General features: G+C 39.0%; 1 protein-coding gene across 3 annotated transcripts; it reads right to left on the bottom strand.

Moving 5' to 3' along the window:
* Window positions 1–31,421: 31,421 nt before the first annotated feature.
* On the bottom strand, window positions 31,422–64,635 carry LOC149219671 (E3 ubiquitin-protein ligase XBAT33-like). Of its 3 annotated transcripts, XM_089384444.1 has the most exons (11): window positions 64,521–64,635; window positions 63,697–64,372; window positions 63,523–63,582; window positions 62,186–62,257; window positions 61,895–62,079; window positions 61,616–61,776; window positions 61,419–61,477; window positions 61,243–61,289; window positions 60,960–61,103; window positions 57,009–57,100; window positions 31,422–32,267 (listed from the first exon to the last, which is right to left on the bottom strand). In XM_089384444.1, the coding sequence occupies exons 2-11, from the start codon at window positions 63,871–63,873 to the stop codon at window positions 31,654–31,656; spliced, it is 1,611 nt and encodes a 536-aa protein (XP_089240570.1). In that variant the 5' UTR covers window positions 63,874–64,372; window positions 64,521–64,635; the 3' UTR covers window positions 31,422–31,653. The 3 variants fall into 3 exon arrangements, with proteins under 3 accessions (XP_089240570.1, XP_089240569.1, XP_089240571.1); XM_089384443.1 differs by lacking the exon at window positions 64,521–64,635 and having other exon boundaries at window positions 63,697–64,422; XM_089384445.1 differs by lacking the exons at window positions 63,523–63,582; window positions 63,697–64,372; window positions 64,521–64,635 and adding an exon at window positions 62,375–62,524.
* Window positions 64,636–72,089: the final 7,454 nt, after the last annotated feature.

Here is a 72,089-nt window from a genome sequence, read left to right as displayed (position 1 = left end):
GTGGGATACTTTCGGACTGTGTGTGAAAGTGTCTCACTATGGTAAGACACTAAATGCCACTGTTGAGTAAGAACTGCACTAATAGCATAGTCAGAGGCATATGTCTCAATCTCAAATGGTTGTTGCAGGTATGGTAATGTGAGCACAGGTGCAGAGCAAAGGCGATGCTTCAACTTTACAAACGCCTTCTGTTGGGTTTCGTACAAAAATAACTTTTCTTTCACTCCACCCTTGGTGACTTGACTCAAAGGCCAAGTGATAAGAGAGAACCCCAACATGAACCTACGGTAGAAATTGGCAAGACCCAGAAAGATGTGAAGCTTTGTTAGAATGGTTGGGGTTGGCCAATCCCGAATGACTTGTATTTTTTTGGGTCCACATACACACCCTAATCATCAATGATGTACCCCATATATTGAACCCGGGTCATGCCAAAAGTGCATTTCTCCAAATTGGCACACAGCTTTTGTTGCAGCATTTGGAGGACTTGTCGAATATGATGGAGGTGCTCTTCCCAACTCTGATTGAATATCAATATGTCATCTAAACACAACACCACAAATACATTAGTGAAGGGTTGTAAGATGTCGTCCATCAATCTCATGAAGGTTTTGGGGGCATTCGTTAACCCAAAATACATGACCAACCATTTGAAAAGGTTATCCTTGGATTTGAAGGCAGTTTTCCAAACATCGAAGGGTTCTATAGACACCTATTGATAACTGGACTTTACATCAATCTTGCGGAAATATTTGGCCCCCTTGAGCTGGTCTATAAGGTCATTAATCCATGGGATTGGGTACCTATTATGTACAGTGATCGTTTTCAGTGCCCGATAGTCAATACAGAGTCTCCAGGTCCAATCCTTCTTTTGTACCAATAAAATCGGGCTCCCATAGGGTGATGTGCTTGGCCTGATGTGCCCTTTTTGCAACAACTCTTGAATCTGCCCCTTGATCTCATCGTTCTCCATAATAAAGCGTTGATAGATCGGTCCATTGGGTAGTGGCACACCCATGGTCATATCGATGGAGTGCTTAACTTGACAATGTAGAGCCACCCCCACAGGTGAGGAAAAAATGTCCCTGCACTCGTCCACAACCTTGTCCATTTGGTGATGTTATGTGGAGAATCCATGTCTAGAACCCATGGCCACAATATTATTCTTTCCTTGAGGGTGAATCATAATGAAAACAAATTTCCTGGTCTATGAAATGATCTTACTGCATTACTTTGCAATGATCAAAGAGATGGCGGTAGGCAGGGCTACCTTCGATACCCTGTACAACTTATCGCCCAAAGTAATAATCACACAGTGAGGCCTAGACTGATATATAGCATTTCACTTCCACAAGTATGGTTTTCCTAATAATACATCACACAGTACCTCATCCGTGAAAATCTTGATGTTGTAGGGAAGGCGACACTAATCGCTGACGTGGAGATCTCGTCCTTGGTGAAGCCACCCAATGGTGTATTGTTGTAAATGTGTTGTAGTCAGTAGGCCTATTTGCTTTACAATCTCTGCTAAAATGAAGTTCTTTTGGATCCTATTGTCGACAATGAACTGCAACGTAGAACCCTTCACCCACATCTATGAGTGGAAGAGGCATTCCCCCTCCTCTGGATCTTCAAGCTCATTCTTCTGGATCTTGGTGGTGGCCACTATGGTCCTGGTCTCCGCATCAATGATCTTCTTCCCTTTATCATTTCCCTTATCGAGTTCTGACTCAAAGTTGAAACATGTGTCTGATTCGAAAGCCTTCAACTTGGCCACCAGTGACTGCTTGGTCTGACACTCACTTATGTTGTGAGTGGAGCTCTAATGAAACTCACACCATTTTTTGTGTCCTTCTTTGTCTTTGTGTTGTTTTTCTTTACTTGCGGATTTAGTGAGTTGTCCTGGTTTGCCTTGCCTTGGCTTTGTCCTTTGCTTTGCAGTTTGGGGGTGCCTTTCCCTTGCTTCGGATTCGCATATCCAAAGTCTTCCTTCTTCTGTTTAAATTTATCCTCAATATTGATAGTATATTGGTACGATGTGTAGAGCGAGGAGATGTCCAGGAACTCCATGTCATCCTGAATGTACCTGTGTAGGCAAGTGCGGTACTTGAGTACCAAATGTCACTCAGAATCCTTGTTACCCAACTTTGTGTGAAGGGTATGAAAAACATTGGTAAACTCTGGCACATCTTGGTCCCGTCCCTGTCGCAATGTGGTCCACCTTATGTATTTATCCTAATAGTTCCCGAAAGGGTAGTACTTCTCCTTGATGGCATCCCGAAACAAATTCCAAGTGGGCGTGACTGAAAATAGTGAGGGTGTACTTCCATCATTCTTCTCACAGTAGGTTTCCCACCAATCCTTAACATGGGAGGTGGCTTTGAGAAGTGAAAAAGTGATCTTTTCTCAGCTGAAAAACTCATGGAAAAAATAAAATAAACAATAAACAATAAAAAATTAAAAATTAAAAATTAAAAATTAAAAAATAAAAAATTAAATTAAAATTAAATTAAAATTAAAATTAAAAAATTAAAAATAAATAAATAAAATCCTTCTAGCATATTAAACCATTTATCTATGGCGTCTGCATCTATCTAACCTTCAAATATGGGGATTTCAAAGTTAACTTGTACCTTAAAGGGTGTGGCGCTTCCAAAGTTGCTTCTGGAAGAAGATGCATCGTCTTTGGGTAATTGTTGAAGGATCTGGGCAAAGTTGTTCATCATCATTTTCCTCTATCACTTGAGGGCTTCTTCAATATTTTGAAAGGATCTCCTGCCCCCTCATCTTTCTTCTCTTCTACCATGGGAGGCCGTCAGGATTTGAGAGGCTGGTCTTGAAAAGGTTCGACCAGTTCGAGCCCTAACTCCTTATATCTCGACCTCGTTGGGGACATACAAACAAAAATAGAGAAAGAATAGACAGCTCTGATACCATCGATCTGAACTTAAACAGGAACGCAACAAATTACTGATATACTTCTTACAAGCAGAATGGAAATAAAACTAGCTCGAGCGATGGTAGCTTATCTCTGAGATGAGATGTGGCGGGTACATGTCTATGAACTATGTTACACAGAGGCTCAAAGGCCTATTTATTATTGAGAAACAATGTAAAACCCTAAACATCCAAAAACCTAACCCTAGGAGATGAAGTTCCAAAACTGTGGGCCTCGTTTAGGTAAATTGGTGCATCAACTTCCAGAGGTCGTAACTTTGGCATATGATCTTCGTTTGGCTATCATAATACCTCATTTTGAATATTTCGAAGAGGAGGCTGGATACAAATAGATAAATCAATTTGGGACTTTTTTATTCTCTCTATTTTCCTTAAAAACATCTTTTAGTCCCTCAAAACGGCTCTGAAGGTTTAGGACCCAAAAAACTGCCAAAAAAAGTAAGTTGTGCTACAATTAAGGAGACTGAAAAGAAAAAATGGTGGGGGTCCAAGTGGAATAGGCTATTGGCCACCATGGATCAATTCCCCCCCCCAGGAAGCAATGGCCCCCATTGCGTAGAGGGCCTCCATTATTAGGGGAATTTTGAGGTCTAAAATGGAGCTCCTAAGAAAAATGTACAACCAAAATAAACTTTATAATAACCAAAAATTTTCAAGATGATGATGTCAACCATGGGGGATGATCCACCACTTTTGGAGTAAAAAAGTAAAAAGTTCAAAAATAATAAAATAATAAAACTACTTTTTCAACTCGTATTTTCAACTTATCTCCCTAAGGTTTTACTCAAATTTCATGCAGGAGTACTCGTTGGATGCAAAATTTTATTCCTCGTCCAAGGAGTACCCATGTTGCATACTTTCGATGGACCCTGCTACACGAAAAATGAGAAACACAAGAAAAAACATTATTTCAAACATGTTTTTCATGTATTAATCATTTTTCAAGTAGCAAGATTCATCGAAAGTATGCAACATGGGTAATCCTTGGATGAGGAATCAAATTATGCATCCAACGAGTGTTGTAGCTCAAAATTTGAGTAAACCCATAGGGAGATAAGTTGAAAATACGAGTTGCAAAATTAGTTTTTTCATTTTTCCCTCTAAAATTTGATGATTTAATCTAATATTATTTTATTATTTCCACCATTATTTTATAATTTCCTTAGGAGGCCCATTTTAGACCTTAAAATTCCCCTAATGTGAGATGGGGAAACTTCTGTTGAACTTGGTCCCTGGTGATCCACTTGCCTTGGTGCAGGAGTTGGCCAACATTGATAACCCGATACAGTTGGATCTTCTGTTGGCGAGTGTTCTTGATATGTGTGTCCATGATCTGATCAGTTGTGGCTCGTTCCATGCAGTTTGGGTTTAGCTCTATTGGTGTGAGTTGTTCTGCAATGTCGGATGTGTCCAAAAATGGTGGAAAGTATTCGAAGGCAGTCTACATTGAACATTGGGTGCAAACAAAGGAAAGGTGGAACGTTAAGCTCGAAGGAATTGTCCCCTACAGCCTTGGTGATGGTGTATAGCCCATATTGGAGTGGGCGAATCTTGCGGTGAGGTCCAGCAAGGCGCTCCTTCTGCAAATGTAACCAAACTTTGTCACCCACCTAGCACTTATCTGGCACCCGATGCTGATCATGGCACTGCTTGTACATAGTATTCGCTCTGTCAAATATATCATGGACTGCTAGCGGATGTGTTAAATGCACTCAATGAAGTTTTTATCCTTGTCGGCTTCAGACTAGACGCGAGTCGAATCTTCCTGAGTGACTGCAAATGGTATGGCCACATCAATGGGACATAATGGCTGAAATCTCAACCCTACCTGAAAGGGGTTGTGGCATGTTGAGCTATGGAGAGCTTTGGTGTAGCTATGATGTACATAGGGGAGGCTTTCATCCCATGTGCGTGGATGCTTCGAGTTGTACATGTGCAGAATGTGTACAATCATCATGTTGATGACCTCTGTTTGGCCATCAGTTTGGAGGTGGAAAGTCGTGGACTTAGTAAGTTTTCTATCCAGCATCGACCATAGACTTGACCAAAATGCACTTAGGAATCTGTTTTCCTAATATAAGACAATTGACTGTGGGATCCCAAAGTGTACCCATTCTCGCTCAAAGAAAAGCTTAGCAATGGTCTCTGCTATGATACTCTTCTTGCAGGCAGCCATAATGCCATCTTAGAGAATCTAGCGACGAACATGAAAATACAATCGCTACCATGCTTAGTAGAAGGAAGGCCCGGCATGTAATCCATGGAGATGGATTCCCAAGGTCGAATAGGAGTAGGAAAAGGAGTATATAGGCCTTGCTTCTTAATGGTCGGTTTGGAAATGGCGTAGGCAGTGTAGGATTGAATGTACTTCCCAACAACCTGGTGAAGGTTCGGCCAAAAAAATTACTGCAACAATACAGTATAGTTTTATCTACTCCAAAATGTCCATCGAACTGACTGTAGTGCACCTCCAAAATCATCTTAGCACGCTCTCTTGAAGGAACATAGATGTGTCCCAGGTGGCATAATAGTGCATCCTAGAGGTAAAAATTTGGAACTTGCTTACCTTCGAGGAGTATCTGGTATGTGCTGCCGAATTCTGGATCGCTCTTGTAAAGATGTGGCCACCCTGAAGTCTCGTTCCCACAGGAGTCGAGCGTAGTGATCAGCGCCATGACTGGTGGTCGACCAAGGAAGTCTGCAATATTATTGGTGCTTCCCTTCTTGTACTTAATGTTCAAATGGAGTTGTTGTAGGTATGTGGACCATTTCCGATGGTGGTCGTTCAGCAACTTCCCTTTTGTCTATATGAACTGCAGGGGTCGGTGGTCTGTGTGGATGACTGTTTCCTTCCCCAGAATGCAATGCTTCCATTGGAAGTAGGTCTGCACAATTGAATACATTTCTTTTTCATAAGTGGGATACTTTCGGACTTTGTCTGAAAGTGTCTCATTGTGGTAAGCCATTGGATGCCCCTACTGAGTAAGAACTACACCAATAGCATAGTTGGAGGCATTTGTCTCAATCTCAAATGGTTGTTGCAGATCTGGTAATGTGAGAATTTTTGTAGCGCAGAGGCGATGCTTCAACTCAGCAAACACCTTCTGTTGGGTTTCAGACCAAAACAAATTTACTTTTGCTCCACCCTTGATGACTTGACTTGAAGTCCAAGTGATATGAGAGAACCCCAACACGAAACTACGGTAGAAATTGGAAAGACCCAGAATTATGCGAAGCTCTATTAGAGTGGTTGGGGTTGGCCAATCTTGTAACTTGTATCTTGGTTGGTTCCACATGCACACCCTGCTCATCAATGATGTACCCTAGATATTTAACTCGAGTCATGCCAAAAGTGCATTTCTCCAAATTGGAACACAGCTTGTGTTGTCGCAGGGTTTGGAGGACCTGTCGAATATGGTGGAGGTGCTCTTCCCAACTTTGGTTGAAGATCAAGATGTCATCTAAATACACCACCATGAATGTATTGGTGAAGGGTCACAAGCTGTTGTCTATCATTCTCGTGAAGGTTTTGGAGGCATTTGTTAACCCAAAAGGCATGACCAACCATTCGAAAAGACCCTCCTTGGATTTGAAGACATTTTTCCACAAATCAAAGGGTTCGATAGGCACCTGGTGATAACCATACTACAAATCAATTTGGCCCCCTTAAGCTGGTCCAAAACATCATCAATATGTGGAATTGGTACCTATTCCGTATAGTGATCTTGTTCAACACCCGATAGTCAATATAGAGTCTCCAGGTCCCATCCTTTTTCTGTACCAATACAATCAAGTTCCCACAGGGTGATGAGCTTGGCCTGATGTGCCCTTTCTGCAACAACTCTTGAATCTGCCTCTTGATCTCATTGTTCTCCAGAACAGAGCATCGATAGATCAATCCATTAGGTAGTGGAGGGCCCAGGGTCAAATTGATGGAGTGTTTGGCCTGACGGTGCAGAGGCACCCCCGTAGGTGAGGAGAAAATGTCCCTGTACTCCTCCATGACCTTGTCCATCTGTTATTGTTTTGTGGGGGAGACCTGTCTGGAAGCCGTGGCCAAAATCTTCTTCTTTCCTTGAGGGAGAATCATAAGGAAAACAAATTTCCTAGTCTGTGAAATGATCTTACTACATTTATTTGCAGTGATCAAAGAGATGGCGGTAGGCGAGGCTACCTCTAGTGTCATGTACAACTTATTTCTCAAAGTAATAATCACATAGTGAGGCCTAGACTCGTATATAGCATGTCACTTCCACAAGTATGGTTGTCTTAATAATACATCACAAACTTCAAGAGGGTCAACATCACACAGTACCTCATCCGTGAAGGGCTTGATGTTGCAGGGAAGGCAGCATTGTTGGCTGACGTGGAGATCTCGTCCTTGGTGAAGTCACCCGATGGTGTACGGTTGTGGATGTGATGTAGTCAGTAGGTCCAACCGCTTCACAATCTCTGCTGCAATGAGTTTCTTTTGGCTCCTGTTGTCGACAATGAACTATAGTGGAGAATCCTTCACCCACATATGTGAGTGGAAGAGCCATTCCTCCTCCTCTGGATCTTCAGGCTCATTCTTTTGTATATTGGTGGTGGCCACAGTGGCACTGGGCTCTGCATCAATGATCTGCTTCTCTTTTTCATTCTCCTTGTCGGGTTATGACTCAAGGTTGGAACATGCATCTGATTCAGAAGCTTTCAGCTCGAACACCAGTGACTGCTTGGCCCGACACTCACTCATGTTGTGAGTGGATCTCTTATATAACTAACATCATTTTCTAGTGTCCTTCTTTGTCTTCGTGGTGATGTTCTTTGTTTGCAGCTTCAGCGGGTTGTCCTAGGTCGCCCTGCCTTGGCTTTGTCCTTTGCTCTGCGATTTGGGGACGCCTTTCCCTTTCTTTGGACTCGCAGATCCAAAGTCTCGCTTCTTCTATTTAAACTTTTTCTCAATCTTGACAGCATATCGGTATATTGTGCCAAGCGAGGAGATGTCCAGGAACTCCATCTCATCCTAGATGTATCTGTGTAGGCAGTTGCAGTACTTGAGTACCAAATGTCACTCAGAATCCTTGATACCTAACTTCGTGTGAAGGATATGAAAAACATTGGTAGATTGCGGCACATCTTGGTCCCTTCCCTACTACAGTGTGATTTTATGTATTTATCCTCATAGCTCCCGACAAGGTAGTATTGCTCTTTGATGGCGTCCCGGAATGAATTCCAAGTGGGTGTGGATGAAAATATTGAGGGTGTACTTTCATCATTCTTCTCACAGTAGGTTTCCCACCAATCCTTGACATGGGGGTGGCATTGAGAAGTGAAAAAGTGATATTTTCCGAGTTGGAAAAATCATGAACAAAAAAATATCCTTCTAGCAGATTTAACCATTTATCTACGGCGTCCGCATCTATCTGATCTTCAAATATGGGGATGTCAAATTTAACTTGTACCTTAAAGGGTGTGGTGCTTCCAGAGTAGCTGCTAGAAGAACATGTGTCGCATTTGGGTATCCGTTGAAGGATCTGGGCAAAGTTATCCATCATCGCGTTCCTCTATCACTCGAGGACTTCTTCGAGCAAGATTTCGACAGGATCTCCTGCCCCCTCGTCTTTCTTCTCTTCCGCCATGGGAGGTTGTCGGGAATTGTGAGGTTGGTCTTGCAAAGGTTCGACAAGTTTGAGCCCTAACTCCTTATATCCCGACCTCGTTGGGAACATGCAAAGAAAAACAGAGAAAGAGAAAACCACTCTAATACTACTGATCTGAACTTAAATAGGAACGCAACAAATTACCGATATAACCATAAATACAGAGATGCAGCAGAAATAACACTTCATTTCATTAATATCAAATATTGAAATATGTTTACAAAAAGAATGGAAATAAAACTAGCTCGGGCGATGGTAGCTTATCTCTGAGAAGAGATGTGGTGGCTACATGCCACTGAACTGTGTTACAATGAGGCTCAAAGGCCTATTTATTATCGAGAAACAATGGAAAACCCTAAACATCCAAAAACCTAACCCTAGGAGATGAAGCGCCAAAACTGTGGGCCCCGTTTAGGTAAATTGGTACATCAACTTCCCAGGGTAGTAACTTTGGCATATGATCTCTGTTCTACTATCATAATACCTTGTTTCGAAGATATCGAAGAGGAGGCCAAAATCAAACCAATATATTGGTTTGGGACTTTTTCAGTTTCTCTGTTTTCCCAAAAAAACGTTTTATTCCCTCAAAACGGCTTTGGAAGTTTAGGACCTGAAAAACTGCCAAAAATAGTAAGTCATGCTACAATTAAGAAAACTGAAAAGAAACAACAGTGGAGGTCCAAGTGGAATAGGTGGGTGGCAACCAATATCCACCTGGATCATCAAAATTCATTGTAGAATATGCTTCAAATATAGGAACGAAGATATTCAACTAGCAGCACAAACAGATGTAAACACACCACCCTAATAATAGCCTTTCCCATTTTTACCTAATTCTTATACTTAGGGTTTCGTCACCATCATCATATACTTCTTTTTGTAGGGAATAACTAGGGTTTGCTTCAACAATGTTAGGGCTTGACATCAATGGTAACCTTATCCAATAGTCTAGGTAAACCCTCTACCCAAAAACATTTGATTCCGTAGCCATATCATCATAATTAGTTATGGCATCATCTCTCTCCTCATTTTGGAATAAAGTTGTCCAAAGATAAATTTATGAACTTATTTTCTTCGTGCATCAACACACTCTTTGAATTTTTTAACAATGAACCTTTCTTCTCGGGAACCCCTTGTTTCAACCACTGCACCCATGGTAGAGGATGCACCTATTTCAGTTGCATCCATGGTTGTTTGGGTTCAAAGATGAAACCATGGAAAAGAGATTATTGAATACACATTAAAGAATGCATGCTAACACTAGGGAATGCACATTGATGCTAAGGAGTATACGTCGAGGAAAACTTTGCCATACAAATGAGTTTTTTTCAAATGTATTTCAGTTGGATTAGTATATTTTTATATAAAGCACTTTTATAATGTCTTTGGTAAGTATTCTGCATAATCCATTATCATCTTGCTGAAGTTTTATGGTATACAGTTCCACCTTATTTGTATGTTTTGAGACTGGGAAAAACTCAAACTCTAGGACAAGCAATTTAGGAAACTCTATAAGCCTCTTTCCAATGTCCAACCAAGAGGAAGTAGGGTTTTAACCTAATTTGGAATAGGGATACCTATGATCTTTGTAGGACCGATTCCCAATTGATACCAAACAAGGCTAGACAGGTTGATTCTAGCATAGTGACACTACCACTCCCCTTCCTTTTACTCAACTTGTCAAAAACTCAAAGTTTTGAGGTTAAGGTTTAATCACGCCCCACTCCACCCTCAACTATATCTAACTTTTCCCCTCTCCTCTCCCCTCCCCCTATTCTCGTATCTCCCTTGCCCCTCTCCCCTTCCCCCATTATCATGTCTCTCCCTTGCCCATCGCCCACTATCGTGTCTCTCCCTTGTCGCCTGCAAACTACCACTAAGCAGCAAGTTACAAAATTGTCACTTTTCTTTGCAACCTAGAATAGCGCAATGGCTTTGTAACTAACCACTTGGTACTATTTTACATGCAACAAGAGATGCAATGGGGAGGGGTGTGGGAAAACGGGGGAGTGGACAAGGTGGGTGTTGTGGGGAATAATTCTTATCAACTCCCTCCCTCCTCCCTTCTTAATCAAATTTTTAATTATGTTTTATTATTTCTAATTGATTTTAATTTTTTTAATGTATTCTTAAATATTAATTTTTTGTTTTAAAATTTAAATTAGTTGTTCCTTAATTTATTTTTATTTTTATTTTATTTTTGAGTTTTTTTTAATTTAAAATAATAATAATAATTTGTTTTAATTTATTATTTAAGGGCACCTTTTTTCAATTTGTTTAGTTATTTGCTATTTTTTGTGTTGAAAAAAATTGTTTATAGAATTTTTATTTCCAATCTATTTATGTTTTAATGTAACTTTAAAATAATAAAATTAATTAGTTAATTAATTTTTGAGTGAATGATAACTGGGAAGGAGGTCTGCAACTGGAGTTAGGGTTGAAGGTGGCGCTAGGGTTTTGGCTTTGGGAACCATGGCGAGACGTGCAGGGGGGAGTGTGGCTCCCTCCTACAGTCAGGTCGTTACAGGCAAAAATAAGGAAGCAGGAAAGCAACACTTTAAAAAACCTCTGGAAAAGGTAGCAGAAGCAAGAGGCAAAGGAACATTGGAAAGAAACGGACTTCAGGAACAAGAAGGGGATAAACCGGAAACAAACAAGGAGAAGGAGAATGTAGGAAGCTATGGAAAACATCCTTCCATAAGGACAATGGGGGTCTACAAACCCAAGTCGAGTACCATTCCATGGGTCATATTGAGTGATCCTGCGCTTCAAGCACATAGGGATCACATGACGGAACATGCGATCATATGCAAATTTATGGGGTTATGGCCAACGGAGAGGGCGCTACATATCTGGATAAGGAGTCATTGGAAGCCAAAGGGGGAAATACACCTACATCTGGGTTCTAAGGGCTTCTTTACAGTGGTGTTCACGAGCCTAGAGGATAAGGATAGAGTGTTCGAAGGAGGTCCATATTTCTATGCTGCGGCAGGACTCTACATGAGGCCATGGATGATGAACTTTGTCCTGGAGCAGGAAACCTTCACATCGGTACCGGTATGGATTAGACTTTACTCCCTTCCTCTGGATTATTGGCTACCAGAATCTCTGAAAACAATAGGCAATAAGCTGGGGCATTTTCTAAAGATTTCAGAGGTGACTCTGAAAGGAAAATACACCTCCTTTGCCCAGATTTGTGTGGAAATGGACTTATCTGGAGCTCTTCCGGAAGAAATAATTTTGGAGGTGTATGATGAAGAATGGGTGCAGACTGTGGACTATGAGCACATCCCATTTAGGTGTCGCAAATGCCATGAACATGGGCATTTATTCAGAGACTGCCCAGCAAATAATATGGAAGGAAATGCAAAAATTGCTGAGTATAAGAATCATGAGGGTTTCACCAAGGTCTGGAACAAAGGGAAAGGTGGTAAACATCTGCAAAAGAAGATGAATGAGGATAGACAGTCAAGACATAATTGGTTCAAAATCTTAGAGGAACAAGAGGGGAACAAGGAAACAATCCAGGATATGGAGAACATAATCAATGAAAAGGAAAAGGAAGACAACATGGAGGGAATCATGGTAGATAACCAGCAAAAGGATGATCTACCGAGCTGTATGGAGATAAGTAAGGACCAGGAGATTGTTACACAGTAATTTTTCACCATTGGTCACCGTCCCTGTTACCCTTGTTCCCGTACATTGGAGGACGCATTTTGGGACCTGTGAGCAGTGACATAACCTGAAAACACTTGCATTATGTTCCCCTGAGTATGTACTTCATGTTCCCTGAAGACACCTTCTGCAAATTATCCCTGAAAAGTACCCTTTTTCCATTAGCGCGGGTCCACAATGTCTTACCCGCGCCAATCACTGAGATCCTCAAAAGGGGGTGCGACCATTGGCGCTCTGTCTCAGAACAACACCCGCGCCAACCAAGTTTGGTAATGATTTTTGACATACATGTACTCTAGCAAGTGTGTTGTGTGTGTGTGTGTGTGTGTGTCAGTTTTCAAAGGCGTAACTGCCACTTATTGTGTTTTTTCGCTTCTTGTGCAGATGTCTAATGCACCTTATGTTGGTTTCGCTGATGGTGCCTGCCGCAGTACTCGCAACTTGTCTTCTGCGGCGTGGGTGATCTACGATCCTCATGGCGAGCTGATAGATTGTCAGGGTGTGTGTTTGGGTCGTACTACTAACAATGTCGCCGAATATTGTGATGTAATCGAGCTACTTGCTGAAGCAATTAATCTCGGCATTCGTGCATTGGTAGTGAACCTGGACTCTCAACTTGTTGTCCACCAGCTCAATGGGCAATATTCCGTCAGAGACCATCGCATTTTAAGGTTGTATTTACGTGTGAGATTGTTAGAAAGGAACTTTGATTTTATCACGTATCAACATATTCCACGACAATTAAACACATTATCTGATGCATTGGCCAATCATGTATTAGATAGACATTTGCGTAATTTGTAACCAAAACAGTATACAAGCAAGCACATGAAAACACAATAATAAACCATAGGCATATGTATATATATACGTGTGAGTCATAATGTTTGCGCCACGCGCATTACATAATCCAAAAAATAATACATGTCCAAAACTCATATGGCCGCTGACAACATGTCTCTCAAAAGCATGCAAAAAATGAAACCTAGGCGTCTAATCACGGTGATGCTCATGATAGCATGTCACCGCTCGCACCAAACGTCTCAACAGACGATGGACACGAGTAGATACTCCCACCGTGTGCCTCTGATACGCTCTGGGCACGTCTGCCAATCTGCCATAATCTGGAATCCCTCGAGTAAGTGCCTCCAGGTTCTGTACTAGATCATCGTCCGCATCACCTCCTACCTGAGGGTTGGCTGCAGGTTGTGCCCTCCGTGCAATGTGAGACAAGTCAGCTGGCCGCTCTGCACCAACATCTGCATACATATATATATCTGTTGTCAGAGACTGGCATGTATTACAAAAAAAAAATTAAATACATAAAAACATCAAAAACACAAAGAGTTCTTACCTAGCTCCTCGTTCCAGTCTTCTCCCGCAGGCAATGGGAGATCTGGATCTCCAGTAAAATCTGTGCCCGCATAGGGCCAGTCCTCTATGACGATCATCTGGTGACGGAGCCAAATGAAGAACTCGGGCCTCCAGGCCATCTGTTGGCCCCCTCCTCCTCTAGGCATGAGTTTTTCCCATCGAGCCAACCTCGGCTCCCGTGGCACTGGATCTGCCACTATACCGCCCTGAATCCGGAATATCGGCAGTCGCTCCAGGAAGAAAGATACAATGATAGATCCGTATCCAAACTGTTTGTTGCCACGCTTACATTTGGTAAGCTGCCTCTTGATATTTGTCGTCACTGTCGTGGCCCAATCAAACAGTGTAGGTTGGAGACACTCGGTGGCCAGCAACAAATGATTCTTGCTGGCCTCGTGGGGCGCCTGTACCCCAGCCGTCCGTGTGATAGTGAATAATATCACTCGTAGCACCAGGTCGGGAACCGTGATAATATCTACTTTGGCACTGTTTGATCCAAACCGTGCCCCAGGACAAACTCGTTCCATCACCTCTCCCATCTTCTCCCCGGAAGGCCTACTACCAGTCAAGATGGGCCGTGCACCTCGCCGCGATAGACCAGTGATAAAGTAGACATCGGAAACATCTAACTCCAATGTCTGGTCTTTCAGGCGAAATACCTGATCCTCTGTATCCCAAGCATCCACGATAAATCGTAGCAACTCAGGTTGGGCACGTAAGTAAGAGGTGAGGAAGAATTTCTTCAAGCCACAGTCTCTCAAAGCATCCATGCATGCATCATCCTCCATTGCCATGGCATCTATGGCATCATGTTCTCTTTCTCTCCATTCTACAGCCATTCTGACCAATCCCTGCAACCAAAAAGCCGAAATTTTCATCATTCGATCATTGGTGAAATCAAAATTGAAAGAAATTTGCAAAAACAACGGCTAAATTCATGGCAAATTTAGGTCGCGTGGTTGGCGCGACTGTTTTCAAAACAGTCGCGCCAAGGTCGCGCCCCCTTTGGGCAGAAAATACCATTGGCGCGATCCCGTGCGGGAAACTCGCGCCAATGGCGCAACCCTATGAATTTGCAAATCCTCTTGCAGGGGACTAATTTATGGATGAAAAACTGAAAGAATGGAATGAAAACAAAGCTAAGGATGAGGCCTCTTACCTGCTTCAGACGGCGGCTCGAATGATCTCCTGGATTGATCGCAATCAAAAGGTAAAAAGTGAAAAGTAAATTTATTTTTTACCATTTCACTATTTATAGCATTTTTTGACCTAAAAATACATTAAAAATGATATTTTTTGAGTATTTTTGGAATATATTTATGTCAAAGTGGGTTTTACGCTGTTTTTTGTATGATGACAGGGATTGGTGCAACTCAAGCAACAAAATGAGCTCCTTTTTCTACTTTTTCAGGCTCAGTAAAACATGTGAAAAGATTATTTTAAGGTATACTTTTAGCTCTTTTCTGACCATTTAAAGAGGAAAAGATTGCCGAGTTACTCCTCTTGACTCGTTAAACGTTAATAAGAGGCGGTCGTTTTAAGTTCTTTTTGTCGACTGTTAAAACATAAAAAGATTACCGGGTTTTTGTCATTTCAAACTCGTTAATGGTTACGAAACGACGTGGTTTTGATCGCTTTTTTACTTTTTCATGTCAAAATCACTATTTATGAAAAGTACTCCTCGATCGTAATGGTCGGGCGGTTCTTCCGAGCATTGTTTTATACTTTTTCGGGCTCGAGAGACACAACTTTACGAAAAAGGGCACCCCTGGAGTTTCCTTTTCTGCTGTCTTTTCAAACTCTCTAAACATGAAAAGCCGTCGAGTTCTTCCTTTGTCAGACTCGTTAAAACCTGATGACATCGGATTTTGTCAAGATGACGCACAACAAGCATATGCTATCCCCATCAAGCTTGTTAAAAATAATTGGGGTACTCGCCAGAAATGGCGGGGGAAAAATAGGAACCATAATTACCATCGTGTCGGCAGTATTTCGCTCTTGAACATGGCACTTCTCTGCTTTCGTGTCTGGGTGGGGATATCTCATCTCATTTTTTCACTTGCCTCCGTGGATTTGGGAAATCCTGTTTGACCGCTCATCTGCTCATTGCCTCGTCACCATTACCTCTGATACATTGATGTCAAATACTGCCAATTCCACTGTCGTGTCGTCGATATGTTCAAGAGAAGTTGACCTCTGCAAAGAAACAACCTCCCTCTGATAGCTCGCACAATCTTGATTCACAACATTATCTCTCTGTCTCATGTCGATGATGTGGGAAACATTATGGCCCACCTTCGATCAAGGTCACTTCCTGTCGACTTTAGCTCATTATCCAGGAAGTTGATCTAGAGACTCCCTTCCGGTGCCTTGGAGCCTGCATGCCTCAATGGCAGGTTCTTCGTGTTTGATGTGAGGTTTTCATCATTGGCCTCCGATCGAATGATTCTACGGGTGTTCGACGTCAGCTCACTAATTCGCACGCCGTAGATTGTACCTATAGTACCTTGAGGGCCATTGTCATTATTGGTGGTACCTCTCGCGTCTGTTAACAGTTTCCAATACTGACTGGTAATCAGACGATGTTCATGCATGTTCGACTTCAGCTCATATATTCGCATGCTTGAACTTGTACTTTTGTTTGGGTCGAGATGGAGCGCAAGACCCTGGATTTTGTCTATGGTAATCCAGGCGTGATTCTTGTTACATGACTCATTCACTGGATGGCTGCGACCATACCTGAGTCAATTCATTGATCCTAACCAGATGGCTGCGTCCATACTATGGATCTAGATTATCATGTACTCTCTTATGGATGGCTGCGACCATACCACATACATCATGTATTTGAGCTATCAGTTGTATCTCTCAATGCAGATTCTCGGCGGCAGCTACATGTATTCTTGTAAAGCATTTCACCCCTCTCTCTCTCTCGGGCCTCATGCTTTAGGGGGCATCTGTTACACAGTAATTTGTCACCATTGGTCACCGTCCCTGTTACCCTTGTTCCCGTACATTGGAGGACGCATTTTGGGACCTGTGAGCAGTGACATAACCTGAAAACACTTGCATTATGTTCCCCTGAGTATGTACTTCATGTTCCCTGAAGACACCTTCTGCAAATTATCCCTGAAAAGTACCCTTTTTCCATTAGCGCGGGTCCACAATGTCTTACCCGCGCCAATCACTGAGATCCTCAAAAGGGGGTGCGACCATTGGCGCTCTGTCTCAGAACAACACCCGCGCCAACCAAGTTTGGTAATGATTTTTGACAAACGCACGCCCAGATGTTTTTTCCCTTCAGATCACGAAGTCTTTTGAGGATAAAGTTTATCTGATAGAGGTCGAGAGTCATCATCTATCCTTGACATCTATCCACAGCGGCTTTTCGGGGATAATGCCAATCCACAATGGGTGTCCTGATGCATTGTATCTTCCTCCATTCTCCATCTATAAAAGTCTATCTCAGAACAAGATGACTCCAAGTGAAGTGGGAACGGAGGACTATGAACTATAGGAGATTCTAGATAAAGAAAATCTAGATCTAGAAAAATTTCTGAAACAAGGGACAATTATAGGAGTGAACTCCCTGCCAAAAGAGGATTATGACAGGGTACAACAGCTCTTTCTATGAAGATCACAAGCAAAGGGACTAGAGTCAAAAGAAATAATGAAATTCAAAAGCACAGTGGATTCATAATGATGGAAAATGTACAGGCACAATCGTCAAAGAAATTAGGAAGGAAAAGACAGAATGAGCTGCTCAACGACTGCGGGAAACCACTAATTAACTCAGGTAAGATGAAAGATCTTACCAGTTACTCCTTTACTAACCTTTCTTAATGAAGCTCACAACCTGGAATATCAGAGGCATAGGAAATAAAAGGAAACAAAGGACTCTCAGTTATAGAATTAAGGAAGAAAAACCAGATATGATCTTTATTCAGGAGACAAAATGTTCGATGGAAAAGATTAGAGAAATTCATAATAAGTGGCTAATTAGATATGAGTACTTAGAGGTTAAAGCAAACAACTCGGCGGGGGGGATTCTCACGCTGTGGGATCCACAGAAATTTGGGATCCTGGACGCTGAAGCATCCAGGAACTATCTTTCTATGGTTTGTCAACCTATAGGTGATAAGGAAGTATACATGATTACAAATGTTTATGGACCACAGAAGCAAGCAGACAAACTCAAGCTTCTCATCTCCCTTGAGGATCTCAGAGCAAGATACCCCAATTTGCCCTGGATTGTTGCAGGAGATTTCAATATGATAAGATCTCTCTCAAAGAAAAAAGGAGGTATTAGACAACTAGGAAGAGACTCCTTGGCTTTCCAAAATTTTATAATGAACATGGGGCTAGTGGACACTGAAACTATAAATGGAACCTTCACCTAGAACAACAAGAGGGGAGGAGCTTCTCAAGTTGCTTCCAAACTTGATAGATTTATTATTTCAGAGGACCTCCTCACAGGCCCAGCCATGAAAGCTTCTATTCTGCCCTTTGGAGGATCGAATCACTGGCCTGTATAGATGGAAGCCACATTTATGGGCACGCCTAGAAATAGACCTTTCAGGTTTGAAAATGCCTGGCTATCTCACCCTGAATTCATCAGTAATATTGGAAAATGGTGGAGAGAAGATATGAACATCCAAGGCACTAAAATGTTCATGCTCCATCAGAGACTCAAATACATCAAATCCAAACTCAAAGAATGGAACAAAAAGGAATTTGGTGATATCTTCAAAGCCAAAAAAGAAGTGGAGCAGAAGCTACAAGAGATTAATCAGATAAACATCACAGATGGATTTACCGAGGAGCGGCTAAAGCTTACTGACTCTTTGCAGGAAGAATGGGAAGAGCGATGCTTGCAAGAGGAAATTTTCTAGAGGCAAAAATCAAGGATACAGTGGATTAGGGAGGGAGAAAGGAATACAAAAAAATTTCATAAATCCACCATGGCTCACAGGGCGCATAACAGAATCACCAAGCTCAAAGATTCTCAAGGAATAGAGCTTGTCTCTCACAACGACATGGAATCTGTTATCACCCTAAAATTTTTGTTTCTAATCTTTGGAAAGTTTTCGTTGTTTCTAGTCATAGTCTTATAGGTTTTGAGTCATCTCATCTCAACAAGTGTCATTCTCTTTTTCAAAAAGTTTCATAGCCTCATTCCATGTCCTAAAAGCCTCACCATGTGTTTTGACATCAGTTTGATTCCAAAGGATTCATGTTAGTCTTGGTCTAGTCTTTCCATGGTTTTGTTCGTGTCTAAGATCTATAAAAGAGTCTTGTTGGTATGGTCAAATAGGGTCAACACTCCGTTCTTTCCCATCACTAGTCCCACATCACCTAAAATTCCATGTGTCAAACTTGTGTCAACGTTTTCATAGTGAAAAACTCACTCTAGGTGTTTTCGTAGCGTAAACAGTGTAAAAAACCAGTTTTGCGCTACGAAATCACTGAACTAGGAGTTTTCATAGCGCACTACGAAACCCCTGAAGCAGCTTGTTTCAGCAAAAAAACTGTTTTTACTAGTTAACTTCCAGAAGGTTTACTGAGCATCTGAGAACTCAATTTTGAAAACTGAAAGAGGTTTTTCTTCCTAACATGATGAACTACAAAAACCTCTTTCAGTTTCTTCTAATTCATTCTGAGGTGGGAGGAATTTATGGTTAAACTTGCGCTATGAAACTGCTGAAAGTCAAGCTTGGTCTTCTATTTTTAGCAGTCTTTTTCAATATCATTTTATGGTCACATGAAAAGGTATTTTGGAATTCTGAAGGAGATTTCTCTTCATCAACTCTCCAGCTATAATAACCTATCTCACTTTCTTCATAAGTGTTTTCAGTTGGGAGATAATAAGCTTTCTTTGAAACCAAAAATTCAGAGAAGGGATTTTTCCTGTTTGACACGTGTTTTTCAAGGATAGATTCTGGACAGCTGGAGAAGTATTTAAAAAAAAAATAGAGGTTTTTGTTCTAGACATCATGGAATACAAAAACCTCCTTCAGTTTCTAAAAATGTGTCATGGATGAGGAGATAAAGGCTCTGTCCCACGTGCCATTTTCAGGGATCCTAAACCTAAAAACAGGGAAATATGTTCCCTAATTTCTAGGGTTTGTCTTCAACAGTCAGATGACCACGTGGGAGGCTTCATCAAATTCGACTTATTGAGGTTGCAAGTTGTCAAAGAATGTTTTAAATTCTTAGATAAGGTTTTTGTAATCATGATAAGGAGTTACACTCCTAGTTGTATTAGGTCACTAGCACTCCTAGTTAACAGCTAGTTCTAATTAATGGTTTGTTTTATGGTTAGAATAGGTGTCACTGATGGCAAATACGAATTCTCTTGATGAGGGATGATGGAATCCTAATTGTAAATGCTTTATATAGAGAAAGAGGTCAAATTAGCAAAGGGGTTGGAGACTTTTTGGCTCAGCTGCTGCTCTATGTGCAGACTGTGTATATTTTTAACCTAATGCAGATTTCTACTTAGACAACTCAAGATTCATGAAGAGTTCTTGTATGTTCTTGTTATGATGGCATCTTCCAATACTTACATTGCAGTGGTGTTTACTTATGATACTCAGAACTCATCAATGATGCTCTGACTTCCTTCATAGATAAACTAACTATGTTTCATTGTTTTGTATTTTCATTTCTGCACTTGAACTCTATAATGCCTTGACTTCCATGCTAGGTAGAATGCTTTGGCTTCACTACTCAGGATTCAAAGAGAGTTTTTAATGTCATATTGTCTCATGGCTTTCCTCTTTCACTTACTTGCAGTGGTATGAATACATGTTACTTAGAACTCATCAATCATGCTCTAACTTCCTTCATATATTTATAAACTGTGTTTCCTTGCATTGTATCTTTGTTTTGTTGATGCATAAAAACTCTCTATGCCCTGACTTCATGTTAAGATGATCTTGCTATGGTACTGAAACATACTTTGACTCCATAGCCCAATGGTAGCCAGCCTTCATCGTTCAACCTATAAACATATACAATTACAAACCATAGAGTTAGCCATCTATTCATATCTTTAATCTAAATCATTAACCCTTTGAGAGAGCCCTCTCAGGCTGAGGAGGCTAAGTCTTAGCTAAAAGATTGGTTTGAAATAGTTCCACCGAGATAGTCTGATCAGCAGCCTATCAGGGTCCTATTTTGGTGATAACAGAATCAGTCCTTGTACAACACTTCCTCAATATAGCAGAGGAACCCTTGGAGGACAGATCCAGGTTCATTGAACAATTCACTCAATACATCCCTCAGCTGGTCACCAGAGAAGATAACCACAATCTTAACAGGCCAGTGTCGGAAGAGGAAGTCAGCGGAGTGATCAATGAAATGCAAAATGGAAAAGCCCCAGGCCCGGATGGGTTCAATGTGGACTTTTTCAAAGCCTGCTAGGAAACAGTCAAACAAGATATCCTTGAGGTTGTGGAAGACTCAAGAAAATATAAAAAGGTTTTGAAGGCTCTTAATGCTTCCTTCATAACTCTAATCCCAAAACAGGAAAATTCCATGACTCTGGATGGTTTCAGACCCATAGCCTTATGTAATGTGGTGTACAAAATCATTTCCAAAGTGATAGCCAATAGACTCAAGCCCCTTCTACCATCTCTAATCTCGGAGGAGCAAACGGGCTATGTGGAAGGAAGACAAATTCTCAACAACATCATCCAAGCATATGAGGTGGTACACTCTCTCAAAAGCAACAAACAATCTGGTATGAGCATTCAGTGGGACCTAGCGAAAGCATATAACAAGCTAAGTTGGTCTTATATAAGAGCAATTCTAAGGGCCTATGGCTTCAACCAAAATTGGATAAAATGGGTTATGGCACTCGTCACCACGACCAATTTCTCTATACTACTCAATGGAGCTCCATCAAGAACCTTCACACCATCCAGAGGTCTCAGACAGGGAGATCCGCTCTCACCTTTCCTCTTCGTTCTCATGATGGAAGGGCTAGGTAGAGCATTCAAAGTGGAAAATGTTGAAGGACGTATCCAGGGTATCAAACTCACCGAAGATGGAGCAGCAAATACTCATCAACAATTTGTGGATGATACGATGCTACAGGGTATACCCACAGTCAGGGAAGCCAGAGAGATCAAACATATCTTGATTGACTTTGCTAAGGCAACAGGCACAAAGGTAAGCCTCAACAAATCCAAAGTTTTTTTCTTTAATACCAATATTGCTATTCAAAGAAATATTACTAGAATTCTTGGGTTTCAAAGGGAACAGCTACCTTCCAAGTATCTAGGCATACCTCTTACTGATAAACCATTGAGCAAGAGTGTGTGGGAGCCAACAATTAACAAACTTCAGGACAAGGTCAGGAAATGGACTCACAGGTCACTAAATTTGGCAGGACGCCTGGTGCTCACACAAGCAGTCTTGCAGGCTATTCCCATTTTTATGTTCTCAGCTCTTCCTGCTCCTAAAGGCATTATGCAACAGATTAGGAGTATACAAAGGGATTTTCTGTGGGGCAGAGGTGAAGAAAAAAATAAGTGGGCTTTAGTAGCATGGGACAAGATTTGCAAGCCCAAAAACCATGGTGGCTTGGGGCTTCATGACCCTAAAACCCTTAGTAAAGTTTCGGGAGCCAAACTTTGGTGGCGATGGATTAAGGAATCGGCAGCCCCCTGGGCTAAGCTGTGGAAACAAAAATATGCCAAGTATTGGCAGGAAAAGGATCACATTAGAATGTCAGGGCAAATCAGGGGCTCCCATATTTGGAATCTGGCCTGGGAGAATAAAAGTATTGTTCAGCAACACAGCTTTTGGGAAATTCGAGCAGGGAACCTAGCAAGATTTTGGGAGGACAACTGGCAACAGGAACCCAACCTATATAAGGATGAATTAGCAGCTCTCAAGAGAGACACAGATAACAAAGGGATGATTATGGTTAAAGATTTCTGGGACCAGAATAGGGATAATGAAAAATGGAGGATTTGGAAGGATCTGGGCCACAGTGATGATAGTCCTTTGAAGGTCCTGGCAAGAATCCTCGCCCAGGAGCTAGAGCATAGAAGGATTCTAGTATCCTCCTTACTTGACCAATTAAGATGGGGAAAGAACTCTGAAGGCAACTTTAACCTCAAAGAAGCTAAACAGGAAGTAACAGGATTTAACTATCAGAATCTTGATCTAGTCTGGAAGAAACTTTGGCAAAGCCCCCACTAGATGAAAATAAAGTTATTCATCTGGTTAGTGCATCAAAGGAAAATCTTAACCTGGGAGAATCTCAAAAAAAAGGCTTTATTGGCCCCTCCCAATGCTATCTCTGTGGCTCTCAAGAGGAGACGATGGATCACCTTCTCAACCTCTGTCCTTTCACATCAAACGTTTGGGACTGGGTGGCCTCAATCTTTAGGCAAACAGATAGGGATAGTCTCAGCATTTCCAATACTCTGAAGAACTGGCAGGTAAATTTCTCAGGGAATGAAATTATTAATAAAGCCTGGATTCTGGTACCAGGCTTTGTTATCTGGAATGTTTGGAAAGAGCGCAACAATCGGATCTTCAAAGACAGAGCAAGAGAGCCCAAACACATAACTGCCCAAATTTTGAGGCAGCTCAAAGACACAATAAGAAGCCTGTTGAGGAATCTTCCTAAGGATCCTCCTTTGCCCCAAGAGGCGAGCATTCTTATGCAGTTGGGTCTCCAATCCGTAAACCCACAGGGCTTATTCAAGGGAGTAAGCCAAATTAATGCAAATATTAATATTTGGCAGCCGCCTCCTCATGGCTTTCTAAAGATTAATATAGATGGAGCTTCTAAAGGCAATCCAGGGTTAGCTAGCTTTGGAGGGGTTATAAGAGATGAAAAGGGTCAAATAAAGAAAATCTTCCATGGCCACTTGGGCAAGGCTACTAACAACATGGCGGAGCTCATGGCACTAGAACAAGGCTTGGAAATTTTGTTAGTTTCTAATTTGCACAATGTCATCATAGAGGCAGATTCGGAATTGATTATTAGAGCGGCCAAGAAAATATGTAATGGTACTTCTCCAGATAAAGTTTCAAAGCACTGGAGGCTTTTGCAAGTCTTTCACCGTATCCACTTCCACCTGCAAACCTTAAAAACGGTCAGCTTTGTCCATGTGAAGAGGAAAGCTAACATGTTAGCGGATCGCTTGGCGAACGAGGGAGTCACCAACATGGATAGGGATTCCCGGTATGAATGGGATCTAGTACCCCCAGGCAAACTGTTGGAGGACTGTCTCTATCAGGCGGACAAAGATATAGAGCTATGGATTCACAGGAAGGACTGAGATGGTACAGAAGACAGGAGGGAGGATAGGGTACCCTAATTTGTCGGCCCTCTTGGGGTATGGGTTGCAATCCACAGCTCAATATTCCTTCGGACCCTCTATGGAAATACTACAGGTTGGGTCGTCCATGGTACAAGTCATTAGGTGGAAATGTTGATGGTGTTTTGGGTTTAACAGTGATTTTGGGAGGACAACACAAGAACCGTCTGATGCGCGAGATCAATGGCTACCGCTTGGCGAAAGAGCGCGGTAGTTATTCCGCGAGGAGTTGTTTTCTAAAACCACAAGAGGTTTATCGGGCAGAGTCTAAGTGGTATCAGGTTTTTTTGAGGAAGGCTCTGATTCCACTCTTCATGCGACACGTAGCAGGAAGAGGTGAGAGAATACCACTCTCATCGGATGGTTATCCCTCGTGCGACTTGTCCACCTGATATCTCCGTAAACCGTTGGATCATCGGCAGGAGATCAACGGTGTTTGTTTGATCATGCAAGTTAGTTTGGTGTCTCGGACCCGAAAAAAGTTTAGAGGGCTAGAATAAAGTTTACATCGGGTCTGTAAGCATGGTTTGGTATGGGTTGTTGTGGGCCCGCGTTCAGTGCGGGTCCAGTGGATACTGACAGGTCAGTTTGGAGGGTGAGCGGCTCTACAAGCTCTATGAAGTTTCTAGTTGATCTTCTTTGTTGGATGTCTGGTGGACCCTCACTTGAAACTTCTTTTGAGGGCTCGAATTCTTTCAGTACTAGACAGCATGACCAGAGGGTCTACTGATTGCCTGTTGTCTAGAGTAAACTGAGGTAACTCCCCAATTGTTTTGTTAGGACTTCGCATGGTTCTGGATGCATGGTTCGGTATTCTGACTGCACAGATGCCTATTGAACTCTCACGGGGTGCAGTGTGTAGATTATTTATTTTTGACTAGATTAATAGAAGGTCCTACTCTTACCTGATCAAAAAAAAAAGAGTTGATTTTTGAGCTTTTCATCTACAATAGTATCAGTTGTCAAAGTCATAATTGCAATTAAGTTATAATTTTAATAAATACAAAAGTAGTGTTATTGGCAGCAACACTTTTGGATTCAATGGTCAATTTTAATGATTTTGTCCAGATGTCAAGGTTGCGAGTTCAAGCAAGTTAGAATTTTGACCAACCCCAAAAATAAGGTGCTACCAATAGCACCACATTTTGATTCAAGGGTAAAAATAGCTAACAAATGTGACCTCTAAAAAAATTAAAACTCTAAAGAGCTCTCATTAACTTGGTAACTTTGTTAAATTTGTTCTTATTTTAATAAGTTAATATTCTTCTTTATGCTACTAAAAACAAAGAGATACCATTGCTATAAATTAGGGTTGATCACCTCCTTATAGTGTCTCATTTTTCTTTTATCTTCTAGTTCTTTATTCCACTACAACTTCTCTTTAAATTTGATTTATAATATTTTTAATATTATTGTTATTTGACAAAATAACCTCTTTCTTTATACATGAGATTCACTAAAGTAAGGCATGTAGTCTCAAAGACCCTACATCCTATATCCGTGAAATTACCACCTCTCTATTAAAGAAAGGCCACTCGGTGATTATTATGCAATTCAATGTCATACAAGTAATGGACCCCACACCCAAACAAGCAAACTACCATGATTTGCAATTGGTCCCTTCTAAATGTGAATAGGTATGTGAAACACCCTAGATTTTCCCACGTTTAAGGGAGAAGCATGACCATGGTATTCCACCAATTCTCGATAGTCTACCACCCAATGTGTATCCTTATAGGAATCATTTTGCATAGAATGAAATCGGAAATATCATTTAGGTATTTTTAGATGTTGGATTCATGTATACCAATATTAGCCCCTACTCATCACCAATTGTCACTATATTAAAGGAAGGTAATTGGCACGTGTCCTGAATTTTGAGCTATCGATAAGTTAACCATCGAAGACAAATTGGGCCATCTGAATGAGTCGTGATCTCTTCGATGAAGTTCATGGAACCAAGTTTTTCACTAAACTTGACCTTCAATCACGATACCAACAAATACAAATGAAATACAAACATCTCTAAGACAACCTTACATGCACAAGGGTCATTATGAGATTTTAGTGATTCCCTAGCCTTTGCAATGTTCCATTTACTTTCTAGAACCTCATGAACGGAATTTTTTTACCATGGCTCTATAGTTTTGTATTGGTGTTATTTAATGATATCTTGGTCTATAGCAAAACTTGGGATTCCCACATAAAGCATGTCAATAAAGCCTTGAAACTCCTAGAGGCCACCAACTATTCTTGGAACATTCTAAATGTTCTTTTGGGGATTCAAAGGTTGAATACTTGGGTCACATTGTCAATTAGAATGGTATACAAGCATATCACAAGAAAGTGGCAGCTATGTAAGATTGGCATTGACCAAGACATTGAAGAGCCTACACGTGTTCTTAGGACTTACTCACTACTACAAGAAGTTTGTGAAAGATTATGGAACAAATGTTGCTCCCTTAATATCACTACTCAAAAAAATATGTTCATATGGGGCAAGGTAGCAAGCCTTCTCAACTTTAAAGAATGCCATGCATACTTCTCTAACATTAGCATGCCAAATTTTACTAATACTTATGTCCTAGAATGTGATGTCTCATACAAAAGTATTGGAGCAACTTTGATGCAAGAAGGGTGCACCTTGCCTTCTCAACTTTAAAGAATGCCATGCATACTACTCTAACATTAGCATGCCAAATTTTAGTAACACTTATGTCCTGGAATGTGATGTCTCATACAAAGGTATTGGAGCAACTTTGATGCAAGAAGGGTGCACCTTTGTATTCACCAATGAGCAATTGTGTGACCACAATTTGTGTAAATCCATGAAAGAGATGATAGCCATCCTTCATGCACTAGAAGCCTAATGCCCCTATATTATAGGTCAATGTTTCCAAATCAAGGCTAACTATCATATTCTTAGGTATATATATTTTGGAACAATTGTTATCATCATGAAAGCAACATAAACGACTTGTCGAGACGCTAGAGTATGATTATGAGATTATCTATAAGGGTAAAAATTCTACCTTAAAAACAAAGGGTCTCGGGGGAATTGCATTCAACACCTACAGTGATTCACTATGGCTTCCATAAAACTTACGAAAGAGTCATGCATGCATTCCTTTGGGAAGGCACGAAAACAAGCATCCATGATTTTGTAGCACCGTATGACACTTGCCAACAAAACAAGATTGACATAGTGAAAACTCAAGGGGCATTGCAACCATTATCAATCCCAACACATGTATGCACTATCCCAATGGATTTTATCGTGGAACTCCCAAGAGCAAGTAAAAATCAATTGTCTTTCCAAATATGCTCATTTTTGTGCCTTATCACACCCATTTACCCCCTCCTCAATTGCTCAAGTCTTCATGGCTAGATTTTTAATTTACATGGCATGCCCACTTCCATTGTCTCATATCGAAACCCTCCCTTCAACAACAAATTTTGGCATGAATTATTTAAATTTCAAGGTACCCAACTAATCAAGAGCATCAAATTTCATTTATAAACTGACAGTGAAACTAAAGTGGTCAACAAGTGCAAAGAAACATATTTGTGGTGTCATTTCTACAAAATCACACCGTCAAACACAGGGGCTCCCCCTTCCAAAATGGTGGTACAATACCACTTATCGTGGAGCCACCAAAATGACTGAAGTTGTCAATGGTTAAAAATCCTTTTCAATAACTTATTATTTACTAAGTAAATTGAAGGTTCAAGCAATGGATAACACACTTCACACCTAAGAAACAATTCTCTACACACTCACGAAAAAATAGTTTACTTACTAAGCACCTTGAAGGTTCAAGCAATGGATAACACACTTCACACCAAAGAAACAATTCTCTACACACTCACGAAAAAATAGTTTACAGATCATAATAGAAGGGGATATGTGTTTCTTTACCTTTCAACCCTATAAAAACTTCACTTACAAACAAAATACCACAATAACTAGCACCAGAGTTCTATGGAACATATAAGACCATCCAACGCATTGGACAAGTGGCCTACAAGTTAGCTCTTCCAACACACTCCAAGATTCATGTAGTCTTTCATGTACCTTATCTGAAGAAGGTCATGGGATCGAAGTTCAAGGTGCTATCCCACTTACTATAACTTGATAAAAGAGGCTTTGTTTGGCTCCAACTAGAAACAATATCGAATATCAAAGAGCATCAATTGCACCTACACACTATCCTATAAATACTAATCCAATGTAAAGACATGGAACCCAAATATACCAAATGGGAAGCAACAACAAATTTACAACAATTTCCTCATCGTCAGCCTTGAGGACAACACTACCCTTGAAGAGGGAGATCGTGTTAATCAATAGATGTATACAACATTTTTATTAAATGAGCCCCATTAGATAGTAGTGAACAATTATTTAATGTAAAAAAGCCCACTTCATAAGATCCACTAGGTGGTTGGGATCTATTAATGATGAGCCACAACCCACAAGTACTTGGGTTTTGTCACTGAGAATCTATTTAAAGAAGTACTTGGGATTTGTCATTGAGAATCTATTTAAAGAAAACAGAAGGCTATGAAATATTATGTTCTGTATTATTGTATTTGGATCTTTGCAAAGTGAAAAAGGGTTTTGTCACTGAGAATCTATTTAAAGAAGTACTTGGGATTTGTCATTGAGAATCTATTTAAAGAAAACAGAAGGCTATGAAATATTATGTTCTGTATCATTGTATTTGGATCTTTGCAGAGTGAAAAAGGGTTTTGTCACTGAGAATCTATTTAAAGAAGTACTTGGGATTTGTCATTGAGAATCTATTTAAAGAAAACAGAAGGCTATGAAATATTATGTTCTGTATTATTGTATTTGGATCTTTGCAAAGTGAAAAAGTAGTTGCACATTAAAAGAGAAGTGGAATTATGTTTTTCTTGCATTTATCATAATTCAAGAGTATATTTTGTGTATTTCCTTTTATTTATTGTATCTATTTTTTATACAACATATTCTCTATGTTCTTCGTGTGTGTTTCAAATCCAGAGGTTAAAGAATACAACACTAAAATATTACTTAATTCATATTTTACACTGTTAAATAATGGAAAAATATTACACCTCAAATATATTTCCAGATTAATATTATTTTGCAAACAAAAAAATGTTAATAGATCCTACAAAATATATTTCCAGATTAATATTATTTTGCAAACAAAAAAAATGTTAATAGATCCTACAAAATCAAATAGGATTGTACTAAAAGTGTCACCACCAATAAAAACATGATATATAAATAACAACAACAACAGAAAATAGTGTTCATAGATCCCACACAATCAATTAGGATTGTCTTAGAAATGCCATCGCAAATAAAAACATGGAATGTAAATACATACATCAAAATACCAAAGCATAAAATTCTCAAGTAGTTAGCCAATTTAGCAGTGAACAAAAGAATTAGACTTCAAAGCCATTGAATAGAGGGAGGATATAAAGAGCAAGTCAGCCTTCAAATAAATTAATAAGGTCAACCCAAATGTCAAGAATGAAACTCTGCTCAGTAGCAGAGTACAACAAATCTCAAAACACGAAGTAATGGATGGTCGTGCATATGACAAACTCGTGGGCGATTTGGGAAGTTTTGAAAACCGCTTTCCTCAACAAAGGCAAAGGACCCAAGTGGAGATCTTTCTTGTTGGCATCAATTTGAAAAAGAGCACAATGGATCATCTTCGAGCTTCAGATAGACATGAATTTTCCCTAAGCTTTGGATCGTGTCAGATATTTTGGAAATATCTACCATAGTTTTAGCTTTATATTAGCCAACAGGGCACCTAGATGTCCATAGAAAGTATGTCCATTTTCCTGATTTAAAACAGCTGAAATGTTTTGTTTAAAGAGAGTAGAAATGGAGTTCTCAGGTCGCTCTGGTTGTTTTGGGGATGTGTATATAATTGAGGGATGACTATATCCATATTTGGATCTGTAATGATTACATGTACAGGTGAAAGACAGCAAAATATAATAATCTCTTTTTTCCAGCCCAAAAAAATTGTGTTCTAATTGTTAAGTTTTCAGAAATAAAAGCTGAAAGTAAGATGGAAACTCCATCTGTCAACTATAACAATATTCCATTTATATGTTGTAATTTTTCAAGTTTTCAGAAGTAAAAGGCATAAGTGAAATTGAAACGAAAAAAATATTTCAAATAGGTTATACCAAACAATTCAAAAGTTAGTAACTTACGAGAAAAATAATGATATCAGAAAAGAATGTAATCCTTGAAAAAATGAAGGTAAATACTAAATACTCAAAAATACACAGTGATTGTCTTTTATGAAAATAAGTATCAATTCATCCTCAAAATATCATTCATTACCATAAAACCAAGTCCAAGTCCATGATCATTGACAAATTGCATACCTCCCAGCTGTAGATGAGAAAAAAATTAAAAATCATGAAACAAAAACTAGACACCATTCTTTATATGCACACACACTTGTTTTTGCTGCACCACCGTATATTCAGGTGTAAAACCTATACAATATCAATTCCACATTTACCATTATTCCTTTAAATTCTCCTACAAATTTATACTTAAAATGCCTACTTAAATTATTATTTGAATAACTTGTTTTTCTCCATTATACATAAAACCACATAAATGTCCATTGTGATGCATTGCACATACATGGTTTCCATGTGAGATAGAAGAAGCATGTTGATAAATGGATGCAGAAAATATCTGAACTGGGATGACCTTTCTACTTCGTGGATGATGATCATTGACCTTGTTATGTGTTTATTATAATAGTCAATAACTCCACCTTCAGAATAAATACAAAAGAATGAATCATACTTCCTAGTTGAACATAATCATTAAAGGTTGAATACCAACCAGATTGCAACAGCCGCAATCCATTTTCTGGGCAGGCCAAGAAGAGTACTACCAAAAGCAAAATTGATGATATGAAACTCTTGACAATATCATCCACACTGAGTACTTCTGGCCAAAGTAACAAAATTTGATAGTGTGATTCCATCTCTTACAGTAGCACTGCCCTTCTCACTACAAAGAGTGCCAAGATGAAATTTTCTCATACATAATCTGACATAGAACTTGAATTCACTCTAGAAAAGCAGCACTTGTCCCTGCACAAGTTACAAATACTTGTACATGTCCTTTACTTTTATCATCATTCAGTTGATCACAAATGTCAATGGCAGTATTAGATAACCATCTCTATGCATTCTGTGTTTGCAAGTAACAAGAAGCTTACGGAAGCCAAATCACACAATCATAGTGGTAGTGAATAAGTCAATCTGAAGATACCATCTCAATTGCCTGTAAAGCATCAGTTGCATGCATTCTCCTGCCAACCAGCAACTTCCTCCAAGACGAGCCCCATAAAAGGAAATTTACACCACACAATAGTTAACAGCATGAATCAAAATGCCAGTTTTATATCCAGTATATCAAATGATAAACAAAGCTGGTTGCATCGATGCAATTTGGCAAGAACCATGTCGAAGGCACACTTTCTTCTAAATTTAGAAGTCATCTAGGAACTTCTGCCAAGACATAAAAAATGAATTCAAAATTACAAAGAACGGAATAGAATACAACAAATGGTGGATAATTACTTGCGAATATTTGACGACCACTACATAATATGTCAAACACTTATCTCAGTGTTGCAAGGTTGTTCTCCAGGCTTTTCTCTATTGCTATTCTTCCTGCCCCAAAACAATAGCTTTGAGCAGCTTGCTTTGTCAACCCTTGGGCTCACCGCCTCTTTCTGTTCAAGAGAGGAATCAAGGACACCTTCCAAAGAGGGAACTGAATCTGCTGCAGAGGCATCATGTACAGGCGGCTGTGTTTGCTGAGAAGAACTTTCTGTTTCCTGTCTCACTTCAAGTGAGGAGCCAGGTTCATTGTTGCATGCACACAGAGGCAGACTAACAGATGGGAATGGACTGCAAGAGACAGTGCAAAATGATTCTGAAGATACAGGAGAGACTCTAGGATTTCTCCGAAACTCTGATTTACACATTGAACTACATGGTGAATCTGGATCACAAGTGTCTGATGCACATGGAGTGCATAATCCAAGTGCGATATTCAACTTCAACTCTTTCGAGAGAGATCCGGGTATTTTTACAAATGATACAATACCCTGACGGCAAAGAGGGCAAGATATGGACCCAGGAGGGCCTACATTGGTGGAAGTAACATTATTTGTCGAGCAGAGATACAATGCACATCGTGTGCAAAGTTCATGACCACAACCTGTACAATAGGCATGCACCAGGATAGAATCAGCACTAAGTTCATCTCTGTAGGGAACAATCAAGTCTTGTTTTCTTCAATCTATCTCCTGCCATTCTTACTAAAGCAAGCATATCTGAATATGTTGAGCACATGCAGACAAGTTCTCATCAAAGAATACCCAATACAAAAAGCAATCTTGTCAACATAAATTATGAGCTTCAGATACGTGGCAGATAAAGTTAAATGGCAAGCATACCATGTATGGCAATAGAAATAAAAAGTTAATCCAAATGGCAAGCACACCATGTGTGGCAATATAAGTAAATAGTTTTAAAAATCCAAGGTGCCAAAAAGGGTAGAAAAATTGAACCATAGTTTTGTCCCTTTTTTGACCTTGGAACGCAGCCAACCATTGGACAATCAGATCCACTAGATGCTCCTGAACAATGGTTTTTAAAGCCCTTTTCTAATAGAAAATAGTCTCTGTTTTATCATTTAATCAACTTTAGAATTTGTATATTTTCAGTGTTCATAATTTCTAAAGAAACATCCTTTTTTCAACAGATACACTCCAACAATTTCTGAGAGAAAATCATTATATATTTTATGATGCATGCATATATAGATAGATATACACAAATATAAGCACAGTGGCCAAGCTCAAGTGGTTGAGTGCTTTGAGCTTTGTGCAGGAGGTTTCAAGGTCAATCCCTCAGACTGCCTGCCTCTGTTGCATGCCTCACTTGATGTCCCTACAAAGTCAGGTACCATAATTAGCACCAACAGGTTGACACTGGGTACCATCCATGAAACGCAGGGAGCAGCAAAGGATTTCCCCATGAGGCTTTCCTTGGAAAAAAGATAGATATACACACACATGTTCTACTTGATTCAAACATGTTTTTCTGTTCTATTTGTGTGTATATAGATAGATATACACAAATACAAGCACAATGGCCAAGCTCAAGTGGTTGAGTGCTTTGAGCTTTGTGCAGGTCTCAAGGTCAATCCCTCAGACTGCCTGCCTCTGTTGCATGCCTCACTTGATGTCCCTACAAAGTCAGGTACCATAATTAGCACCAACAGGTTGACACTGGGTACCATCCATGAAACGCAGGGACAGGTTGACACTGGGTACCATCCATGAAACGCAGGAAGCAGCGAAGGATTTCCCCATGAGGCTTTCCTTGGAGAAAAGATAGATATACACACACATGTTCTACTTGATTCAAACATGTTTTTCTGCCTCCAAAATGGACAAAATGTCAATAATCACCTAGGAGTGATTCCCATAAAAGATACCATGCATAAACTACCTGGTAGCTCAACCCCTAAAAGCTGGTTTATGTAACAAAATCACAAAACCATATTTTAGCTCCAACAACTATGATTCTTAATTTCTTTTGTTGAAGCAGTAACAAAAGGAGAAAATGAATAAACCCTAAGTAGGTTTATTAACTAGAGGGTTAAATTTAACCTTAAATATCCATCCAATATTAGAATATATTTGAGAAAGATAATTAATATACTTACATATCAAGACTATATATGGTGAAAAATCATAATCCACCTACCAGCCCATTCATCTAATCAGCAGCTGTGTCATTTCTTATACTGTAAGATTTTGAAAAATGCATCCATCTTGCCATTTGAACATAACGTCTGTTTTCAAGCAAACACCCTTTTGTGTAATATATAAACTAACATGAATAAAATAATAATCATGAACTAAATAATAATGAAATAATAATCGACTAGTATTAAGATATTATTCATTGTTCTTCTTGCTAGTTCAAAATTTGTATTAACAAAAGAAAAGGGCATAAAAATCCATCGAACACGAGTTTCCATATATTCAAAGATGAGTTTCCATGTATTCAAAAAGGGACCCAGAGAGAGCATGACAACATCAAAAATGGAATTAGAGTTCCAACAAACAATATCTCAAATAATCAAAAGAACTATAGAGATTTTTTCTGTATTCAGGCTTCTGTGATCACAATAAGCAAAGTCTTTTGGTAGAAATCACATAAGAGAAATTTTTGGCAGACGCGTTTCGAACCAACAAGTGTGGTTCATCATCAGGACCAGATGAAGAGGCAGACCATGGCAAAGGCTTAAATAGAGTGCAATGTAGAGACATAATTTTCCTTTGAGATGATGACCAGAGCAGTATAAAGCAATCTATCCATTTTCCTTTGAACAGCTTTGGACTTCACTGCTCAATATGCAGCCATGAAAAACCAATGAATGTCAGGGGAACCTTGCTGAAGCTCCTAATCAAGATTATTTCCCTGGTGAAGCCAAGCTGAAACTTCTCTAAATGAACTTCTAAATGAACTTTTGTGCTGAAGTCGAGGGTTTGATCTTCAACGTCAAAATATTCGATGTAATCTTTTTATTCAAGGCTTCAGCCTTCTTCTCCAGAAGGATCTCCATGATACATTTTGTTCAGATTTGAGGTCTCTCTTTCTATTTCCTTGATCTATTAGACTGGGCTTTTGCTTATGCAGAGAATTGTTCTTAGTACTTAAGAACACTAATTACCACAGGAGCTAGCCGAATTCCTATCTCCTGGGTGTTGTTCTACACAAGTGCAGTTTTTCCTCCTTAGAAGTGTTCTGATCTGGCCATTTGAGGAGTTTCAAGGTTTACCTCCAACACGCATCAACATAGAGTCTACTCTAGCTTTTTTGAAAAGGCTTCACAAAACTTGCATCTAAAATCTGTGTTTTTGTCATCTAGAGGTTGCTCTTAATGTGTACCATCATCATATCATGGACTTATTCTATCCAGGACACGTTTTCTCAGATCCACTTCAATACAAATCATGGCAAAGAGCTTTATACCAAAACAAATGAATTTTCCCAGAGTTATCAATTCCCTCCAAGACCCGCTCAATTCTTAAGATGAACTGGCCAATTTGGAGGTCTAACCTAAATAGGGGTTGTATAGACTGACATATAGAGCGAATGGGTCAATGGCTGAAAAATCAAGGTTTCAGGAAAAGACTCGCTCTCTCCCAAAACCATTGACCTTCAAATTAAGCTCTGTCCAATAAGCTTTTGAAGTAAACATTGAAAAAACCATTAACAGAGAAGTTACCACAAAATTGTCAGCACCATTCTGAGTGAGACAGGCCATAGGCACATAACAACTAGACCATAAGCCAGTGAAGTAGCAGATTGGAACTCTTCCCGCAAAATCTTCACAGTTTTCTCCAGATAGATCAGGATAACTCTGGGCTATTGGTGTGCCTTGCTCCTTTTCAACAATGAATCTGCTCAGAGTATGAGACAGGTATTGGATGACACATGTAGAGCCCTTCAACCCATCTTTGAATATGGGTGGAGGCAGGCAGGGAGGAGAATAACCAGGAAACAGACTGTTATTTGTTGCAGTGGCTGTTCTTTTTCATCATCCTCTAAAATGGAATCCTTTGCTCAGGCTCAGCGGCACCCTTTTTCAAAAGGTCACAGAGAGCAAGCCCTCTGAGGGTTCGAGTAAAACTCCATGTGCAAAATTCTACCAGCACTGGAATCCATTTTGGAGGAAGAACAAAACTTCTGAGATGACAAAGAGACATTATTCGTCTTTTTTCAAGCCATGTTATCATATTAGGAGCCTTCCCAAATTGCAAAGCGTTTCTTAATTCCTGACTTTGGGAATCAATCCAGACAAAACCTTCACAGATATTGAAATCCTCATCAACAATAAATTGGAACCAAGTTCGTTGGTCTCCAATGGAAAAACAGGTTATCCTGGTTTCAAACACCTATAGGATGTCAAATCTTGATTCAAATATTTGGCTTAAGATACTTAAACAAGGACAATCCATCTTCTTCCTGAAGATTAGAGAGGATAAGAAAATGTTATCAAAAGTTAAAACAAATGCCCTGGACCATTTCATCTAAAAGTTTACCTGCCATCTTATTTGGCCACTTCAGTAGCCACGTTTGACCATAGACGCAAATCACAAATTTTTGGAGAAAGAAACAACAAAATCAGAAATAAGAGTACAAAAGAGGTCAACCCATCAAAAGGAATACATCACTATGCAATAGGAGAGAAGAAGAGAGCAACTACTCTGCATCACAAGTAAAAGAGAAGCTATCTCTGTCATTCCAGTGCTCCAATGAGGTACTAATTCAAAGTCAAATAATGTCTTTGGGGACACTGTCTGGACCATGCTTAGTAATCGCATGGAAGATTGGGTGCTCCATAGAGGAGCTCTTCTAACATACAAAGCATCTGGGTGCTCCATATATCAAGTAATGGGCATCTGGTTGCTCGATCTGGGCTAAAAGGAGACTACTGGAGTGGGTATGTCTCAATGACCTTGTGGAATTGTATTGTTCCCCGACAAAAATGGAGAGTGGCATTGTCTTGCTACCAAGCACAGATCAATCTTAACCTTGAATCTAATAAGCATCAAGAGGGATCAAAAGAAATTGAGACATAATTCTATCAATGCTCAAGTGATCTGAGATCTATGCTGGTTTATTTTATTATGGATTTTTGTAATATTATGGTCCCTTGTCTTTTTTGTTTTTTTATTATTATGATCAGGTAGTTTTTCATTTTTCATTTTTGGGGATTCCAACAAAAAAAAATCATTTTAGTTGATTAATGTTACAAATGTAGAACATCTATCTTGGCAGTAGATGCACCTCACTACTCTCTATGAAATCATGCTACCTTTAACATCCATTGCTAGAGTTTACACAAGGTGTTTGTCATCTCCCATTTCTAACAGAGTCCCATATGGTCTATCATCTATCAGTGATCCCCTCTTGAAGATAGAGAACCAAACACCTCTAATCCTAGTAGCAAAGAAAGGTAACATAGGACCTGTTACCCCCGCATGTAAGTAGGGGTACATATATACCAGTGCAACATTTTTCATCACCATTGTAAGCCCAAGGTCACAAGTCAAAAGTGATGTAAAAATGATGTAAGGCCTTGTATTAAGCATCCTAGACCTGTGTCTTTATCATTGAGTTTGTATTGTTGTCTTGGTCAGACCATGGCTCGTCCCTTGAAGTTTCACTCCAGGTTACTCTCGTACTGTATGAGATTGGAAAGCCTTAGGTGAACTTGCTTGAGGACTCATGGTTTTATGGGAGCCTGCATTTGTAGGGGCGATCACTGAAGTATGGGGCGATCACTGAAGTATGGGCCAATCCAACCTACGTCAAAATGCACCAGTCATTCCACATGATTATGGTCTAGAGTTTCTGTAGGTGGCATTGTCTTTGGTGCAATATTCTTCAAACAGCTTTCAAAGGATAGCAGTATCACTTGACAACATTTCACATTTTTCGAGGCAACTCACAGTTCCCAATGCAAAGTGGTCCCTGTGGTAAAAAAGTCAACTTAGACTCAAAATGTGTAATTTGAAGAGAGAAATCCATGCCACATTAAATTTTTCCAATCAGAGATGGCAGTGGCTAGTTACAGACTACAATTTGGTCAAACATGGTCAATAGGTCAAAATTAGTTTCCATGTGACAAAACAGAGGCGGATTTGGGTTGTTTGTGATACGAATTACATCAAAAGTGGTCTACTCAATGAGAGGAACAAAACCCATGTTTCAAATTTTGCATATCCTCAAGGGCATTAGAAATATCCACTTGGGTGTGATAATGTACCAAGACAGGTTTCCAAGAGGCTTAACAATGGAAAATCTTCACAAAATTGGTCTACAAAATGAGGGACAAAACCCATCTCTCAATGCCTCCAATTTCCGAAGGGAATTAGAACTCCAACAGAAGGCATGATAACGTGACAGACAGGTGATGATGTGGCCACACTAGGCAAGATATGAAGATTGCAGGGGATATCCAGTTCAGATCCAGGCTGGTTTTAGCATCCCCAAGGGCCAAACTTGTCAGAAAGTCAAGGGTGTTGGAGATCCAGCTTCCTTGTGGCTAAGTCAAAGCACTAGAGGGAAAATCAAGTGAAAAATAGCCATTGGTGAACTCAACTAGCCATTAGAGGGTTGGAGACCTAGTGGACCAATTAGTTGAGCAATGGACCAAGAAAGTAGCCATTAGAAGATGAATTTCTCCTCCCAAGGGACCAATCAAATTTTTCAAGGATGACCAAGTGGAATGTTAAGCTACTATTATTTACTATTTTGACTATTGACCATCATGGACCATGAGCAAAGGGAATCTTGAGCTAAACTGTGGATTAAAAACTATATTGTAGTATTTTATGGAAAATTTACTATGTCTCCAACTTGTAGATGACTAGTAAATCACTATTTTGAGGGGTCAAAACTAGCCGCGAGCTAGTCATTATCTGGTCGTTGTAAATTGTTCTATAAAAGGCTAGCCTCCCCTCATCTGTAATATTGTTGTCAATCGAGACAAATGATATCATAATAAAGAGCTCACTTTTTGCAAACCCTTGTGTAAATTTTGTTTATGCATTATGTGGAGTGAATATCCTTTTCATTATTTTTCTTGATATATGTTCTAGGGTTTTTATTTTAACTATTCCTAGTGAGGAATAAAATTACGCTAAGGTTAACAATTCTTGCCATTGAGGGGTTATCTAGTCACATGGAAAGGGCCAACTAGGAGGCAATCCCACTTGAGTTCTTTTATTTTGTAGGTGAGTCAATCCAAGCAACTAGACCATCTCTAAAGGGGAGCTATGATTTGTGCAAGGTATCATGTTCATCACACACAAGAGTTGAAGGTTGGAGATGCCACTTTGAGAGAGGTTGCTTCTAAGCGAATTCATATGTGACCAAGATAGTTAAGTCAATAGTGGAGGCGATTTTTATCTAAGACCAAAACCACCAAGGAAAATTTTTAAGGCTGGAAATCTATTTTAAAGGTTAGAAACATTGATGAATCTCACTAGTCCATAATATGCAATATGTAAAATGTTTGGCAATATTTTTGTAAAAATATTCAAATTTCTAACAATTTTATACAATCTCTATATAAAATTTGGGCGATTGTTAAGGTAAAACAATTTTATACTAGGAGAGAAGGGTGATAGAGGTTGACCTGTCGACTACCCTTACAATGAGCAACATGGAGAAAGCAGAATTGGTTGATTTTGAACTGGATACAAGCGATCATGAACATATATGGGCAGTTTAAGGGCCTTATTTAACCATTCAAGATGAGGGAAGCCAGATCGCAGCTAGCTAGAATGGATTTCCCTTGGAAAATTTCACAGGAAAGATTTGGACGCATGGATGAATGGGCATACCAGCATTGGCACTAACTCAGTCAAAAGGCAGGGAACGGAAAGAATTTTCTAGCAACTCAAAGAATCAAGAGTTACTAGGCTTACTCTGGGGCTCTTTTGACTTAACAACCTCGCTGCTCACAGCACTTTTCTAGGAAAAACCTATCCCAAAATCAACGACAGAGCTCGCTAAAGGTTTCAACACCAGTGAAGGGATCCTCTTAGTTGAATCTGTGTCCAAAGAGGCAATCACATAAGCCTGCTCCTCACAATTCTTGGCTAGTGATTTTGTGAGAGACATTCTCTGATTTGAAGGAGGGGAAGAGTAGAGTGGTGCAAAAGGTGGAGTTAGGGTTTCAGGAAGGGCGGTCTCAGTCGGCACTGATGGAAGCCAAAGTACCCAAAAGTAGCAGGATAAGGGGCAAGGGTTGCAAAAGGAAAAAGAGGCCAGTGTGTGAAGGCGACAAAGAGTGCAAACTTGGCTTTAGTCCTGGGAAAGGACGTCGCATTGCAAGAAACGCAAAAGATGACAGAGTTGTCTTTGGTAGGCCAGCCTAGAGGAAGGATTTTTAAGGAAATGACAGTAAAAGCATGGGTTGAGAAGGATGTCTCCCCCTTGGTGGAGAAACCTCCAAAAGTCAACCATGTTATCCAAAAGTTGGATCCAGCTTATGTTCCAAAAGGCAGAGGACATGAGGAAAGTCGCTCAAAAGGCATGGCATATTTGCTCTACACCAATTGTCTTTAAGTTTTGGTCTCCCTTGTTTAATGCAAAGCAAGAAAGGTTGGATCTCACCCCAATTTGGGTTCGACTTCCAGGGCTAACTCCGAATTATTGGAATGACTTAACGTTCCAGGACATTGGGAACTCACTGGCAACATACTTGGATATGATGAATCTTATCTTCAAACGGGGGAAAAAAGGCTAGCTTGAGTCTCAGTAAACTTGGATCTAAGGAAGGGACTGTTGGCAAAGATGAAAAAGAATTTGGAGAAGAAGAAGCTCAGATCTTGGACTACGAAGGTATCTCGTTCCTGTGTCATCCTGCCATAAGTATGGTCTCTTAGTAAAGGATTGTGAAATGATTTTCAAATGGAAGGTGGAGTGTGTTCCAACTCAACAGCGAGTCACAAAAGGTAGAGGTAGTAGTCAGCCTCTTTCCCCAAGACAACTGAGTGGAATTCAAAAGAGCAGGGCGCACAAACTCCTAGCAGCAGAAGAGGTGAAGGGACAGGTGGTTGAAAGGGGATTTACAGCAGAGCCAAGGCCAGTTGAGCAAATAGATCCATCCTTCCATTCGATCGAGATCCCCTAAGGCATAAAGGAAGGGAACAAAATCAGCTTGTTGATCACCTGTCAAAGGAAGGCTTAAGGCTAGAAGAGGTGTTCTGGGAGCTCACGGAGTAGCAACAAGACAATATTTTTTATTTCTACCACCATCCTTACTGGAACCCAGTTAACTAGTTAAAGAAAGCTCCAAACAGCAGTGCTCTTATTTTTTCCTTTTCGACAATTTTAGTTATATGTCTCTAGCGTCTCCAGCATGTACTGTGATAGAAACTCGCTCTCTAAATATGTGACAGAGACTCTTATTTTTGTGTTTATATCAGCCCTTAATTGGGAAGTTTTGAACAGAAATTATCAAGTCAAGAGCCGCAGCTCTTCCTTTCAGGAATCAGAACACATGTTTCAGTGTGTATGCAAAGTGTAATTTTTACTCATTTTAATGAATTAAAGTTACGGTTATTTTTCCTAATGGAACAAAAAAAGCAAATTTATACTATAAAATTTGGGTGAATAATTTTTAGAAAAAAAATGAAAATTAGTGAATTTTTGTTGGAAAAAGCATGGAAAATTAGCCCACTAGCCAATATTAGCCCCTAAAATTTCCCCTGAAACCCACTCCCTTGAGTTCAACCAGCTATATCAACTTAAGAGGGTGTTGACTTCACACTCTGACAAGGGTGAGGTATTTAAAGGCTGGAAGTATATCCAACAACCATTTTCTATTCAAAATGCCAAAAACTTTTAATTTTCTATAATTAGTTTAGGTTATTTACCTTGCTAATTTTTCATTATTTATCATTCTAGCAAGCAGTTCTTGGGGAAAACTTGAACATATTGTTAGATCTAACCAAACATAGGTACAAGTTCCATTTCAAGGTTATTTGATTCTTGCGTCTAGCTTTTTGGCCTTGCAGATATGAAGATTAACTTGTTGTACCAAACAGAATTTGCAATTTCAGAAAGGTTTTCAGCCATTCAAGTAAGTAAATCCCTCATCAAACCTCTTTCCACTAATATATAATGCCTAAAATTTATATTGTCTAGAATTTAAGAGTATTTTTTGCACAATTTCAACCACTTTTAAAGCCTTAATTTAAATCTAGAAATTTATGGGTGAATTTTCCAAGAGGGTTTCACCTAAAAATATGAAAAGTGATTTCGAGCTTGCTGGAAATCCATTTTTTCAATCAATTTAGGATGAGGGAAGGCCCCAAAAGATTCAATATTAATCCTCATACCATTCCCACGCCTATACTAACAACCTGAAAGTACTAAGGCACTTGTAGGTGGCTGTTATAGGCAAATCATATTGCTGTCCTTGCGTTTTTTGGTAGATTTTACAGTCTGCTACTTTGGACAGCACGCTGTTTTAGCTTGTAACTTTCCAATCAGTAGCTCAGATCATAAAATAATCACATATCTGGTTAGGATTTTTCCTATAGACCAAAATTCATAGGTCACACAATATATCTTTGATGTTTTGGTGCTACTAAATATGTTTGTACTTGTAGAAAATCCACGAAATTCTGATCTGCTAATATAACCAATTTGAAAACAATTTTGTTTTCACATAGACACAGAATTTCTCTACTAAACTTTGCAGCAGAATAGGAACAGAAATAAAAGCACAATTCACACAATAGAACAACACAATTTCTCTAGGGAACCCAACTGGGAAAACCCTCGCTTGCTTGAGAATATTATTGAAGAAGAATAAGCTACAGATCTCTTACAAATAACCTTGCTTCAATAGAGAATACAAACTGATCTTTCAGCCTTGAACTAGGCTTGAAACAACCCTACAAGAATGCTGATCTGCTTCCCTCAACCAGACCACACTAAGGCCCGAAATCCTTGTGCATTCCTTAGGAAATAGGCCCCTATTTCCTGGTGCATTCAACCTCCTAAAAAATAGGAATTTCCTTCTATTTTTGTGCACACTTCCCAAGCAAAATTCTCCTCCAATAATTCGCACAAGGAAAACTTCTTGGCTCGTTCCTCCTACAAGCTCACAAACTCGTGCTCAAGAATGATGGCAAATTGTGCCTTCGATCTCCTTATAAGCACTTCGAATAGGCTATTGCTAGTAAGTTCTATGTTTGGAAAGTCGAACTGGCCATTTCCTAGTTAACAATAGTTAACACTTGTTAACTAGTCCTTCCTAAAGTTTAGGAGGCTCCATCAATTCTTTCAGTTCCCAAACCAACTCAAGCTAGAATACAAATAACTTGGTCTTCCACAAACTCGCGCTAGTCAAACTATTTCTTGAACTCGTCCACATCATTGGAACTCGTACATGACTAAGGAGAACTCAAAAACAATTCCTTGAATTAAGGCACAAATCAAGGAATCCATTCCTTCACTACTTGTCAACACTCCCTCTTAGCGAGGAAGGAATTTTGTACAACTCCCAACTTATCTTTGTGATGAACAAATCTGCTTCTTGCAAATGCCTTGGTCAAGATGTTTGTTGTCTGCTACCCTATTGGAATGTACAGTAGCTTCACTATCCCCTTCTACCCGCAATCTCTAAGATGGTGATACCAGATTTCAATATGCTTTGAGTGATCATGAAACAATGGGTTCTTGGAGAGCTTAATGCAACTCTGATTATCACAATGTATCACGGTAGGCTCCATTCTCTGTCTAAAAAGTCCCACAAGCAACTTCCTCATCTAAATAGCCTCGCAAGCTGCCTAACTAGCAGCCATGTACTCGGCCTCTGCTGCACTAAGTGCAACTGATCTATGCTTCTTGTTGTACCAAGAAACAATTGTTGACCCAATGCTAAAGATGCCACCTAAAGTACTCTTCTTGTCTGTGGAGCTCCCTGCCCAATCTGCATCTTTGAAGCACTCAAACCGCACTCCATCAACCTATTTGTACCACAATCCATAGTATGTTGTGCCTCTGAGATATCTCAACACATGCTTTGCAGCAACCCAATGCACTGACTCAGTTGGTTGACTGCAAAACAAATATCAAGTCGTGTGTTGACCAAGTACATCAACGACCCAATGAGTTGCATGTATACTATAGATCCACTCGCTCTCCTCTACTAGCATCCACCTTCCTCCAATTTGTGACTAGAGGCGTGGCCATGGGCCTGCAATCCTGCATATGAAATCTCCAGAGAATCTCTGCAATGTACTTGCCCTGTCCCACAAAGATCTCACCATCACCCTGCCAAACCTCCAAGCCAAGGAAATAGTGCATAAGCCCCATATCCTTCATCTCAAACTCCCTTGCAAGGTCCTCCTTGCAATCCTAGATCAAGCTCTCATCTCCAGTCAGTATAAGGTCGTCAACATAGAGAACTAGAATGAGTGGAAGCCCTCCAACCATGATGTAGTATAGGTTGGCATCCGCCTCACTCTTAGTGAAGCCCAATCCTCGAAGGTAGTTGTCAATCCAAGTGTACCATGCTCTCGGAGCCTGCTTGAGCCCATAAAGAGCTCTCTTCAGCCTGCACACATGTGTCTTTGTTGAACTGCTCAAACCCCTCTAGCTACTCCATATAGATCTCCTCCTCAACAACTCCATTGAGGAAGGTTGTCTTCACATCCATCTAGTGGATCTTCCACCCCATCTTTCCTGCAAGTGTTAGAATAGCCTTGATGGATGAATATCGTGCTACTGGGGAAAAAGTCTCCTCATAGTCTATACCCTCAATCTGTGAGAAGCCCTTGGCCACAAACCTGGCCTTGTCCTTCTCCACACTCCCATCTACTCCATGCTTCACCTTGTACACCCATCTTGATCCAACAAATGATTTCCCTTTAGGTCGTGGAACAATCTCCCAGAGATCATTCTTCATGATAGAGGAATATTCCTCCACCATGGTGTCCTGCCAAACCTGCTGAGAAGTTGCCTCCTTGCTTAATGTCCACCAACTCGATCAACAGTGCCAAATAACTTGCATACCTTTGTGGCTATTTACTCTGCCTAAACATGGTGCTAGGAACCTCGACCTGCTCATGAGCCTCCTAAATCAATCTCTCAGCCCAGTTGGCCTTATTCCTCCCTGTGGTGGGTGGTTCTGGCTGATCTGTCTTCTCTTGGCCTGAACTCTCCTCCTCATCTTGCTTCAAATCTTGTTGTGTTGCCCTCTTGCCACTTGGTTGTCGCTAGGTATGTGGCTGACTCTTAGGTGTTGGTTGTGACTCCCGTTTGGGAGCGAGTAGCTCCTCCTCAAGTACTACAATCTGCTCACGCTCTAAGGAAACTCTCAGAGCTTAATCCTCTTGGAATCTCACATCTTGCCTTAGGATTGTCTTCCTGAGACCTAGAAGATACACCCTGTATACCTGATTTGTCTCACTATATCCCACGAAAATTATCTTTTCTATTGTGGGATCCAACTTCTTGTTGCTATCCTTGGACACATGATAGTCGACCTTTGTGCCAAATATTTGGAAGTGTGAAACATTAGGCTTCTTGCCTGTGAAAGTCTCCTCTAGTGTAACCCATCCAAGCACCCTGTGTGGACTCCCTTTTAGCAAAAATACTACAGCGTTGCATGCTTCTGCCCACAAGAACCTAGGCAGCTCCTAATCATGCAACATAGCCTTGGCCACTCCAATAATACTCCTATTCTTCCTCTCAGCCACTCAATTTTGCTAAGGGTTATGGGGTGCTATCAAATCTCTCATAATACCTTCATTTGCACAAAACTCCTTTAAGGCATTAGAGATATATTTTCCACCATTGTCACTTCTCACTAGCTTGATTTGCTTCTTGGTCTGCTTCTCTACCAAGGCCTTAAACTCCATGAACCTCTAAGACGTCATCTTTCTTTTTCATGAAATAAATCTAAGTTTTCTGAGAAAAATCATCAATGGAAGTAACATAATATTTGTGTCTCATCAATCATGGAGAACAAAAGGGCCCACACACATTTAAAAGCACCAGCTCCAAAATCCCTTTGGCTCTGCCAATCCTGACCGTGGAAAGAAGACTTGGCATACTTGCCAAGCGTGCATCCCTTGCACACTCCACTCTTGTCAAGACCTCCTGCTGATAATCCTATGGCAATCTGCTGAAGAATCTTCAACACATCATGATGCAAGTGTCCCATGTGCCTGTGCCAAAGTTCACCAACATCTACACATCCTGCGTTGCTGCTCAATGTTGCATCTGTCTCTACATGCAACTTGTAGAGATTCTTCACCCTCACACCTATTTGCATCACTACTTCTGAAGCTAGATGCTTGAGGTAATCCTTACCTCCGCTGAAGAGGACATCATATCCTTTATCCTCAAGAACAGTTATTGAAACCAGGTTCTTCTTCAGCCCTGGAACATGGAGAACATCTTTGAGATGAAGAATATTACCTGACTCCCTCTCAAAGTTGATAGTACCAACTCCCTTGGTAGCAAGCTCGATATTCACCTACATATCCTTCTCATCCAGTTGGCTGAAATACTCCCTATTCCCAATGATATGGAAAGAGGCTCCTTAATCAATATACCACATATTGCTCCCCACTAAGCTTTCCATGTGAGCTATTAATGAGAAATCCTTCTCAAACTAAGAGGCAAACTCATCTACCTCAGCTAATGCAGCTACATGCTCCTTATTCAACCCCTTCTTCCGTCTAGGACACTTAGAGGCATAGTGTCCAAAAACATGGCAATGGAAGCATTTGTTCTTACTTAGATCAGTCTTCTTCTTGTCACCCTTTTGACTATTCTCACTCTTCACCTTGCCTTTATTGCCCTTGACTTTACTTGCAATAGCAAGATTCTCCTCCTCCTTCTCAACCTTGGAACCCTTGCCATTATTGCTAGAAGTCTCAACTAGTTTGAGCCTTAGCTCCTCCTTAGTGAAGTCACTCCATAGGCGTTCCCAATCTGACAATTTCTCTCATCTAGTAATACATTGAACAAATGTAGGCCAATCTTTAGTAAACCCATTCAGAGCCACACGCACTAGCTCTGTGTCCATGGGCTTTTCACCAACAATGGCTAGCTCATCACGGGCTTCCTGAATTCTGGTGAGATAGGCAGTTACACTCTCATCCTTTTGCATCTTGATTATCCTCATCTTCTCTTTGAGGACCATCTTCCGATTCTCGGAAGAATTTTGGTAGAGCTAGACTAAGGCATCCCACACTTCCTTAGTTGTATCTTTAGATGCAACATGTGGAACTACATGATCCCGAAGTCCATCCAGGATCATCCTCTTGGTCTTGACTCTTGGCCATCTGCCTTTGGAAAAGCTTAAACTCGTCCAGGAAGAACAATATTCGGACCTTCCAAACACCGAAATTTGAGGTACCATCCAATCTATCTTGTTCTCTCAATCCTACTCCTATGTGAGTTGTCATCTTTCAAACTTGAAGGCTATGTGTTGGTCAATTCTTGTTCACAACTCTGATACCATGTAGAAAATCCAAGAAATTCGAATTTGCTAATATGAACAATCTGAAAAAAAAAAAAAATTGTTTTCACAAAGACACAAAATTTCTCTACTAAACTTTGCAGTGCAATAAGAACAAAAATGAAAGCACAATAAAACACAATTTTTCTAGGGAACCCAACTGGGAAAACCCTCGCTTGCTTGAGAATATTATTAAAAAAGAATAAGCTACATATCTCTTACAAATAACCTTGCTTCAATAGAGAATACAAATTGATCTCTCAGTCTTGAACTAGGCTTGAAACAACCTTGCAAGAATGTTGATCTGCATCCCTCAACCAGCCCACCCTAAGGCCCGAAATCCTTGCGCATTCCTTAGGAAACAAGCCCATATTTCCTGGCGCATTCAATCTCCTAAAAAATAGGAATTTCCTCCTATTTTTGCATGCACCTCCCAAGGGAAATTCTCCTCCAATAATTCGCACAAGGAAAATTTCTTGGCTCGTTCCTCTCACAAGCTTCACAAGCTCACAAACTCGTGCTCAGGAATGATTATAAATTGTGCCTTCGATCTCTTTATAAGCACTTTGAATATGCTACTGTTAGTAAGTTCTATGCTTGGAAAGTCAAACTGGTGGTTTCCTAGTTAACAATAGTTAACACAACTTCTTAACTAGTCCTTCCTAAAATTTAGGACTTTAACTCCATCAATTCTTTCAGTGCCCAAACCAACTCACACTAGAAGACAAATAACTCAATCTTCCACAAACTCGCACTAGTCAAACTGCTTCTTCAACTCATCCACATCACTGAAACTCGTACATGACTAAGGAGAACTCAGAATCGATTCCTTGAATTAAGGCGCAAATCAAGGAATCCATTCCTTCGCTACTTTTCAACAATGTTGTTTAGGTTTATACTATAACAGTCATTTTACATCTAAACAATTATGAGAAGTGAATGCCTCCACTCAATGTGACTCCATATAAGCCATTGATCCTTTTCAGGGCTAATTGAGGTCATATATGGGGCTCCTCCCTTGGTTGTTTAGGAGGTTGTTGGGCCTAAATAGCAAGGGCTAGGGCCAAGGTGACAGTAAGCCCCTACACTCTATGTCCATTGAAGTTCTTTCAACATGTTCCTAGGATTAGTAACAGGACCCTCCTGAATCTTGATGTAAAGTTGTAAACACGTAAAATCTCCCTAGATCTCATGATGTATGAGACATCTGATAATGAAGAGCTCCTCCATCTCTACCTCCTATAAATGACAATGCTAACATATCCTATCTATTCGTGGGATATAGTGACCCGAATCAACACATAACCAATGAGAACAAACCCTCAACTCCCTATGTGGGATCCTGATACCATGTGACCAATAACATTCAATGTAATATAAACAATGAGAATGCTCATCAACTATAAAAAAACTCAAACTATAAGACCCACTTAGGGTCAACTGGCTAAGGGGACTATGGGAAAGGGAGATGCAAGTATTCTACATGAACCATCAATATACAACTCTTTGATCATTCCATTGATCTCTACTTTGAAGGGAGAAGGTGGTTAGGGGTGTCCAAAATGAATAGGCGGATGATGCTTGATCGGGATGTCAATGCCTTTTAGCACCATCTTGTCCCTAGGAAATGCACAGATGCAATCTCCTTTGAGAAACAAAGGGCCAAGGGCCCCATCTTGTATCCAAATCACCTAACATACAAGTCTTGCAAAGGAAAGGAGACAAGTGTGAATATGCTCTCAAGGTGCAAGGGATGGACACCAAACCTAGCTTGGAGAATGCCCTAAGGAATTGTAGCAATGGATTGTATCTTAGATTATGATATATTTGACTCTTAAATCATGCCCAATCAAAAAGTTGGTAAATTGGGTCTCCAAACCTCAAAAATGTGGATACCATTGGGTTTGATATTTCTGTTAAATGGGTGTTTTGTCGCCTAAAGTGTACACCTAAGGCGCAACGCTCAGAGTAGGGGTTGTCACTCCGATCCCTACTCACTCCGTTTAAAATTTAGACTCTCTCCTAGATAAGTCAAGGGGGATAGTCCCTAAAGGTGATGATGAGAGGAAATTTTGTTGGAACAAAAAGTCCTAGGAGACTAGGGGCAAGATCACTACCTCTGTAGACAACTTGAAGCTTTTCATATTTGTGCAAGTGATATAATTTACTTTTGAGCAATTGTTCATTAGGCACTAGTCTCTATTTGATAAACTTGATATTGCCTCATTGATCTCCATTGTTTCATCTTGTTAAGATATACTTTGCTCACTTAATAATCACACTTGCTATCTAGCCCCTACTCTAAGCATCGCGCCTTCGGTGTACACTTTGGGTGACAAAAGGGTGCATTTCAAAGATATGTCCTAGAAACATACATGAAAACAATGGAAACCAAGTATGAAAAGAGATGAGTACCCTTCACTAAGCCAAGATTGGGAAGCAGGCCTCAAGCTGAATCTAGAACTAGTAAAACTAGGACCCCAAGTAATTATATGTTGCGATGATCACCACCTCCCCATTTCAAAAAGTGAAAATTGAAAATAGTGCTTTTAGAAGTATTAAAGATAATAACCTTAGTTTTGCAGAGGTTCACCACTAACCGTCTTCAACCACAAAATTTGGCGAAGGCATCAACTTACCTTTGCAAACCCTATGGGGATGTTAAGAAAACCACATCGTCTACAAACAACAACAATGCAATCAAGATGTGGCATATGGGTCACCTGTCATCCATGCGTTCTCTCTAATGCATTCCTCAAGCTCATTAATGTATCCCAAAGGGAACACCCTTGCTTGAGCCCAATGGTACTCTTGATATAATTAGAAAATCTCATAGTTCTATGAAATTGATCTATCGCAAGCTCATAGAATAAAGATGGAGAGAGGGAACATCCTTGATTGGGCATGATGGTACTCTTGATATAGTTAGCAAATCCCATAGTTGTATGAAATTGATCTATAAAAACCTCGTAGAGTTTCATTATAGCGAGAAGGAGAAACTTAGAAATGCCAATTCCACACAATCTTTGAAACAAAGGGTGTCTCAACACAAAGTTGAAGGCCTTTAGAGAGTTTACAAAACAACGAAAGCCCTTTAAGGATCATTGTCAATCCTCTTTGATAATGGCCCTTCGATAGTTTGGTAGTCACTTCTAAAACCTATGTGGCCTTTGGCTCTAAGTTTAGTTATCTCCAAAAACTCAAAAAGACACATGTCCAAAATCGTAAAATAAAGCTTAGCAAAGATATGCACAATCACAAGTCCTATAATTATTTGGATCAAAACTCTCACCCAATTTAAAAATAGGGTGAATAATATTTTGTGATTGTGAAGGAGGAAAACATAAACAAACTACGCTATTGAAAAGGTAAGCAATATGAAGTGCAAGAGAGAAAATATCATATTTTACGAATTAAACTTGACAATTACATCACTGGAAAGGTAACCAATATGAAGTACAAGGGATTCCATATTATATTTCAGAAAATCAACTTGAAAACCTTCCCTGTCAATTGCTTTGCTAATGCTCAAGGTCTAAGTGGCTCTTTTAATATCTTCAAGGGTAAAAAGGTGGCATTATAAGAAGAAGGGATGGTATTAACACGTCATAGTAGGAAGTGGCATGAGACACAAGATCAACAATAATATTTGATTGGGGGCTTCTTAGGGAGGATACACTAAAAGGTCTTAAGGTAAGTGGAAAGGGCTAAAAGAAGCTCACATCTTCCTGAAGCAAGAAAGCATTGTTTCTTGCATTAAAAGAGACATCAACATCCTTGCTTGAGCCCAATGGTGCTCTTGATATAATTAGAAAATCTCATAGTTGTATGAAACTGATTTATCACAACCTCATAGAGTAAAGATGGATAGAGGGAACATCCTTGCTTGAGCTCAATGGTTAGCAAATCATGTAGTTGTATGAAACCGATCTATAACAACCTCATAAAGTCTCATTATAGCGAGAAGGAGAAACTTAGAAATTCCAATTCCACACAATCTCTTAAACAAAGAGTGTCTCAACACAAAGTTGAAGGCCTTCAAAGAGCCTACAAAACAACAAAAGCCCTTTAAGGATCATTGTCAAGCCTCTTTGATAATGGCCCTTCGATAGTTTGGCAGTCTCTTCTAAAACCTATGTGGCCTTTGGCTCCAAGTCTAGCTCTCTCCAAATACTCAAAAAGACACATGTTCAAAATCGTAGAATAAAGCTTCGCAAAGGTATTGCCCAATCACAAGTCCTATAATTATTTGGATCAAAACTCTCACCCAATTTAAAAATAGGGAGAATAATATTTTGTGATTGTGAAGAAGGGAAACATAAGCAAACTACATTATTGAAAAGGTAATCAATATGAAGTGCAAGAGAGAAAATATCATATTTGACGAATTAAACTTAACAATTACATCATTGGAAAGGTAACCAATATATGATGTACAAGGGATTCCATATTATATTTGAGAAACTCAATTTGAAAACCTTCCCCGTCAAATGTTTTGATAATGTTCAAGGTCTAAGTAGCTCTTTTAATATCTCTAAGGGTAAAAAGGTGGCATTATAAGAACAAGGTATGGTATTAACACATCATAGTAGGAAGTGGCATGAGACACAAGATCAACAATAATATTTGATTGGGGGCTTCTTAGGGAGGATACACTAAAAGGTCTTAAGGGAAGTGGAAAGGGATAAAAGAAACTCACATCTTCTCGAAGCAATAACGCCTTGTTTCTTGCATAGAAAGAGACATCAATACTCTTCACGTACAACATTCAAGCTTATCGTCCATTCCCGCACAATATGAAAGATGCCAAACCCCTCTTAAAATGCAAAATTCCTTCCTAGCACTCTGCTCTTATGATAAAATCTCACCTTATGGCCAATTGCAATGGCATCCATGTTGATTCTTTTAGGCACAATCACCTCTCAAAAATGTGGGTATTTCAATTAACAACCTCCCTCCCTACTCAATCTCCCTTGACAACCCTCCCCACCTCCTCCCCCCAAAGGAAGAAACCAATGCTACAATCAATAAGAAGATTTGCAAGAGCTTCACCCAAGTTTTCTACATTGGATTACCTAAGTCTTTGGATCCCAAGTTGGCCTTTTACTCCAAGTACTTCTTCAAAATCATCAACAAGCTTATGTCCACCCATGTCATATTCAGTTTCATCTACTTCATGGTCTAACATCCTTATTTCCTTCACAACCAACATTGATTGTGCTCAAACTTGTACAAGGTTGAGATTGATCATCATCCCCCAAAGCAAAATCATTTAGTTTCATCTACTTCATGGTCTTCACTTCCTTCGCAACCAACATTGAGGATGCTCAAACCTGTACATGGTTGGGACTGATCATCATTTTCCAAGGCAAAAACAATGTCATAGTTTCGAAACTCGAACCTTGAGGTTTGAAGTTTATCGAACCTCAAAAAATTGTTTAGGTTCGACTCAAATTTGTTTATGTTCGCCTTCCTTCAGTTTGAGAAGGGTTGCCAAGGGTTCTCACATTCTATATGCTAAGAAAATAGATAGAAGCATCTGAGCTCAGACTGTTTCAAGTTTAGCCCTCTCTGACCAGTTGTATCTAAAGAGTTTGTGGAGGAAACGATCTTCCTCCAGGTTCCACCATTTCTCTCGACCTAAACCATCCAATCAATTTGGAAATTAAGAGTGAAACAAACTCAATATAAGGTGATGCAATGGTTGGAATTAATCAAAGACCACTCAAGCATGATCTCAAAACTAGGGTTCGATAAGCCATCAAAGTCAATGCGTATTGGTATGAAAGAACCATGGTTAAAAACACAAGGAGAATCAAGGACTTGATCAATCGATGATAACAAATTAACATAGTTCAACACAACCATGGGGCAATTCAAATTATTAATTTATGCTATAATTTATTTTAGAGATAATATATATATATATATATATATATATATATATTGTAGTTGAACTTAATGGCGAACCTCATCTGAACCTTACTAGGGAAACTCATATTCGAATCAAAACTAATCATTGTTGAACCTAAAGTTGACTCAAACCATGTGACATAAGGTAGAATGGATCTACAAACTTTGCTCTTTAGTCAAGGTTGAGAGTAAGGAGTACTTTAACTTTAGATGTCTTGCCTGATATGATATTAGAGGGATGTTTCATTGTCTCTACAAGGACACAAGTCAATTTTCATCAACATTCTTCATAAACTTTGATCAATGGTCCCTTGCTTTTTAGGTGGCCTTTTCTCTTAAATAGTGTCCACTTCAAATTCTTCCACAATGCTTATGCAAGTGTATAAGCTTACTCTCCTTACCATACTAGTGGTTCAATGGCAAGTTTATTGTGATGGATGGTGTGAAGATAAGAATCAAGGGTGAGCTCCAAAAGGCTATGTGATTAAATCATACTTGGTAGTAGCATTAGTGAGGGAAGAGAAATAAGAAAAGTTTGGGATAAACTAGGAGAGGCAAGCAACATGGACGTTAGCATGTTTGATATCAAGATGAACCATGATAGGTGGTGTTGCAATAGGATTCAAGACAAGGGGAGGTGGGGAAGGATGGGTGACATTAGAGAAAAGGAAAATTAGGCATGGTCAACAATAAAGAGAGTGGGAAGACAAAGACATCCCAAATATGAATAATAAATGTTTGGTTGGCCAGAACATAATTAACTACACTCACCTCACCATTGTGGCAGAAGCAAGTGTGCCTGTTGGAGTCTACAAAACTAGGAATCCCATTAAGAATGTTTGGGCTGACACACAATGTGGCGCCCCACGCCCACTCTACATGCTCCACACCCGCTTCGTCGAGTCGTGTGCACCCATCATGTCTTGAGCGTCCTCCAGTGCATATTGGCTCGTCCAAGTGAGCCCAACTAGAAACCATAGTTTTAAAAACCGGCCACAAAAACCGGTAACCGGTCTAACCGGCCGGTTGGAGGCCTGGCCGGTCCGAACCGGCCTAACAAACCCGGTTTATTACCTTATGTGCCCAAAAACAGGCCCTAACCGGTCAAAACCGGCCGGTTTAGGGTGGAACCGGCCGGTTTGTAGCAAACCGGCCGGTTTATGGACAGTTTGGTTTTGAATCTGTATGCAGGCTATTGAAGGCATTCCTGAGGCTGAATCAAACCTTAATCTGCGCAACAGTATGTAGACAAGGCTAAAGTCCGAGCTGAGGCATTCCTTGATTAGCTTACTAATTATCCTTGGTTCGAGTTTAACCTGAAACTTCTTTCACATAAGATCTGGAGAAAGGTTTGATTGTTTGTCATTGATTTTGCCGTTGATCTGAAGCTTGTGATCAGACCTAGATCAAGCTCACTTCAAGCCTCCACACCAGTTGCAAATTCTCTGAAATGTTTGCAGTGAATCAAGATCAAACAATGGTTAATTTTTGCAAGGAACAACAGTACATTGTGGTGGATTGTCCTTGTTAGACTGAGACATATTCAGTCCTTTCTAGAAACTAAACTGAAGCAAAATTCCGTGGCATCATTGAAGAAGAATTTGTGATCCTTGAAGTTTGAGGTACAATACTCCTGAGATCATTTAAAAATCATATTGAAATTGTACTTGTGGGTGAGGTCATGAAGTGCAACATTGATGAATCCTCTGGATGTTTTGACAAGCCCAAACTTGTGACCAAAAAGCTGCAGCAAATTCCCTTCAGATCTGTGATATAAATAGTTGGTCACTGTAGGACAAGTTCCTTGATCAGATTCACCTCTAGGAGTGAAGTAGAAGGGCATATGTATCAGCATTGATAATCAATATTGATTGATATCTTCAGGATACTTTCATCAGTAACATCTATGATTCCAGCAATGGTCTGAGTCTAAACATCAAGCTAATTTTCTATCTATGATCCTTGGCTGGTAGTTAACATGACTAAGTATGCAGAGTTTCTAATATTGCAAGGGTTTGTGTATTAACCTTCATTGATGCCATATTACTGTGCCAGCCATTTATGGATGTTAGCTAAGATGATCACAGTGACATGTATTATTGAGTTTATTGGCAAGCTTGTTAAGACAGAATATGCTCGTTAGATTCTAATGATGATGTTGAATTGATGGGCTAGTTGTTACACTGCTTGATGTTATTAATGAGTAGAAGTTTCTTATTGTTGAATACCTAATCACTGTCAAGAATCTACTAGGGTTTTCATATGTTGATCAGATTTGAAGTCTATGGCAATGGAATTGGAAATATCATCTCATTGATCAAAGTTGCAAGATACGACTAAGACTGCTAAGCTGGGTTGATCGTGTGGTTGGACAAAGTGCAGCTGAGGCCTGCAACTAAGTTTTGACAGTGACATACAATTGTTGGGAAAAGACAGAGTTTGTTGATGGTTTGTATCAGTCTCCAGTGTGTGTTTGTTTGGCTTAGTGCACATGATGATATGTACCTTCAGCAGAACTATTGAGGTGCTAGGGTTTCATGCTTGATGTTGTTGTAGCAGAGTTATAGTTGAGCTGTTGGTATATAAATGAGCAAACTTTGCATATTTTGTCTCTATTGGCTTGGAATCATGGTTTTACATCTTAAAAATAGTTTTGTTTCATTAAAAATTAATTATTTAATGTATTTTTTAAAAACCGGTTCGTTTAGACCAAACCAGTCCCGGTTAGACCGGTTCTGGTCGGTAAACCGGTTCATTAGGTGGACCAGTCCAGTCACCGATTCCGGTTTTAAAAACACTGCTAGAAACCCCAACTTTGGTTGCTCGTGCCTATAGCTGACTCGACCAACCAAGCACACCCTTGTTTTGGTGAACCGAGGTGTTCTGCCTACTTTGGTTTTTGTCTACCAAGGAGCCCGCCCAATGCGCTTGGCGCTTGGGTCAAGATGAGGGCGCACCTTGGGGCCTAACACCATAAAGTGATCATGGGATTCACCTAATTGGAGAAGGTGCCTCTCATAAGTTGTGATGGGGCTAAGTCTATTTGCCAAAAATCTCTACAAATCTATAAGATTTGGGTCCACCTCAAGTATGCATAGTGCATTGGCAAAATCACAGATCGACATATACAAAGATACTCGAAATTCAAAAAAATGAAGGAGGTTAATAATAAGAATATAACAAGTATATGCCCATTGAGTTTTTTTTTAAATGAAAAGTTAAATTCTATAAGTAACAACCATATGGTAAAGGGGGCTTTCAGGCAATAGAAAACACTTATGGCAGTCTCATACTTAGTGAAGGGGCAGACAATAAGTAGATCTACTTGTTTGTGCACCAAAATGAGAAAGTAATTTTAGAAATAACTGTCCCATCTGGAAAAGAAAATTTGTGAGTTCAATAAAAATGAAAGAAGGAATGTTGAAACCATCCTATTTAAAAGCGTCATACTTTGTACATTGAACAATACTTATTACTAATTTATCAACATCACCTTGGTATTCATTGAACCGCTTACTGTATCTTCCCAGATGAAATAGCTTACTAATGCTTCATTTGGAAGTCTGACTGGCTTCTATTAATAAGGGATTGGATTGCCTAGCTTCGTTTTTCTGCAGGATAAAACTCTTATCTTCCATTCACAGTTTCATGCAGAAAACTATGTTCAGGTTTAAACACCTTTCTGTATCTTCTAGGTGTTTTCTGATCAGATACTGGGACATGTGGACCCCTAAGAGATTCTCAATAGATTTGCAAACACCACCTTTCAAGAATATACAAGCTTAAAACTTTCAGTCTGGAGCAAACAAGATTCATATAAAATGCCATTATAACTAGATACTTGATCAAATTTCTTTTGTACATAATTCACACAGGCAAACATTGATATAACAAATGTAACCAGAAATACGGTATATGTGTGGACATTAATAGGAATTTGGAAATATCAGGCAAAAGAATTACCTTCAGCAGCAACAGTACAGTTGCGTTCCAAACAAACTGCACAATGTTCACTATCTTCACATGCAGAATCCATTGCTTGCAATCCATGTTCCCTGTACAAAAGCATGTAAAAAACAAATTTATATGATAACACTAGCTTTTCGTCAACTCAATACATGGACCATAAAATGAAAGGCGCATATACGGTGGTCTTTCTTATCAAATATACTAGTCCTTAATGATAATAAGTACATAAAAAGTTATAAGACTTTGCTCATTTTTTATATCATGACATGAGGTTATGCTAATTTAGTCAAATGTGAGCTAATATTTATAATCATTTTTATATTGAGTGCATGTATTATGCTTTAAAGCAAGCTCCTTACATATTCCAAAAAACCGAGAAAGAGTAGCCTAGTTTATTTTATTTACATAAGTCCTGTACACACATGCACCATTCATCCAGTCCTATCAATTTGGCTTCTCAATAGCTAAAACTGCTAAACCAAAACAAGAACACAAAAATACATTAAAGGGCCAGATTTCATTAACAGGCCTGCACAGTGTACCATTTCTAAATGGCAACCCAGAATATGCATCTAACTATCCTCCAAGGTCACTCTCCTCACAGAAAAGCCAAAAAGGCAAGTGTTGCCACCTCAGATAGAATCCCCAGGGCATATCTCACTAGTTGTAGATGGTTAACAAACGTTTCTTATGTTTCAAGTCTGTTATCAGGTAGTCACTGTCAAAGGGGCTATGAGCATCCTTTTGGTCCAAGTATGCTTCCTTCCAATGATGCAAGTAGATTGTTAAAATCATAAAGTAATCAAACAGATCCTGGTGTATTGATTTATCCCTTAGCAATTTATATACAAATTGATAAGTACAATGTCTGTCGGGCTGTTTTCTAGCAGCAACTTGGATCAGTTGTTGCGACTATTGATCCTTCATCTCAACCTCTAGGGAAAGAATTTTTCAGTTTGACGTAAGAGCAATATCTTTATTTCGAAAGAAGTTGTGTATTCTGAGAAGGCAGTCCCATTATCAGAGACAAGCATGAAGGAACATTTTTGAGGCTCCAGACAGACTTTTTGTAACTCCTGTACAGATTTGATTGTCATATTAAAAAACTTCTATTTTTCTAGAAAAAAAAAAGGAAACGTTGTTGAGGAGAATAACCATAATCAATGATCCATTCACATGACACCAAAGGTCTGAAATAATAATAAACTTTCAAAACAAACATAAGTTGAAGACAAGCAGCCATTACATTACAAACGCATGTCAATTTTGATTAGAAGCGTTAATACCAGATAACAACCAAGGTTTGTTGTGAGGATCATTTCAACCATTTTACCATTGGCAACTAGTACCAACATAAATCAATCTTAACCACAGATCAATCGAGTGCTTAGAGGAATCAAATCCTTTGAAGCGTAAATTTTTTAATCATATAAAGATGGATCTAGGCCGGTTGTAGACTCACTCAACTCCGCAGAACTCACAATGACAATTTATAGAAACATGAAGACGTAAAACTACAATTTTGATTATTATTGAGTTATTTGTATTTTCATAGGAACAATATTTCTTTGAATATATCATAATTGTAGTATTTCTATTTCTGTGTAAATCAGGTGTCTATTTTTCTTATCTCTGTATATAGCAGTTTTTATATTGTGTATACATATCAAATCTCTCTCCTTCATATATATAGAGATATTTTTATTTCTGTTTGCATCTATATTTGACTAACATGTAGTATTACTATTATAATTTGTTACAAGTATTATTCTTTTTGAAGCTGACATATGACGATGTAAGCATTACCCATGTGACAACATCTCTACCACACTATAGATTTGATTCACTACACGACCTAATCATGTTAAGGTTTTGCTACACCAAGAAGAGAATTAATCCTAGTATTTTGTTTTTAATGATATCCAATATCTGTGTTCATTCTCAATATCTGTCCTATGTAAGGGTCCTAGACCAGGTTAGTCACGTAGTACTGGCATTTTGCAATAATTTTACCTGCTATTTGACAAGGGGCAGCAGTCGTAGTATTTTTTCCCAAGAAATTTATCTCACCCTACCCTCACACGCTTGAGCAAAGAATAGATTCACTACACGACCTAATCATGTTAAGGTTTTGCTACACCAAGAAAAGAATTAATCCTAGTATTTTGTTTTTAATGATATCCAATATCTGTGTTCATTCTCAATATCTGTCCCATGTAAGGGTCCTAGACCAGGTTAGTCACGTAGTACTGGCATTTTCCAATAATTCTACCTGCTATTTGACAAGGGGCAGCAGTCATATTATTTTTGCCCAAGAAATTTATCTCACCCTACCCTCACACGCTTGAGCAAAGAATAGCGGTGCTGGTACCAAGCCAACCCTCATGGAGATATTCCCATTCTTCACCCGAACTTCCAGATGGAAGGCAGATCAGCCGCCAACTGCATAAGCAGCTGTTAACCCCAAAGGAATGGATGGGACTCGATCCTGATACCTCTGTGGACTTAGCACAAGTGAATCTACCAATCAAGCTAACCCTTAGCACTTCAGGTATTATTTTATTCATAAGTACAAAAGCTATTTAGAATTTACACAAGCCATGTGTTGAAAAAAGGCAGTTAGGAATTTTACTCGGTGCAACTACTAGAGGGGTAATTCTCTGTTTCAAAATCCTGATACCTCTGTGGATTTAGCACAAGTGAATCTACCAATCAAGATAATCCTTGGCACTTCAGGTATTATTTTATTCATAAGTACAAAAGCTATTTAGTATTTACACAAGCCGTGTGTTGAAAAAAAGCAGTTAAGAATTTTACTTGGTGCAACTACTAGAGGGGTAATTCTCTGTTTCAAAATCTTAAGAACAGAATTTACAATCTCATTGATACTTTTCAAATAACACAACCTGTTTAATGTTTTTCCTCATTTTAGTTGTCTTGATTTTTCCTTTGCAACTTGCTCCAGTATTCACTAATAATATAACATATATTTATATCAAATATTCTAATCATGCCTATACCAAATTTACCAGAAGGAATTAATATTTGTGGAGTTAGGTGTATGCCCAAGTCTCTTTGAAATTCAAATCTGTATTTATCAACTGTACTCATAATAGATTGCCTGGACAAGTCTTAGGCACCATAGTATAGGTAAATGTCTGTCATGCTGTGGTTTAAAAGCAAGGTGGAGTATTCACAGCATTGACATCACAGCACAATCTCCATGATAATGCAGTTGACCATTGTTTCAAGTTGTGGGTCATGTCAATGGAGCAACACTGGTTACTGTGATAATGGAGGAGTGCTGTTAACGTGTGACCCTATGCTAATGTGGTTCTCTGTGGATGAAAACAGCTGCAATTCCTAGGCAATTTTAACAAAACAGATACCCCCCCAATTGCAGCTTTGCAGAGAAAGACTTTCTGGTTGTAATGACAATATCCCGTAAGGAATTATACCTGCTCTAGCCAAAGGGATTTATTGACCAAGTAAATCTAATAGAGACTTGTAACCTTCATTATTTACCATGCTCTCTATTCTGTTACTTCCAGCGTTGCAAAACTCAGCATCAGCAAAAAGAGCAGCAGACATCATCAACTTGGCAAATCCAGAAAAAATGCGGAAAAATCAGCAAAACTTGGCAACCTGTAAAAATTGGAAAATTTGGGAGAAATCAGAGGTTTCTGCAACACCGGCAGGATGGCCTCCTGGAATCATTATTTTTCTTCTGCACTGTTTAAGATATGGTCAATGATGGTGATAAAGAGTCATCTAAATTGTGAATACAAGGTTACCCAGTCTCATGCAATAATGTTGGACTCTAATAACAGATCGTTGACAAAGTCAAAATAGGTAAAGTACTTCCAGATATGGAAAAGAAGTAAAACACCATTGTCATCGTAACTGAACATTTTCAGGTTTGGCCGTAAAAGTTATAGAGGATACCTGGCAATATTAAGTATACTCATAAGAGGAAGTGAAAGAAAGCTTGATGGAGCATATGATGGTAAAGCTAAATCTGAGTTAGGTGCTAACAGTGGCTCAAGCCAATGACGCCCCCATATTCTAGCTACCTCAACTGGTATCCACCTGCAAGAGAAGACAATCAAATCTATGTTGCTGGAACATAAACAATCATGGTACTAAATGACCATTTCCACTTATGAAAGCTATATAGAATAGCTGATCAATTTATAAGTAGAACGTTTGGGTTCTGAATTCAACATACCCGTTACAATTCAGAGTGGTTCTACTAGCACCCCGAGCCAGCAGGATCTGAAAGGGCACAAAAGCATAATGGTTCTATCAGTCCAATAGAAACGTTTCCAGGTAACTCTCATGGACTACAATCACCAAAAGGTTAATAAATTGAGACTATTCTTGCAATAGAAACCTATAAAACACCTGGCAGCACTGTATGTTTCCTCCGCACGCTGCATAATGTAGAGGAGTGCTTCCAGCTCCTAAAAAAACATGTGAATCCATTAGTATGACTTACATTAGAAGGCTATGATTACAATTAGGGTTTCATCGACTTTGAAAAACAGATCAGCAGACTTAAGAACTATCATCTTATTTTAAAATTTTGATAGGCCACACACCTATCAGGTCCATTGATGTGCCATAATGAAATGTAACAGCTGACACATTTGCATTCAGATCAAGTAGCAATTGTACACAGTCAAAATGTCCATTCAGGGCAGCCATGTGAAGAGCTGTAATCCCACCGTCTGCTGCTCTGTTTATGAATTTGGAGAGTGCACTGCATCAAGTCCAATCGACATAAGTAAATCCACATATTTCATGCAGCAAACATTGGATGCTCTGAATCTAAAACATTTTCTAGAGAGCAACAGGGGCAGCCAGTTCTCAATGCCTACTTCAGGTCAAACCGGCGTCTCACAGGTGAGGGATTATCCTTGTTGCCAGAAGCTGGAGGCATACTGAAATGGTAAGGCACACTGGGCACAAAATCTGCAACAACAAGTCTGATGCATCTTGTGTGACCATTTACTGCTGCAAAATGCAAGGCTGTCCTACCACTGAGGTAATCTGCTCTGGTCACCTGGCATCCGAAGTGCCATTAGTACTTCACTCAAATACTGGTAAGAATTATTAATGAATAAACTGCTCTGAGAATTGAAATGAAGAAATACAAAAAAGACTATTACATTCGCTTTAAATAGAAGAAGAGTCTGCACCACCTCCCAGTGCCCATATCGGCAAGCTTGCATCAAAGCTGTCTGCATTCAGAGGCAGATAGAACCTCAGCTCTGAATCAACATTGAAAGTGCAAAAAAAATCTTAAAGTGCAACATATGAAGGTCAATCAAAGACCAGATTAATCTTCTAAAACTTACGGCTTCTGCCAAGTTGATAAGATTCAGACTTCTGCCAATAAATCAGACCTTGTCTGATGGATTCTGGACTTTCCAGAAATAATAACTCAATTCAACATTTAGCAAATCTGCTTCGAAATGCTAGCAAGTATCTTTCATGATACAGGCTAGATCTAATCACCTGGGTCCTGTTGGAACAGTTAGGAAGTTTGTTATAGCTGGCAGTTTACTTTAATGAATAAGGTTTGATTTTAGGGCTAGCATGTTTATTTGGTAAAGCAAGTTCAACATAGTGATGATAGTCTCGTGCCCCTCCATCTAGCTTCCAAATGGTTATTGATCACCAAATGCAAAGAGAAATTGTTTTATATATAAAAACTTCTAGCAGGTTCTGGAATAGATAATCCAATAAAGCAGAATAATCAAGATATTCGTGTCCCATCTGATCAATTGGTCCATAAGACTTCAAAATACTTGGAAACAAGCAAAATATGTATTTTCTTATTGCATCCAGAGAAGCGAGGTGCTCTACAACCCAAATAGGGATGGAATAGGGATGGGAGGATCCATCAACACTTAGCTTATGTAATGGTAAATTAAATCTAGATGACATTGAATATGAACACTGGCACAGACCCATCTAAACCTGGGTTTGGCATGCATCTCAAGATTGTGAAGATCAAGGGCGCATATCTCGAGTTGACACGAAGAGCTGATGTGTTCAATATTGGAATTCAAGATATGCAACCTCTGGCCTCACAACCTTGAGGTGCATATCAGACCTATATTTAGATGGGTCTGTTCCTGACTCCTGCTTTAAATGTCGCCTTACATTCTAAGACATCCTGAGGAAATGGGAGACAGGGGCTTTCTTATTGAAGAACTAGGACTGGTTTCATAGCGAGCAGATTTCTCGGTGAGAATGGGTTTAAAGTCCGGTTTCTCCAAAGTTTTTTATGTTTCAATTTGCAGAGTTCATTGGAAAAGTGACTTTTTTTTGTGTAAATAGTTTCTCAAATAAAATGGTCATTAGGTTTTGGAGGCGGGAGGCGGGAGGCGTATGTTCAATCCACACAGAAATGAAACAGATGCCAAAGCTAAGGTAGCTTCTGATGGGAAACTGTAGCCCATAATTATGAGCACCTTGTAAATGGGCTAAATAAGCATACCTGACCACAGTAATTCCTGGAATTCACATCAGCTCCATGCTCCAGCAGCAAGGTCACAATCTGTTCACATTCCACAACTCTGAATAACACAGTACCATATACAGAGGCATTATCAAATATCTGGCTAGAAGTCATCTGACAACAAAGTACAAGCCAAAGGCAGAATGCAGTCACCTCACTATGGCCCTTGGCAGCCGCGAAATGAAGAGGCGAATTCAGCCCACCAAAGGTAGAATACCTCGCCAAACATGGATTGAAATCCAAAAGCATGCGAGCTTCCACCAAATCCCCATCTCTTGCAGCAGAAACCAGGCGTTCCCCAGAGGCAGAGCAACCGAAAGAATTGCCCATTTAGATAAACAACCTCACTCACTCAAATCCTCAATGCATTGACTCACAAGTGCACTGGAAGACCCCCAACCCGCATCACAAGAAACTCTGAAGATGACCCACGTAGTCCAAAACTAGAAAAAACCACACCAAATCAATGAACCAAGTCCAGGATGCAAGAAAACTCCAATGGGAAAAAAGAAATTAGTACACGGGCCCTCTGAATCAAATCTAATGGATCCTATTTGAGTGTTTTTCGGCTGACAACGCTTAGTTACAGAGCAAATCACGAGATCTTTGCTGGTTTTCAATGTACTTAGGCTGTTGCAGAGCCATCCAACGATGTCCCACCAACGACCTACTTGATCTCGAGAATTCAAAATGCTCTGAGACTTGGCACAGTCACCATTCTTTCCCTTCTAAAAAAACCGAATCCCTCAGAGCGTGCTTTAATGGCCCCGATTTATGCGTTCAACGGCCTTACCGAAACCAAACTTCACTCGACCCGAAGCCGAAGGCCCTGCTTAAAATAAAACCACAAATAAACAACCAGATCAAATTTAACTTAAGAGTGAAAATCTAGGATTATCGTACAGATTATAAAGATTTTAATTAGAATATTTTGGTTTTGATCATGCGATCAACGGTTCAGAAATTCAGTCACACACGTCTGTTCTCTCAATTTCTTTTGCGCATTTCGACCCTACACACGCGTCTGTCAATCAGTTGATCTTCCACCATGGGCGGCTACACCTATACTTTATGGTTTTTGTTTGGTTTTATCTAACTATAGTTTAATGTAAAATTTGAATAGGGCCACCGTGGTAAGTCCAATTTCCTGACTCATTTTGACCCACCAAATCCATGGGAAATAGCAACTTCGCAAAGTTGTGTGACGAGGTTGCATGAGTTATAGACATTGAATATTTTCAATATTATTTTTAATGGTATAGTGTTGAGATCGGATTTCAAAAAAATTATAAATTTATTAGACATATCGTGATAATATATATTTTTATTTAATAAAGTTTTATAATATCACAAACCTTTTTTCATCGAAATAAAACTTTTGACCATTTACTTAATATCATTATATTTTAAAATTTCTATTATAGTTTTATTAGAAGAATATGAAATAAGTGGGAATACAGTGGAATCATGGCACACTAAGATTTCACACATGGTGAAATGAAGTTAGGTATAGGAATGGAAAGGTGGTATGTAATGATATTTTTTATTGAATAAAGTTTTATAATATAGAAAAAGAAAGAAAAAAATTATTTTAATGTCTATAAGGTTACAGATAACTTATGAAATAGATTGTTTTTTCATATGCTTGATGTATTCGGTTTTTTTTCTGTGAGGTTTCAAAATAAATGCTCACAGCTTTTCGACAAATCCCTCGCTAAATAGATTATCTCAAGAGCTAGCTACTAGCATATCTGCATAATTTTCCTTGTTGTCTTTAAAGGCCTCACATTCTAAAATGAAATGTTTTTTGTTTCCACTTTTTCGAAAGAACAAAAAATGCATACTATTTCCTCTCACACTTTCTTTGGCCTTTTCGAGCGCCCTGATTCACAACGGAGTTGATGAGAATTAGTCCTTAACTGAGCAATAAGAATTTTGGTTCTCCAAGAGATATTGGCCTCTATGTATGTTTTTGGTTGATGACTATGCGCTGGATTAAACACTTCAATATAGTAATTTTTCTTTCTTCCTAGCTCCTTATCCCAAGTAGGCTTGTGGTTTTTAACTTTTCAATAACAAAAGCTTTTATCTCTTTGTTGTTTATGGGACACTCATTCGAGCAAATACCTTATTTACTAAACCATTTGTTATTTTGTTGCATCCAAGTTTTTTTGCTCTTGCACAATCTATCATTAAAGACAACTTTAGGCCATCTACCATTTTCCATTTGTTCAATTTTTTTTAAATACCTTATGACTCATGCCATAGCAATTGCTTCAATAAAAACAGTAATGTTTCACTATAAAAAACTACACTTTTAATCTTAAATAAAAATAAAAATTTAATACTATATAAATTTATATATTGATTTATAATATCACAAACATTTTTTTGATCGGAAAAAACTTTTGAACATTTATCATCGCAAGCCAAGATTTCACACATGATGAAATGAACCTAGGTATAGGAATGGAAAGGTTGTATGTGATGAAATAATATTGGAATAAGTATATATAATTTTAATAATGCAATTTACACATTTAATATTATAAAAAAAAATTACCTTATTAAAGTAAATTTATAAATTTTAATTTTATTAAAAATAAATTTGTAATTTTAAAAGTTATAAAATTCCAATTAAAAAATTATATTAAAAACAAATGTATTCGTTAAAAATTGGTTTATTTTATTATTTGTTAATTAGGTTTTGTAAATTTATATGATTATGTAGTTTTATTTGGATACCATTTCCAATGTTTAGTTTTTCTGGGTAAGTACTTTTAATCATTTGACTAAATTAATATAATATAAATTATTTGATATAGATAAGATTAGTTGGTGAAAGTTTATAAAAAATTATTAAATTAAAATAATATAAATTTGATGATAAGATGGTTGGTGAGAGCTTTAATATTTTTACTAAAATTGTATTTGTATTTATAAAAAATATGTTTATATGATAAAGTTGAAGAATTTTAAATCCATAGAAGTCTTTTGGTAGAAATTATATAAGAGAAATTTTTGGACGAGGTTTCAATCCAATAAGTGTGGTAGTGTGGTTCATCATCTGGTTCTGGTGATGAATTGCACTTTCCAAAAATTTCTCTTATGTGATTTCTACCCAAAGACTTTTCTTAATTCATTATGGATCACAAAATCCTGAATATAGAAATTTTAAATCTATTGAGTTTACTAAAGTTGAAAATTATTGTAATTTATACCATATTAATAAGGGTAGGATTTATAATTTTTAAAGATAAATTAAAAAAGATACTTATAAATAGTAAATAATAGTTTAAACAAATTGTTTTGTTATCTTTTTAAATACTATGTAAGATTATTTTTCATTTATTTTTATAGGGTTATGAACATTCAAATATCAAGAATTGAGAGAGTTATTTGTTGCTTATATACCTCCCCTAATGCCTACTTCAAACCCTCTTAGAGTTTCGCACATAAGGCAACAAAAGCATGTCACTGGATAGACAAAGCAAGGAGGTGGTTTTGCTTACTTCTTTAAAGGATTGCTTAGAAGGAGCATGTGACATAGGTGACTTCTTGTTATGGTTGTTGAAGCTTATATATTTGTGATGTTGTCATGGTGGTTGTTTTATGGTTGTTGGGTTTGCCTATGAATGGACTCCAACACCTAATATAGAAACTTTTCTTGATGAGATATTTTTGATCTCTTAAACATTTCAAGCAAATAAATTACTTTTTAAAATTATTGGCAATCCAATTTGTTAATTTACATAGTTGCATGGGAATTGTTCCCAGCATTTTCTAAACATGATCCCTATGTTTCCATTATTTGCGTCATGCCCCTAGAGATTGTAAGGATCAAGACACATTGTGATCTCTAGTCTTGCAACACCAGCATGTTTCCCGCATATGGCTCAACCACTCTAGTGGTACTTCGCCCAAACTATGCCTCACAAATCAACGCCTGTATAATTATGTCTTAGTTCAGTTACTTAGCAGAAATCAAACTTCAGCTAGACCATGTGAATCATTATCCAACATCATATGAAAACCATCGTAAATAGCATTAGAACATATACATCTCATAAAACATATCATGCATAATAAACAAGTGCAACACCAAATTTTATGAGAGCAGCCCACAACGTAACACTCTTCAAAATATATCATAAACCAATAAACATCAAGTGTTACATCAATTTTGGGGTTTGGGTCACCACATGACCTTACCTGAATCAATACAACAAAAAACTTGGGTGTTACGAGTCATGCCACCCACTTGAACTAACCCACAATAATATATGACATAGCTCGTACCAAGCTACAATTCTCGCAACACATACAACACAACTCATACCAACCTACAATACTCATGGCACATACCACACAACTTATATTAGTTGTAGCATCTTCCCATCCCTAAAACACTAAGAACAAACATGTAGTAGGCTTGCCCAACTCATGCCACAGTTTAGGAAGATAAAGAAACCTCGACACATCCCTTTCCCAAAGGGAAACCCAAAACACCCATCTCAAGTTCTGTTACGGTTTGCACTCGTCCTATGCTTCCTCTCTCTTCATCCCAAGCAATGTTAGTGTTGTGTGGTGTTGCGATGTTGTGTTGACTCTATATGGATGCTAGTTGGGGGATGTCAAGGGTCATGACCCTTCAACATACCTCAAGCTAGCATATTCCATGCACCCTCAACCTCTAACTCGTCTCACCCATGTGTCATCTCATTCATCACTCGCGTCGGTCTACATACTCACATGTTAGCTCATCTTGCTCATGTGTCAGCTCGTCTAGCCCAAATGTCAGCTTGTTCACCAAGGGTCAACTCATCCCATGTGTGTGGGATGCATGCCCAACTATCACGCCATTAATTAAATTCAAGGCAAACTTGACCCACATCACATGCACCTTCGGGTCATGCATTTAACCGAAATCATTTCAAGAGACTCAGTCGGTCCACTCATGCAATGACCAACTTGTCTCATCCATTGTCGTGCACATTCTTGGTGCACCCAAGATGTCGACCATGCCATGTCACCTTGGTGCATTCATGCACCCACGACCCACCTTATGTGCATTGCACCTGTGGAAAGCCTAAATTTCTATTGATCGTCGCAACAAATATCGCAAAAGTTGTGATGGTGATGTCACCGCAATCTCCAACTCGGTTATGGATGGTACGCGTGCAAACATCATTCTAAGGATCTAACAAGTTGGGAACTTGGGAGCTTTTGGGGAGCTTCAACTTCAAGAAAATAAAAGTTTTGGAAAGAGTTTTCAATATATAAATCTTTAAATTAAAAATTTATTTTTGGCATTAATAAATATTAATTTTCAATATTATTAAATTAAAAGGCACATATTTTTAATACTCATTCAATTATTACAAACACCTACTTTGTTCGAACTATTTTTATTATAGTTATTCCAAATATCATTGTAAAACAATATTAAACTACATGTAAATCTTATTTCAAAAATTATTTAAATAAAAAAATTGAATATTACTCGCTTAATAGTTGTGGATACGAATAACTTTTAATGCATATATGTTTTTCTTTGAGCCATTACTAAACACACAATTCTAATAAATCAATAATGTTTCAAATTTACAAACTTGTTCAAAGTTTATATGTGTAAATTTTATTTTTACAAAAAGGGGTGGCAAGAGCGGCAAGGGGGTGCAATTTTTCGTCTTGGTGGACATCCAAAACTTTCATATTCCTATGGTTTACGTCCTGCCTCAATCAATTAAGTTGAAGCTTGTAATTTTATGGTTATTCTACCATATGTACATGGCTTGCAATGCCCACTCCCTTATCGTATTATGTTAGGTTAGGTCGTTAACCTACTTGGTGTGAGATTTCTTGATGTGATAGACCCTTGTTACTATTATTAGTATATGTACAAGGCATGCATATGCTAGCTACATACCCACACCTCGCACAAACACACTAGTATTCTATGGCCTATTATGCTAGATGATTAATTATGGTTAAGCTTGATTAATGATTAAGCTATGATTAACCTTAAACTTGATTAATAATCAAGATTATGATTAGCCCTAAGCTAGATTAATATTTAAGCTTGGTTAAAAATTAATTAATCGGTTAACTCTTAATCCTGGTTAATAATTAATTAAATTTTATCATCATTATTTTAATATTTAAATTTAATAAGATTTTTATGAATCCATTGTTAGGCTCACCTTTAAAAGATATTATTATTTTATTTATTAAAGGGTTGGTGGGCGAATCGACCACCCAAGACATTAACTAGGGATGTTCGGATAGGTGGGGACGGGCTCGAGGATGGTGTTAAGTGGCATTAATTAATGGAAGGACGATAAGTGTAGGAGAGAGATTGTTGGAGGAGGGCTTTTTTTGGGAGGCTTTTGGGGGGAAGATATTATTGGGGGGTCACAAAGAAGGTGGGGAGCAAGGTCAAGAGAAGACCAAAGGAAGTTTTAATACAATTAAGTGGATTGCGAGGGGAATATTAGAAAGGTGTTGGATTGAGAACTCAAACACATTATGGTTGTGGTCTGGACTTGGGCTCAAGGTGCTAGGGACCATGTGGAGGTTCCATGGGCTATGAAGCCGAATAAGTTATTCCTAGTTGGTAGGGTGGCATATTCAGTTAAGTGATCCCAAGAGGAGCACCACAATGGAACCGCTAAATCCAAGTATTTTTCTTGTTATTTGTTATTGTCAAATTATATGAATTTCCCATGAATAAAGTTATGCTTGTTTAAATATGATGTTAAATGCATACTATTATATACAAGAATGATAAATATGTTATGAATCAACAATATATATATATATATATATATATATATATATATATATATATATATATTGTTGATTCATAACATATTTATCATTCTCGTATATATATATATATATATATATATATAGATACTCAATTGGTCGAGTCCTCATCATTAAAGCACCTTTTTTTTATTGAAAGTCACAGGTTCAATTCTCTAGATACTCTCGAGGTTTATCTTCGTAGTTGAGCCGACAGGAAGTGGTCCCTTCGGGTGGATCTGTCTAGTACAAATATTTCGTGGATGTAGTGGTCACCAATCTTTGGGATTCGTGAACCACAAAAAAAGAACCTCGAGGGTTAGCTCAATTGGTCGAGTCACTGTCGTTAAACCACCTTTGCTATTGAGAGGTCACGGGTTCAATTCTCTTGACACTCTTGGGGTCAGGCTTCATAATTGTGCCGACAGGAAATGATCCCTTTGGGTGGATATTCATGGTACCATTATTCCATGGACATAGCAATCATTGATCACCAGAGTCCACGAACCACATAGTATGTATATATATATATATATATATATATATATATATAAACAAAAAAATTAAAAAAAAAGGGTATTTTTTTTAGTACACACACGCGCACACACATATAACACAAGCTTGATATCTCAAGAAGGGGTTCTCGCACATGGTATCAGAGCACAACTTCAGAATATGGACCCTAAAACCCACCTACACACACACCAACACACTTGTTCCAACCATGGTGTGTTTGTGGGAGATCCTTCCAACCTACTATAAACATCATGTTGGGAACGAGATCCCCCAAGGATAGTTTTGGGGCTAAAATCCCATGTTTTAGGTCAAATTTTGTAATAAAGTTGTAAAGTCTCCGCATTTTGTGGTTGCGGAGCGCGAAGGTGTCAGGAGTCATAAAGGGTTGTCCGCCCTTATTTTGTAAAGTGTAAAGTCAATTGTAAAGATCTACCCATGGTCCGCGGACCATGGGATTGTATAAAAAGAGCTAAGTAAGTAAGCTCTAAGTAGTCATAAGTTTTGGAAGAAGAATACAAGTCTTGGAGCCTTGGTAGAGAAGTCTAAGTTCGAGTCTTAGCGTAGGTAGAGGCTTTGCAGCTGAGTGCACAGAGGCCTAGGGTAGAGGCTTTGCAGCTGAGTGCAATGACCAACTTGTCTCATCCATTGTCGTGCACACTCTTGGTGCACCCAAGATGCCGACCATGCCATGTCACCTTGGTGCATTCATGCACCCACGACCCACCTCATGTGCATTGCACCTCTGGAAAGCCTAAATTTATATATATATATATATATATATATAAACAAAAAAAATAAAAGAAGGGTATTTTTTTAGTACACACACGCGCACACACATATAACACAAGCTTGATATCTCAAGAAGGGGTTCTCGCACATGGTATCAGAGCACAACTTCAGAATATGGACCCTAAAACCCACCTACACACACACCAACACACTTGTTCCAACCATGGTGTGTTTGTGGGAGATCCTTCCAACCTACTATAAACATCCTATTGGGAATGAGATCCCCCAAGGACAGTTTTGGGACTAAAATCCCATGTTTTGGGTCAAATTTTGTAATAAGTTGTAAAGTCTCCGCATTTTTTGGTTGCGGAGCGCGAAGGTGTCAGGGGTCATAAAAGGTTGTCCGCCCTTATTTTGTAAAGTGTAAAGTCAATTGTAAAGATCTACCCATGGTCCGCGGACCATGGGATTGTATAAAAAAAGCTAAGTAAGTA

This window comes from Pinus tabuliformis, chromosome Q (assembly GCF_031772625.1).
Source record: "Pinus tabuliformis cultivar Carrire ecotype Pingquan chromosome Q, CPIR1, whole genome shotgun sequence".
In the NCBI taxonomy this organism is placed as follows: domain Eukaryota; kingdom Viridiplantae; phylum Streptophyta; class Pinopsida; order Pinales; family Pinaceae; genus Pinus; species Pinus tabuliformis.
Note: the sequence above shows the minus strand (reverse complement) of the source record. Positions and strands in the feature narration are given on the sequence as shown.

What these genes read in the sequence shown, in the direction of transcription:
- LOC149219671 (XM_089384444.1), bottom strand. Translation starts at nt 63,873, where the DNA reads ATGGGCAATTCTTTCGGTTGCTCTGCCTCTGGGGAACGCCTGGTTTCT. An exon ending in CACATCAATGGACCTGATAG is followed by an intron (nt 61,478 to 61,615) that starts GTGTGTGGCCTA and finishes ATGTTTTTTTAG; the next exon opens with GAGCTGGAAGCACTCCTCTA. An exon ending in CTGTACTGTTGCTGCTGAAG is followed by an intron (nt 32,268 to 57,008) that starts GTAATTCTTTTG and finishes CCTATTGTACAG; the next exon opens with GTTGTGGTCATGAACTTTGC.